Consider the following 53105-nt stretch of genomic DNA (forward strand, 5'->3'; position numbering starts at 1 on the left):
CTGAGATCTAACAGAACGAGGACAGACACAAGTCCCTGATCTGAGGCTATTAAAAGGTCATTAGTGACTTTTGCCAAGGCTGTCTCTGTACTGTGATTGGCTCTAAACCCCGACTGAAAGTCTTCATATATATTATTTTCCTGGAGAAACTCACACAGCTGATTGGTTACAACTTTTTCTAAGATTTAAGACATGAAGGGGAGATTAGATATTGGCCTGTAATGGAGAATGGCCACACCGCAGCAGTGAATGGCGCACATAACAGGTTCACTAGTTAGCATATTCCCCCACAGACAATTTGCCTACAGCGAATGACCACACCGCGGCGGTGAATGGCACACATAACAGTTTCACTAGGTAGCATATTCTCCTGCAGGCAATGCACCTAGGGAGAATGGCCACACCGCGGCGGTGAATGGCTCACATAACGGTTCACTAGTTAGCATATTCTCCTGCAGGCTAATGCCCCTACGGAGAATGGCCACACCGCGGCGGTGAATGGCGCACACATAGCAGATACCGATCCGGACGTCAGGCTCCGAATATGTGCAGTTTTGGGGGGTTACAAGTATTTGATTAAGTTGGAGCCTAGACGCCAAACACTAAATCTGATGTAATAAATATATTACATGATCAAGGTGAGTTGTCTGACAGAAATAAAATGTGTTGTAATTCCTACACCTTTCACCTGATTTGGATGTAAACCCTCAAATTAAAGCTGAAAGTCTGCACTTAACGTCCATCTGGATTGTTTCATTTCAAATCCATTGTGGTGGTGTACAGAGCCAAAATAATGAAAATTGTGTCAATGTCCAAATATTTATGGACCTATCTGTATGTAGAGAACTTATCGACAAAATAAAAGAGAACCTTTCTGACCTCTCTACAGGGTATTTTCTCTGTGGCTGTAATTACGTCATTATCGCAGGATGATCCCACAATAAATTCCACATGTTTATTCTACACTTAGTATTACTACTCTCAGGTAAAAAGCGTGTGGAATGGCCATATGAAGAAACAGACTAGCTTGCCTCAGTTTGTGCTGGGATGCTCTGTTTGGTATTGACATTTGCACGACAGGTCGGCTGTTCATTCTGTTCCCCTCGCTCCTCTCATCCCTCCGCCCCGAGTGCAATGCATGATGGTTTCCAACCATCGGTTGCACTCAACCTTTCACGATGCATTGTGGGAAACGATGGGCCCACTAGGTATAAAAATGTCATTCAACATTCGGATGGCAAAAAATGGCAACTCACTATATAGAAGACATTTTATAATAACTAGGGAATTTGGATATACTTCCACACCCTGAAAAGAGGAGAAGAAAAAATCTAATGTTTGGGTTTCACCAGTGTTCTTTTTAATAGAAACACCATATAAATATGTTGTATAATATGGAAATAACACTAAAGAAACCACAAATATTTGTTTCAAGGTGTAAATACTACAAAGAATTACTGCTGAGACCCATTTAGCTTATTCGATAGCTTATTGATAATAAAATACACAAAGTCATTGTTATTGTTTTTATTATTGGGACACTTGAACAATATTACTAATTACACAGTTACGCCTTTCCTACAGTGAGAGTCAAAATATCTGTTTTGAAAAAGCCTGATTTAGGTCACCATGAGCTCCATGCATGATCTTGAAAATTACACATTCACTTTAGATACTGGCAAATGTTTATATTTTATTTTGGTAGATACAGTCAGTAGAGTTAGTTCGTTTTTTTGAACTGCAGTTAAACCTTTCAGTATTTGCAGAAAGTTAGTTAGTTATACCTATAGTACGCAAACAAGTGTATCAGATGCAATAAAAGGATGTTTTCACCTGTCTTAGCTGCATCACAGACACACTTCCAAGAGTTCTAGTATGTTAAATATATAACATTTTTAAATATGTATAACATAGCACATTGTTGGTTATAACCGTAGCAATATGGTGCTAAATGTTTTGAGATTGAACATGGCTCTGTTCTTCCTGGAGCAAAATACCCTTCCACTTGGTTCGGTCAGGTGATCTCAGCTATGACATCATACCAGTGGCCTCCTCCTGTACATTGGATCTGAACTGAGGAACACGCATTTCATTATTGTTCAGACATGCCACACAGGAAGTTAAACTACTGACTCGTGTCTTTGTATTTACTTGAATCTACTCAAGTGTTTTAATGTTTCAGTGCAAACACATACAAACCTGTCATAATAACTACATTCACAATGCATCTGCTCCCGGGAAGGTCCAGAGTTGTGAATACGCTGTTATGATTTTGGTGTGTTTTTAAGTTGAAATCTATAAAATAATATGAATATGCTTAGAGGGCTTTTGTTTTGTTTATCATTGCAAACTACTATTAAGAGCTGACTGTTATATATGTCTATCGGTTTATGAGTGATGACAATAAAAGGTAGCTGGAATTGAGTTAGAGCCACATTATGTTAAGTTGAAGCACACGGCACAGAGTATAGGAAGAGCAGCAGAACAGGTGTTAAAGTTTAGGCTCCTGCATAAAGGTGAACCACCCTGCATCGATGCAGTGATTAAACATTCCCTTCGATAGTCCTGAGTCTACGTCGCAGCTTCCTCCTCACTCCTGTGACCTGCGATCCCTTTACACTTTAACATTAAACACCATCACTGGTCACAAGTTATTAGGACACACATAAACCCCTGCAACCCAACACGAGACGTAATGTGACCAAACAATCAGGACATCAGGGTTAAAGTGACCTGAATGATCCAGAGTCATGATCCCACATCATCGATAATTAACTAAAAAAATGTGGTCACTACTCCTGATATAAATATATAGTATATACATATAAAGGGTAAGGAATATAATTTGTACAAGGTAGATGATCACAAGTCAAAATATTATTTTATATTCAATAGATCCCTTTCACCTAAATCTTATACACTGAACCTTTAATAATAAATCCACATAAGATTGAAGTGTGAGTTAGTGGTGCAGTTGCTCTATTGGACAGATCACTGTATGTACCCACTGATATAAATGAGGTGAATGGAATTGAAACAGTGTTTAAACCATTCGGATATTCAGATATTATCATGTGTGAATGACAACAAACAAACATAACATCTGCAGCCAGTTCTCAGAATGAACAACTGTCGCTCTGATGTCAGCTCTGCTTTTGTCGACTCAAGTTTAAATCAAACTTAGTGCAAATTTACTTATTGATTATTTCAGAAATGTAAAGTGGGACAACGTTTATTTGTGAATGTCAAAAGAATAACAAGTGAACCTGCCTCAATTCTTAACACACTCATTTACCGTACAACACTGGATTCTTATCAGTGTTGCCCCCTGTTTTATGTTTTAGATTTATGTCACAGGTTTCATTGATACGACAATCAATTAAAAAAAAAACAGAAACAAACATTGCAGTGTTACATTTTTTATTTGTGTAGAAAAAAGTAGAGAGTAAACATAAAAATCAGTTCAAAACAAAACAAATGAGGCAGACACATTTGCATTAGCTTTCTCCTGTTTTCTGAGGCACATAACGATGATCCTGATGCTGTTATTGCTCACATCAACATCAATATTAAATGTATAAGCCAAGTTAAAAACAAATAGGCCACAGACTCTTTGTGTCATTACAGATTGATAATTCAGAGGTTAGAGCCTGGTAACTGAGATGTAAAATGTTTCTCAGATTGTAACACTTTTCTAAAAACCACAAATAACAAGGCAGATGATAATATTCATCAACTTTCTTTCTACAGATCACATGTCAGTTCTTCTTTAAAAAAAACTGCATGATTCTGTTTCTTATTTTCGTCAGTTTGAGACCGTATATGAGAGGATTGAGGATCGGAGGAACGACCAGGAATTCTATTGCCATAAAATTCTTGAGACTTTGCGGTATCGTACTCGTGCCATATCTCACGTACGACAAATCAAAAAGTATACTAATGAGAAAGGTATTCAAACAAAATAAATGCGGCAGACAGGTTTGCATGAACTTGCTTCTGTTCTCACCGGAGTGAAGGCAAGTTTTGATCAGACACAAATAAGTCCAAAAAACAAAGACTGCATAGATTAAACAAACAGCGTAATTAAAAGCTGGAACAATGGAAGTGGCTAATGGAGGAGTACAAGCAAGTCTATTCACCAAATGATTAATACAGTAGATTTTGGGAATATGTGAGCCGCATATTTTTGTTATAGCTGTTGTTATAGTGCTTACCAGAATCAGATAGTGGGGTACAAGCCAAGCAAAAAACACAAACATGCCTATTTTTCCCTTCGTCATCACCGAGTGGTAAATCAGAGGCTGACAGATAGCCACATATCTGTCATAGGCCATTAATACAAGAATAGAGAAATCTGCAGAGACTGAAGCGTGCAACACAAAACCCTGCAGGAGGCATCCACTGTAAGAGATGACATGAGAGGCAGACAGGAGGTCGCCGAGGAACTTTGGATAAAAGCCTGCAGTCCCATATAGTGCGTTGATGCACAGATTACAAAGGAAGATGTACATGGGCTCGTGAAGGTTTTTATCCACGATGATGGTCACGATGATGGTCACGTTTACCATCCAGATCACACAGTAACACAACAAAGTGAGGATGAAGAGGGTGACTCTGTAGTGGGCTGTGCCACTCAACCCCGACAGAGTGAACATAGAAACTACTGAAACATTATCCATCAGGATGAAGGTTCTCTCTCACATTATTAGAAAACAAAGACATCCACTATCTCACGTGTCCATAGCTGACTTACCTGAACTGTCTTTCTTTCATCGGTTTATATCTTTTACTGGCGGCAACAGAAAGTTTGTTTGTGAACATGGGAAATGAAACAGTCCAATCAGTGAGCTGGAATAAACTTGAGACGACAAGTTTACCACACACGAAAAGATTACGCAATACTTTTCACAGTAGACCTAATTTAGGTGCTGTATCATACTAGTTTAAATCACCTGAAGTTGAGTTAGAATAAACTCATGTTGAGTTTTGTACACAAGTTCATTCCTCAGAGGTCTTTTCTATACATACTCACAAAAAGAAAATTAAACTGCATGCTACCAGCAACCAACAGTTTTGGCTCAGCACTTTACCTTAATAATAATTAGGGCCCGAGCACCGAATGGTGAGAGGCCCTGTTGAAATTGTAAGGATATTCTTATTATTATTTCCCTTTGGGGGGCTTTTTCAGGGTGTAGACATGCTCAAAAAGTTATGAAACTCTGCAGGAAATTCAAGACCTATGGATATTTTACTATACTGGAGTTATTTGAAATGGGCGTGGCAAAACTGCTCAACAGCGACCCCTGGAACGCAGCCCCTCTATTTCCCTTTGACTGATCTTCACAAAAACCGTAGCCCATGTGTAGAATGACCAGAAAAACAAAAAAGTCTCAAGGGGCTTTCGGAAAAACGCAACAGGAAGACCGCCATTTTCTATTTAGTGGCCATTTTGGCCATATTCCACATTTTTACTTTGACGTACTTGTCCCAGGGCTTTCATCAGACCAACCAAGAGTTCCGGTCTGATGACATCTACACAGAAATTATGACTTGACATCACAGCGCCCCCTGGTGGCAACAGGAAATGTGTTGTTTTTTGCATGTCTTACACTTGGATGTATTCCTCCTCATCCACTTACCTCAACCATGTCAAACTGTATCAAATCGGTCTAAAGACATTGATAATGTAGGAATATGATAACTGTGACTTTTCGTTAAATGCCATATTAATGGCGTGGCATCAAAGTTCATCAACTCATCGTGAAACACGAAATTGCTGTAACTTCCGTGTTCATGGTTCTTTCTCACTAAAACTATATGTGTGTATTAACATCCCCCCCCCCCCCCCCCCCCCCGAAGATATTAATTTGGTTTTAAGGAATGGGCGTGGCAAAAAAACTGACTAGAGCCAGTTGGCTGATATGTACAAAAAAACTATTGGGACATGTGTCTTTTCATAACAAACAAATAAGTCTCTTGGATGGATATGCTAGACCAAACAGGAAGCCCGCCATTTTGGCTTTAGTGGCCAAAATGGCATTTTGGCCATATTCACCATTTTTACTTTGACGTACTTGTCCCAGGGCTTTCAACAGATCAACGTGTCCTCACAACAAGATGGAGATAAAAACTGATTTAGAGATTGATTTTTATTCACACCTTGTGACCTTGGTGTGGCGTCAAAGTTTGATTAAATGCCATCAAAACACTAGGTTATGTATCTCGGACATATTTGGTCCAATCGGGTCCAAACTAGACATGTAAGACAAGAGTCCCATCCTGATGACATCTACACAGATATTATGACTTGAAATTACAGCGCCACCTGGTGGCAACAGGAAATGTCTTGTTTTATACTATGATGAAATGCTCCTGGCTGCTTTACAATATACAGCTCAAACGAGCTCAGTCAAGTCATTGGATCAAGGTCAGAATTGTGACATTTCCTCAAATCGTGTAAACATTGAGGTGGGCGAAGGATAGTCCTTCGCCAAAGGACACAGTGTTGTTATAACTCCACTCTGCATTGTACTATCACCACCAAACTTCTGTCACATGATAAGAGTCCAAGCCTGAACAGCTCTATGTGTCAAAACTTCCTCAATGTCATAATGCCACTTCTGATTCGCCATGAACCAGGAAGTACTTTGTCAATCCACTCGTCACTATCCAACCGGCTCTGAACTACTGACCTATGATCACAATCCTATTTCCCTTTGACTGATCTTCACAAAAACCGTAGCCCACGTGTAGAATGACCAGAAAAACAAAAAAGTCTCAAGGGGCTTTCGGAAAAACGCAACAGGAAGACCGCCATTTTCTATTTAGTGGCCATTTTGGCCATATTCCACATTTTTACTTTGACGTACTTGTCCCAGGGCTTTCATCAGACCAACCAAGAGTTCCCGGCCTGATGACATCTACACAGAAATTATGACTTGACATCACAGCGCCCCCTGGTGGCAACAGGAAATGTGTTGTTTTTTGCATGTCTTACACTTGGATGTATTCCTCCTCATCCACGTACCTCAACCATGTCAAACTGTATCAAATCGGTCTAAAGACATTGATAATGTAGGAATATGATAACTTTGACTTTTCGTTAAATGCCATATTAATGGCGTGGCATCAAAGTTCATCAACTCATCGTGAAACACGAAATTGCTGTAACTTCCGTGTTCATGGTTCTTTCTCACTAAAACTATATGTGTGTATTAACATCCCCCCCCCCCCCCCGAAGATATTAATTTGGTTTTAAGGAATGGGCGTGGCAAAAAAACTGACTAGAGCCAGTTGGCCGATATGTACAAAAAAACTATTGGGACATGTGTCTTTTCATAACAAACAAATAAGTCTCTTGGATGGATATGCTAGACCAAACAGGAAGCCCGCCATTTTGGCTTTAGTGGCCAAAATGGCATTTTGGCCATATTCACCATTTTTACTTTGACGTACTTGTCCCAGGGCTTTCAACAGATCAACGTGTCCTCATAACAAGATGGAGATAAAAACTGATTTAGAGATTGATTTTTATTCACACCGTGTGACCTTGGTGTGGCGTCAAAGTTTGATTAAATGCCATCAAAACACTAGGTTATGTATCTCGGACATATTTGGTCCAATCGGGTCCAAACTAGACATGTCAGACAAGAGTCCCATCCTGATGACATCTACACAGAAATTATGACTTGAAATTACAGCGCCACCTGGTGGCAACAGGAAATGTCTTGTTTTATACTATGATGAAATGCTCCTGGCTGCTTTACAATATACAGCTCAAACGAGCTCAGTCAAGTCATTGGATCAAGGTCAGAATTGTGACATTTCCTCAAATCGTGTAAACATTGAGGTGGGCGAAGGATAGTCCTTCGCCAAAGGACACAGTGTTGTTATAACTCCACTCTGCATTGTACTATCACCACCAAACTTCTGTCACATGATAAGAGTCCAAGCCTGAACAGCTCTATGTGTCAAAACTTCCTCAATGTCATAATGCCACTTCTGATTCGCCATGAACCAGGAAGTACTTTGTCAATCCACTCGTCACTATCCAACCGGCTCTGAACTACTGACCTATGATCACAATCCTATTTCCCTTTGACTGATCTTCACAAAAACCGTAGCCCACGTGTAGAATGACCAGAAAAACAAAAAAGTCTCAAGGGGCTTTCGGAAAAACGCAACAGGAAGACCGCCATTTTCTATTTAGTGGCCATTTTGGCCATATTCCACATTTTTACTTTGACGTACTTGTCCCAGGGCTTTCATCAGACCAACCAAGAGTTCCCGGCCTGATGACATCTACACAGAAATTATGACTTGACATCACAGCGCCCCCTGGTGGCAACAGGAAATGTGTTGTTTTTTGCATGTCTTACACTTGGATGTATTCCTCCTCATCCACGTACCTCAACCATGTCAAACTGTATCAAATCGGTCTAAAGACATTGATAATGTAGGAATATGATAACTTTGACTTTTCGTTAAATGCCATATTAATGGCGTGGCATCAAAGTTCATCAACTCATCGTGAAACACGAAATTGCTGTAACTTCCGTGTTCATGGTTCTTTCTCACTAAAACTATATGTGTGTATTAACATCCCCCCCCCCCCCCCCCGAAGATATTAATTTGGTTTTAAGGAATGGGCGTGGCAAAAAAACTGACTAGAGCCAGTTGGCCGATATGTACAAAAAAACTATTGGGACATGTGTCTTTTCATAACAAACAAATAAGTCTCTTGGATGGATATGCTAGACCAAACAGGAAGCCCGCCATTTTGGCTTTAGTGGCCAAAATGGCATTTTGGCCATATTCACCATTTTTACTTTGACGTACTTGTCCCAGGGCTTTCAACAGATCAACGTGTCCTCATAACAAGATGGAGATAAAAACTGATTTAGAGATTGATTTTTATTCACACCGTGTGACCTTGGTGTGGCGTCAAAGTTTGATTAAATGCCATCAAAACACTAGGTTATGTATCTCGGACATATTTGGTCCAATCGGGTCCAAACTAGACATGTAAGACAAGAGTCCCATCCTGATGACATCTACACAGAAATTATGACTTGAAATTACAGCGCCACCTGGTGGCAACAGGAAATGTCTTGTTTTATACTATGATGAAATGCTCCTGGCTGCTTTACAATATACAGCTCAAACGAGCTCAGTCATGTCATTGGATCAAGGTCAGAATTGTGACATTTCCTCAAATCGTGTAAACATTGAGGTGGGCGAAGGATAGTCCTTCGCCAAAGGACACAGTGTTGTTATAACTCCACTCTGCATTGTACTATCACCACCAAACTTCTGTCACATGATAAGAGTCCCAGCCTGAACAGCTCTATGTGTCAAAACTTCCTCAATGTCATAATGCCACTTCTGATTCGCATTTTGTCGTATTGACTCCCAGAGAGAAACAGACCATTAATTGTATATAGATTAGTTCTGTGTGGTGCATTCAGTGTGCATGGTGAGGATGTCACAGTTAAAAGACAGAGGCACAAGTTTAAATCAACTTTTGTGCAAATTAAGCTATTGACTATTTCAGAAATGCATAGTGGGATAAAGTATATTTGTGAAGGTCAACAGAATTACATGTTATCCCGCCTCAATGCTCAACACACTCATTTACTGTACAACACTTGATTCTTATCAATGTTGCACTCTGGTTTATGTTTTAGATTTATGTCACAGGTTTGTAAGATGAGATAATTATTTATTGATACGGACATACATGCATTATACATCATGCTACACAATTTGTGACTTTAAAAAAAACTGACACAAACTTTGCAGTGTTACATTTTTTTTGTGTGGAAATAAGTAGGGAGCAAACATACAAAATAAGTTGAAAACAAAGTAAATGAAGCAGACACATTTGCATTAGCTTACTCCTGTTTTCTGTGGAAGTCAGACATGTTATGATTGTAATGAAAATACAGAATATAAGAGCAAATGTTATTAAAAGGGTCAAAACACGAAGGATTATTTAAAAAAAACTGGATTAGCTTTGTTTTCTATGGAGGCAGAATAAACTGGATCAGAAACAAAATATGTGAGGCACATGACCATTATCCTGATGCTGTCATTGTTCACATTAACATCAAAATTAAAGGTATAAGCCAAGTTAAAAACAAATAGGCCACAGTCTCTTTGTGTCATCACAGATTGATAATCCAGAGGTTAGAGCCTGGTAAGTATGCTGTAATATGTTTCTCAGATTGTAACACTTTTCTAAAAACCACAAATAACAAAGCAGCTGATGATATTTATCACCTGTTCCTTCTACAGATCACATGTCAGTTCTTCCTCAAAAAAATCTGCACGATTCTGATTCGTATTTGCGTCAGTTTGAGACCATATATGAGAGGATTGAGGATCGGAGGAACGACCAGGAACGACCAGGAATTCTATTGCCATAAAATTCTTGAGACTTTGTGGTATCGTACTCGTGCCAAATCTCACGTACATCAAATCAAAAAGAATACTAATGATAAAGGTATTCAAACAAAATAAATGCGGCAGAGAAGTTTGCATGAACTTGCTTCTGTTCTCACCGGAGTGAAGGACATTTTTGATCAGATACATATAAGACCAAAAAATAAATACTACATGGATTGTATAAAAAGTGTAATTAAAAGCTGGAACAATGACACTTGCTAATGGAGGAGTACAAGCAAGTCTATTCACCAAATAATTAATACAGTAGATTTTGGGAATATGTGAGCCGCATAATTTTGTTATTGCTGTTGTTATAGTGCCCACCAGCACCAGATAGTGGGGTACAAGCCAAGCAAAAAACACATACATGCCTATTTTTCCCTTCGTCATCACTGAGTGGTAAATCAGAGGATGACAGATAGCCACATATCTGTCATAGGCCATTAATAAAAGAATAGAGAAATCTGCAGAGACTGAAGCGTGCAACACAAAACCCTGCAGGAGGCACCCACTGTAAGAGATGACATGAGAGGTAGACAGGAGGTCGCTGAGGAACTTTGGATAAAAGCCTGCAGTCCCATACAGTGCGTTGATGCACAGATTACAGAGGAAGATGTACATGGGCTCGTGAAGTTGTCTATCCACGATGATGGTCACGATGATGGTCACGTTTAAAATCCAGATCACACAGTAACACAACAAAGTGAGGATGAAGAGGGTGACTCTGTAGTGCGCTGTGCCACTCAACCCTGACAGAGTGAACACAGAAACTACTGAAACATTATCCATCATGATGAAGGTTCTCTCTCATATTATTAGAAAACAAAGACATCCACTATCTCACGTTTCCATCGCTGACTTACCTGAACTGTCTTTCTGTCATCGGTTTATATCTTTTACTGGCGGCAACAGAAACTTTGTTTGTGAACATGGGAATTGAAACCGTCCAATTAGTGAGCTGGACTAAACTGGAGACGACAGGTTTACCTCACACGAAAAGATTACGCAATATTTTGCACAGTAAATATAACCTCTTTACAAAATAATAAAGAAAAAAAAACTGTTGAACTCTGTGAGAGGCTCTAGCCCCCCGCCATTCAATCCTGGAGATGGTGCATTTTGTTGAATGGGTTTATACTCCATTTTAAGGGCTGTATTATTACTAGTTTAAATCACCTGGAGTTGAGTTAGAATAAACTCATGTTGAGTTTTATACACAGGTTCATTCCTCCGAGGTCTTTTCTATGCATATACGCACAAAAATGTAATTATACTACCTGCTACCAGCGCGCAATAGTTTTGCCTCCGCAGTTTATCTTAATAATAATTATAGGAATACATTATATTGATAGAGCGCTTTCAAAGTGCTTAAAGACACTTTACAAAGTTTACAGGTGCAAAGCAAATTATTTGACATTATGTGGATAAACTGACTGAAAAGCCTTTTTAACTTATTAAAAAAAACATTGTACACTTTTTATTTCGTCGAACAACGGAGGCCTCTGTGCAGAATGAATGTCTACTGGAGATGGTGCAATGCATTTTGTCTTATTGACACCCAGAGAGAAACAGTCTATTAATTATATATAGATTAGTTCTGTGTGGTGCATTCAGTGTGCATGGTGAGGATGTCACAGTTAAAAGACAGAGGCACAAGTTTAAATCAACTTTTGTGCAAATTAAGCTATTGATTATTTCAGACATGCATAGTGGGATAACGTATATTTGTGAAGGTCAACAGAATTACATGTTATCCTGCCTCAATGCTCAACACACTCATTTACTGTACAACACTTGATTATTATCAATGTTGCACTCTGGTTCATGTTTTAGATTTATGTCACAGGTTTGTCAGATGAGATAATTATTTATTGATACGAACAAACATGCATATTCCATCATGCTGCACAATATGTGTCTTTAAAAAAAAACTGACACAAACATTTCAGTGTTACATCTTTTATTGTGTAGAAAAAAGTAGAGAGCAAACATACAAAATAAGTTCAAAACAAAATAAATGAGGCAGACACATTTGCATTAGCTTACTCCTGTTTTCTGTGGAAGTCAGATATGTTTTTAACATAATGAAAATACAGAATATAAGAGCAAATGTTAATAAAAGTGTCAAAAACATGAAGGATAATTTAGAAAAGCTGGAATAGGTTGATTTTCTGTGGAGGCAGAATAAACTGTAACAGAAACAGGATATCAGAGGCACATAACCATGATCCTGATGCTGTTATTTTTCACATTAACACAAAAATTAAAGGTATAAGCCAAGTTGAAAACAAATAGGCCACAGACTCTTTGTGTCATTACAGATTGATAATCCAGAAGTTAGAGCCTGGTAACTGCGCTGTAATATGTTTCTCAGATTGTAACACTTTGCAAAAAAAAAAAAATAACAAGGCGGATGATGATATTTATCAACTTTCTTGCTACAGATCACATGTCAGTTCTTCCTTAAAAAAAACTGCATGATTCTGTTTCTTATTTTCGTCAGTTTGAAACCGTATATGAGAGGATTGAGGATCGGAGGAACGACCAGGAATTCTATTGCCATAAAATTCCTGAGACTTTGCGGAATTGTACTCGTGCCAAATCTCACGTACATCAAATCAAAAAGCATACTATTGACAAAGGTATTCAAACATAGTAAATGCGGCAGACAGGTTTGCATGAACTTGCTTCTGTTCTCACTGGAGTGAAGGATTTTTGATCAGATACAAATAAGTCCAAAAAATAAAGGCTACATGGATTAAACAAAGAGCGTAATTAAAAGCTGGAACAATGGCACTTGCTAATGGAGGAGTACAAGAAAGTCTATTCACCAAATGATTAATACAGTCGATTTTGGGAATATGTGAGCCGCATATTTTTGTTATAGCTGTTGTTATAGTGCTCACCAGAATCAGATAGTGGGGTACAAGCCAAGCAAAAAACACAAACATCCCTATTTTCCCCTTCGTCATCACTGAGTGGTAAATCAGAGGCTGACAGATAGCCACATATCTCTCATAGGCCATTTATACGAGAATAGAGAAATCTGCTCCAGCTGAAGAGTGTAACACAAAACCCTGCAGGAGGCACCCACTGTAAGAGATGACATGAGAGGCAGACAGGAGGTCGCTGAGGAACTTTGGATAAAAGCCTGCAGTTCCATACAGTGCGTTGATGCACAGATTACAGAGGAAGATGTACATGGGCTCGTGAAGGTTTCTATCCACGATGATGGTCACGATGATGGTCACGTTTACCAACCACAGTAACACAACAAAGTGAGGATGAAGAGAGTGACTCTGTAGTGCGCTGTGCCACTCAACCCCTACAGAGTGAACATTGAAACTACTGAAACATTATCCATCATGATGAAGGTTCTCTGTCACATATAAATTTATATATATTTAGATATATATACATTATTTCCTATTTTGATATTCTATTTTATACTATTTCTCTTATGTTATTGTATAGTGTGTAATTACTTGAGCATTGTTAGAAGAGAGCCTAAGACTCAAGCATTTCACTGCCAGCGACTGCTTAATGTTATTGTTGTGCATTTGACAAATAAAAATCTTGAATCTTGAATCTTGAAGTAGGCCTCAATTGTTTGTGTGATATTGTATGATTATCATTTGTGACATATTCTGCATTACTTTGTCATCTTCCCTCTTCAGTTGTAGCCCCAGTTTATGTTGATTGTTATTGATCACTGTTACTTCTCTCAACATATCAGCTACATGTCTGTACCTTTAAGTCATGAACGTTATATATTGACATACATATGGTCCTGAGATGCAGTACAACTACCAACTGCATTTTAATTTTGTTTTCAATTCTAAAGTCGCGGTCGCGGTGTTGGATCCAGTGTGGCGGATTCTGAGTCATGTGGGCTGATCGTGGTGCTGGTGGCGGACCCTGTGTCGCGTTGGCATTGGGCACGGGCGGTGGACCAGGACCGCGGTGGTGGCTTGTGATGGGTCCTCCTGGTGGGCGGCGATGGACGGTGACTGAGGACTGGAGTGGCGTCTGGTCTGGATGGTGGATCGTGGTCTAGATGGTTGCTGAGCATGGACTGTGCTTGCAGCGGGGCTGCTTGGCATGTCATGTTGGGGATGTTCCTTCGGGATGTCTACCCTCATCAATGCTGCTAGAGACTTTGATTATTGATGATGTTTTCCTGCACGTGGCATCTATTGCACTTCTGTCCGTCCTGGGAGAGGGATCCCTCACATGTGGCTCTCTCTGAGGATTCTACATATTTTTACCCTGTTAAAAGTTTTTTTTGTAGTTTTTCCTTACTCTTGCTGAGGGTTAAGGACAGAGGATGTCACACCCTGTTAAAGCCCTATGAGATGAATTGTAATTTGTGAATATGGGCTATACAAATAAAATTTGATTGATTTATTTGATTGATAAAGCACTGAAAATCAACCGTTTTTGTAGTTTTTTTACACATTTTTTTACACATTTATTAAATTTGAAAACCCCTGATGTAGTGTGTTATAATTGTATTTTATTTTCCTTTAGTTACATTTTGAGGGTTAATTCAGACAACAGGAGATTTTATGGCATCAGCACGAGGTTCTTTACACTAATGAGTTCCCAATGTCCGTGTTGATGAAATCACATTCACTAAACAAGCTGTGGTGTGGTTCTAACTGATTTTCCCTTATTCCATGGTATCATCCGTACAATGTGTCGTCTGATCTCTGGTAACTTCAGCCCGTACAAAAGCGGATTCAGAACAAGAGGAATGACGACAAATTCCAGCGACAGGATCACAGCCACGAATGGGTTGAGCTCATCGGGATCATACCGGCTCAAGGCGATGTCACAAAATCCCACAATGGAGTAAATCACGAATGAAACTATGTGTGGCAGACAGCTCTGTAATACTTTCCTTTTGAATTCTGCAGATTTATTCCAGAAAACAACTACAATTCGTAAATAGGTGTAGAGCACAAACAAAAGAGGAAGGAAAACTATGCTTATTGTTAGAAGCAAACCTACAGTGTTGTTGACTGAGGTGGGGACACATGATAATTTCACAACATTCCAGTTGGCACAATGCACCCTTTGTATCTCATTACCACAAAGAGGGAGCACGGCAGACAGAGAGATGATCGCTGTGACGAACAAATTCGGAAAAACAAGCAATTACCATCAAGTTAAAAACTGTTCTAGATGTCATCTGTCTGTGATAATGCAAAGGCTAACACACAGCTACGTATCTATCATAAGCCATGATGCCCAGAATGGTCATCGCACAGCAACCGTACATGTAAATAACATAAATCTGAGTGAAACAGGCTGGACGTGAGATCAAGTGAGAATCAGACACAAGGTCCATGAGGAATCTGGGGAAGAAACCAGTGGAGCCGCACAGAGAGTTGACAGACAACAAGGCAATGAACATGTACATGGGCTCGTGCAGCGACCTCTCCCGTGAGATCAGCAGTATTATTCCCTCCAGCTGTAGAGCAGGAGGGAAAAAACAAAGGCAACATAGTAGTAGCTTCCGAAGTTCACAAACATGGTAAACTTGAAGTAAAAGGAATCCGTGCAGTTTTCCATTTTCATTAGGTGCACTCAAGCTAGTTTGAAGTATTGCAACTGGAGTTGATGCTGTTTATGATGCTATAGTGGCAACAAAATTTATGTCATTAATGGATTCATTCATTTTCTCCCTTGGAACAAAAAGACTATTACCCTTTTAATGACAGCATGCTAATGTAAATTCCAGCGAAAGACAATCACTCATCTACAAATTCATCAAAGTCGGGTATTGCTTTAAACAGCACATGTACATCATACAAACATTCTTACTGGGCAACACAAAACCAAAATTAACCTTAAGTTAACCATCCAAACTAAATTCCTAACCTTAACGGTTAACCTAACTTTAACCTAATTCTAACCAAAAACAAAGTCTTAACCCCCAAACAATCCAAAAAAGGGTGTTCACAAAGTGAGGACCGCCCGAAATGTCCTCACTCTGTAGGTTGTAGACTTAAACTGGTCCTCACAAAGATAGCTGTACAAGAGCACAGACGAGAAGTTCATCCGACAGATTATCAGTGTTTTACTTCATTGTTTCCAGGAACATAAATATGAATTCAGAAGGTTTTTAGTAAGAAGACTAGGGCTGTACGATATGACCAATCATTTCTGACATTATTAAATTTAAGTGTCGTGATAAATAGACTTCTTCAAGATGGCGCCGCTTAAGGCTGCTTCTGTGATTTGGTGCGCAATGTTTTGTCTTGTTTTGTTAGTTAATTCAGTTTTTGCCTAAAAAACGGCGAGCTCTTTCACCAGACAGATGCTCATGAACATCAGGGACATAACTCGTGATAATTTATTACCGACTTTTATTGCCTCATCTATCGATATTTCGGACATTCTGGTCAAAGGTGCGCACACCTTTGTTCACACGGTGAAGTGGCGGAGGAGAGGGAAACGATCCGGCACTCTTGTGCGTCTCCGCCAGCTGGGACTTCGCACAACGCTTCCGGGTATATTCCTCTCCAACGTGCGCTCACTCTGCAACAAGCTGGAAGAACTCCAGCTACTAGTTAGTAAAAACAGAGACTTCTCCTCATCTTCCGTGCTTTGCTTCACGGAGACGTGGCTGTGTGGATCTGTACCGGACTCTGCGCTGCAGCTGGCTGGGTTCCAACTTTTCCGTGCGGACCGCAACACGGAGCTCTCCGGCAAAACGAAAGGTGGAGGTATCTGCTTTTACACTAACTCTTGCTGGTGCAACGATGTGACAGTGATTCAACAGCATTGTTCTCCTAATCTTTTTCATTCACTGCAAACCCTTCTACTCCCCCTGTGAGTTCGCTTCATTCATTCTGGTCGGTGTTTACATCCAACCGCAGGCTAACGTGCAAGAGGCACAATGCATGCTCGCTGATCAGATACTGTGTGTGGAGCGGACTAACCCGGACACCTTAGTTATTGTCCTCGGGGACTTTAACAAAGGAAATCTCACCCGTGAACTCCCCAAATATAAACAATTTATTAAATGCCCGACCAGAGAGGAGAAAATTCTGGATCACTGTTACACCACAGTAAGCAGTGCTTATCACGCCGTCCCCCGGGCTGCACTGGGACTCTCACCATGTCATGGTCCATTTGATTCCTGCATACAGGCAGAAATTAAAACTCTGTAAACCTGTTGTGAGGACTTCAAAGTTGTGGACCAGTGAAGCTGTGGAGGATCTTCAGGCGTGTTTTGACTGTACAGATTTGGATGTGTTCAGGACTGCTACTAATAGTCTGGATGAGTACACAGAGGCTGTGACTTCTTATATCAGCTTCTGTGAGGACAGCTGTGTTCCATCATGCACCAGGGTGATTTACAATAATGACAAACCCTGGTTCACAGCTAAACTCAAAAAGTTAAGGTTGGAGAAGGAAGGGGCGTTCAGGAGCGGGGACAGAGTCAGGTTTATAGAGTTGAAATACTGGTTTAGCTAGGGGGTTAGAGAAGCTAAACGACTGTCCTCTGAGAAACTTCAACAACAGTTCTCAGCCAATGACTCTGCCTCTGTCTGGAGAGGGCTTAGGCAGATTACAAATTGCAAGCCCAGAGCCCCCCACTCCACTAACGACTCACGCCTGGCCAACGACTTGAACAAGTTTTACTGTCGCTTTGATAGACAATGGGAAAGTCCTGAAATCATCCCCCATGACACCACACTCCAGCCCATCAGCCGCAGCTCCCCCACCAAAGCAAGGGCCTGCACCTCTACACAACTTCCAACCACAGTGACGACTCTCTCCATCCTGGAGAGGGACGTCAACAGTCTCTTCAAGAGACAGAACCCACGCAAAGCAGCCGGGCCAGACTCTGTCTCTCCATCAATCCTGAAGCACTGTGCTGATGAGTTGTCTCCAGTGTTTACTGACATTTTTAACACCTCACTGGAGACATGTCACGTACCAGCCTGCTTCAAGACCTCCACCATCATCCCTGTCCCCAAAAAAAACAAGATCGCATGACTCAACAATTACAGACCCGTCGCCCTGACCTCTGTGGTGATGAAGGCATTTGAGCGCCTCGTGCTGTTCCACCTCAAAGCCATCACTGACCCTCTCCTGGACCCCCTGCAGTTTGCCTACAGAGCCAACAGGTCTGTAGACGATGCAGTCAACATGGCCCTTCACCTCATCCTCCAGCACCTGGACTCCTCAGGAACCTACGCCAGGATCCTGTTTGTGGACTTCAGCTCTGCCTTCAACACTATAATCCCGAATCTGCTGCAGGAGAAGCTCTCCCAGCTGAGTGTGCCTGACTCCACCTGCAGGTGGATCACAGACTTCCTGTCTGACAGGAGGCAACGCGTGAGGCTGGGTAAGTATGTCTCTGAATTCAGATCTATTAGCACCGGTTCCCCTCAAGGCTGTGTTCTTTCACCTCTTCTCTTCTCCCTGTATACCAACAGCTGCACCTCCAGTCACCAGTCCGTCAAACTCCTGAAGTTCGCGGATGACACCACCCTCATTGGGCTCATCTCTGATGGGGACGAGTCTGCCTACAGGTGGGAGATTGACCATCTGGTGACCTGGTGTGACCAGAACAACCTGGAGCTCAACGCGCTGAAAACAGTGGAGATGGTTGTGGACTTCAGAAGGAACCAGCCCCACACACCCCCATCACCCTGAGAGACGCCCAAGTTGTCACTGCGGAGTCCGGTGATAAGTTTGTCCAGTTTGGAACACTACGGCGTCTGTAGAGAGGACCCGCTCCAGATGTAAATCTATAGTATTTTAATGCAAAGGGCCAACTCAAGGGTAAAGAAAATAATTTGTACAATTTAGATAACCACAAGTGAAAACATCACTCGGATTATTTTATATAAAATTTTTGCCAATAAATCCCTCTCACCTATATCTTACGCATTAAACCTCTAATAATACATCCACATAATATTGAATTGTAACTTAGTGGTGCAGTTGCTCTTTTGGACAGATCCCTGTATGTATCTTTAATATAAATGAGGTGAATGGAATTGAAACAGTGTTTGAAAGAAGAATCATTCAGATATTATGATGTGTGAATGACAACAACAAAAAATAACATCTACGGCCAGTTCTCAAAATGAAAAACTGTCGTCATGATGTCAGCTCTGCTTCTGTCGACTCAAGTTAAATCAAACTTAGTGCAAATTTAGCTATCGATGATTTCAGAAATGCATAGTGGGAAAAAGTTTATTGATGAAGGCCAACGAAATTACATGTGAACCTGCCTCAATTCTTAACATACTAATTTACTGTCCAACACTGGATTCTTATCAGTGTTTCTCTCTGGTCTCGTTTTAGATTTATGTCACTGGTTTGTCAAATTGTATCATTATTTATTGATACGGTCTTAGAGACATTATACATCTTGCTACAACATTTGTATTAAAAAAACAGACTCAAACATTGCATAATAATTTTTATTTGTGTCAGTTTAAACCTTTATCGTTTTCATTGCAGGGAGATTGATATTTTACATGGCCATGAAATCATGTACATTTTGTAAAATGTAATGTAAATCAAACATAAATCAGTTAAACAAGACATTAATGAAGCAGATACATTTGCATAACTTTGGTACAATATATACATTATAAACAGATACTGTATATACAGGCTGTATTGACAGACAAGAAGCAGGTGATATGTGACATGTAGTGTGTCGTAATTGTATTCTATTTTCCTTTAGTTACATTTTGAGGGTTAATTCACGTGATTTTATGGCATCAGCCCGAGGTTCTGTACAATAATGAGTTTCCAATGTCTGTGTTGATGAAATCACATTCATGTAACAAGCTGTGGTGTGGTTCTAACTGATTTTCGCTTATTCCATGGAATCATCCGTACAATGTGTCGTCTGATTTCTGGTAACTTCAGCCCGTACACAAGCGGATTCAGAACTGGAGGAATGACGACAAATTCCAGCGACAGGATCACAGCCACGAATGGGTTGAGCTCATCGGGATCATACCGGCTCAAGGCGATGTCACAAAATCCCACAATGGAGTAAATCACGAATGAAACTATGTGTGGCAGACAGCTCTGTAAAACTTTCCTTTTGAATTCTGCAGATTTATTCCAGCAAACAACCACAATTCGTAAATAGGTGTAGAGCACAAACAAAAGAGGAAGGAAAACTATGCTTATTGTTAGAAGCAAACCTACAGTGTTGTTGACTGAGGTGGGGACACATGATAATTTCACAACATTCCAGTTAGCACAATGCACCCTTTGTATCTCATTACCACAAAGAGGGAGCACGGCAGACAGAGAGATGATCGCTGTGACGAACAAACTAGGAAAAAAACAAGCAATTACCATCAAGTTAAAAACTGTTCTAGAAGTCATCTGTCTGTGATAATGCAAAGGCTGACACACAGCGACGTATCTATCATAAGCCATGATGCCCAGAATGGTCATCTCACAGCAACCGTACATGTAAATAACATAGATCTGAGTGAAACAGGCTGGACGTGAGATCAAGTGAGAATCAGACACAAGGTCCATGAGGAATCTGGGGAAGAAACCAGTGGAGCCGCACAGAGAGTTGATAGACAACAAGGCAATGAACATGTACATGGGCTCGTGCAGCGACCTCTCCCGTGAGATCACCAGTATTATGACCAGATTGGCAGAGACGATGAAGCTGTAGAGCAGGAGGGAAAAGACAAAGGCAACATAGTAGTAGCTTCCGATGTTCACAAACATGGTAAACTTGAAGTAAAAGGAATCCGTGCAGTTTTCCATTTTCACCCACATAATATCAGCAACAAAGAATTCAGTAGATTTGTCTGCACTGTTTGACGAACTCTGGTTCTTGCTTCTAGAAAGAAATGTTAGGGTTTAAGCAGTTGTGATGATGAAGTGGTAAATACATAAAGAGACTTATTGAAACGTAATGTCACACAGCTGTGGTCATACATAACGTAGTTTCACTCCGTTACTGACCTCGATCAACTGGAGGTCTGCTCTACATTTTGCTCTGGGTTGGATGGACTGATAAGGAGGAGACAAGAACATTTTAAGGGACTCTGTGTCGTCACAGCTTTTTACTTGAGAGAATACTGATGGTGAGATTGTCATCCATCCCTCCCTCCCTCCATCCATCTATCCATTATCTATACTGCTAACCCTTTGAGGGTTGTGGGGGCTGGTGCCAATTCTAGCTGACACTAAGCGGGATGATTTTCATTGTAAAATATAAATGTATTACTAAACTTAATACATCTTAAATTTCAATGGGCCATGAATGCATCACTTGTCAAAACGATGCTATGATCTGTGCCGATTTTGGTTCACCTTCACTTTAAACCAGCATGTTAGGGTTTTCACGCCTGCCTTGTTTGGTGCAGACCATCACCCTTTCCAGTTAGGCCGAGACCACAATAGCAGAAGTGAAAGGAGCCTTGGAACACGATCCAGACCAACGGACCAAAACGTTGGATAGTTCGGACTTTTGGAGCAATAACAGAAACTGAGACAGCATTAAATAATAAAAGAAGAAGAAGAAGTGGGCGTGGCATGCAGGCTACTTGTCTTTGAGGATATAATGACAAGTGAAAACAACAAGAATGTTCATTCGGTGCACTCAAGCTAGTGTGAAGTACTACACCTGGAGTTGATGCTGGTTATGATACTATAGTGGCAACAAAATTAATGTCAAGAGCGGATTCCCTTCATTTTCTCCCTTGGAACACAACAATCTATTACCCTTTTAATGACAGCATGCTAACATCAGATATCACTCATCTACAAATCCATCAAAGTCAAGTTTTGTTTAAACCAGCTCAGAGCTCATGTATATGATAAAGACAAGTCATACGTGCGTCATACAAACATGTTTTCTGGAAATGTCCTCACTCCGTAGGTTGTAGACTTAAATTGGTCCTCACAAAGATAGCTGTACAAGAGCACAGACAGACACACACACATACACACACACTCCTGCAGAGAGAAGAGAAGTTCATCCGGCAGATTATCAGTGTTTTATCTTCATTGTTTCCAGGAACATAAATATGAATTCAGAAGGTTTTTTAGTAAGATCAGTTCTAACTGTGAGTGATTAGAAAACATCAGAGTCACACACACACACAAACTAGATCTGTACGATATGACCAATCATTTCTGACATTATTGAATGTAAAGTATCGTGATAAATATATTTTTGTTGTCATCAAAAAACTCAAACAGTGTTAAGTTTGGAACATGACGGTGTCTGTAGACAGGACCCGCTTCTGATGTATATACAATACCGTTCAAAAGTTTGGGGTCTCTTAGAAATGTCCTTATTTTTCAAAGAAAAGCACTATTTTTTTCAATGAAAATAACATTAAACTAATCAGAAATACACTCTATACATTGTTGGTGTGGTAAATTACTATTCTAGGTGGAAACGTCTGGTTTCTAATGAAATATCTACACAGGTGTATAGAGGCACATTTCCAGCTACTATCACTCCAGTGTTCTAATGGTACACTGTGTTTCCTAAACCCCTTAGAAACTAATTGATGATTAGAAAACCCTTGATAACCCTTGTGCAATTATGTTAGCACAGCTGAAAAATGTTTAGCTGGTGAGAGAAGCTATAAAACTGGCCTTCCTTTGAGCTAGTTGAGTATCTGGAGCATCACATTTGTGGGTTCCATTATACTCTCAAAATGGCCAGAAAATGAGACCTTTCATGTGAAACTCGCCAGTCTATTGTTGTTCTTAGAAATGAAGGCTATTCCATGAGAGAAATTTCGAAGAAACTGAAAATTACCTACAACGGTGTGTACTACTCCCTTCAGAGAACAGCACAAACAGGCTCTAACAAGAGTAGAAAGAGAAGTGGGAGGCCCCGGTCCACAACTCAGCAAGAAGACAAGTATATTAGAGACTCTAGTTTAAGAAATTGAAGCCTCACAGGTCCTCAACTGGCAGCTTCTTTAAATGGTACCCGCAAAACGCCACTCTCAATGTCTACAGTGAAGAGGCGACTCCGGGATGCTGGCCTTCTAAGAATAGTGGCAAAGAATAAGCCATATCTGAGACTGGCCAATAAAAAGAAAAGATTGATATGAGCAAAAGAACACAGATGTTGGACAGGAAGATTGGAAAAAAGTGTTTGAATCAAAGTTTGAGGTGTTTGGATCACATAGAAGAACATTTGTGAGACGCAGAACAGGTGAAAATATTTTGGAAGAGTTCCTGACGCCACCTGTCCAGCATGGTGGAGGTCATGTGATGGTCTGCGGCTGCTTTGGTGCTGGTAAAGTGGGAGATTTGTACAAGGTAAAAGGGATTTTAAATAAGGAAGGCTATCACTCCATTTTGCAACGCCATGCCATACCCTGTGGATAGCGCTTGATTGGAGCCAATCTCCTCCTACAACAGGACAATGACCCAAAGCACACCTCCACATGATGCAAGAACTATTTAGGGAAGGAGTAGGCAGCTGGTGTGCTGTCTGTAATGGAGTGGCCAGCGCAGTCACCAGATCTCAACCCCATTGAGCTGTTGTGGGAGCAGCTTGAATGTATGGTACGCAAGAAGTGCCCATCAAGCCAATCTCACTTGTGGGAGGGGCTTCAGGAAGCATGGAGTGAAACTTCTACAGATTACCTAAACAAATTAACAGCTAGAATGCCAAAGGTCTGCAATGCGGTAATTGCTGCAAATGAAGCATTCTTTAACGAAAGCAAATTTTGAAGAACAGAATTAATATTTCAAATGAAAATAATTATTTCTAACCTTGTCAAAGTCTTGACTATATTTTCTATTCATTTTGCAAACTCATCCGATAAATAAAAGTGTGAGTTTTCATGGAAAACACGAAATTGTCTGGGTGACCCCAAACTTTTGAACGGTAGTGTATATAGTACTTTAATACAAAAGGGACAATTCAAGGGTAAAGAAAATAATTTGTACAATTTAGATGATCACAAGTGAAAACATCACTCGGATTATTTTATATTAAATTTTTTCAATTAAATCCCTCTCACCTAAATCTTACGCATTAAACCTCTAATGATAAATCCACATAATATTGAATTGTAACTTAGTGGTGCAGTTGCTCTATTGGATAGTTAAGTGGTATTAGTACTTATTAAAGACCCCTTTCACCCCAGCCATAAACATTTTTGCCTGCTGCCTGCTGGCAGACGGTACCGCAGCATCCGGGCACGCACCACCAGGCTCAGAGACAGTTTCATCCCCCAGGCCATAAGACTTTTAAACTCCCTTCCGTGACATATTTGCATATTTGCACTATTGTTGTTTTATTTTCTCCTCAGCTGTTTATATATATATTTCGATATATATACTTTATTTTCTATTTTACATTTTTATATTCTATTTTATACTATTTCTATTTTATTTTATTGTATAGGTTGCAATTACTTGAGCATTGTTAGAAGAGAGCCAGAGACTCAAGCATTTCACTGACAGCGACTGCTTAATGTTATTGTTGTGCATTTGAGAATAAAAATCTTGAATCGTGAATTTTATATCTTGAATCAGGGTTGCTCTCTGGTCTCGTTTTAGATTTATGTCACTGGTTTGTCAGATGAGATAAATATTTATTGATACGGACGTAGACACATTATACATCTAGCTACACATTTGTGTTTAAAATACAGACTCAAACATTGCATTGTTATGTTTTTATTTGTGTCAGTTTTAAACCTTTATGGTTTTCATTGCAGGGAGATGGATTTTTTAAATGGCCATGAAATCATGTACGTTAGCATAACCTTGCTCCAGTCAGACATGTGCCGATCACACTTAAAATGCAGAATGTAAGAGCAAACCTTAATTAAAGGATTCAAACACAAAATATAATTAAAAAAAAACTGTAATAGCCAGACTTTCGATTGAGGCAGAATAAGCGGTGTCGGAAACAGTGTACACATTAACGTTCAAATTAAAGGTACAAGCCAAGTTAAAACAAATAGGCCACGGACTCTTTGTGTTGTCATTACAACGTCGTAATCTAGAGGTTAGAGCCTTGAAACTGTGTTGTAAAATATGTTTCCCTGATTGTAACAATAATCTAGTATTCAGGTTATCGTAGTTTAATCCAGTCCAAGCATGTCCACACCACATAATGTCCATTTGAGCATTTTAATTATTTCATTGAATATTTTGAGACCATTAAGCATGTGACCATTACTCTGTCACAGTCTGTAACTCTTTGCAATAAGGAAGGAAATCATACACACAACTGTAATGATTAGAAAAAAGACAAAGGGATGGAAACTGGTACAATAAATACATTATAAACACATACTCTATATACAGGCTGTATTGACAGACAAAAAGCAGGTGATATGTGACATGTAGTGTGTTGTAATGTGTTCTATTTCCCTTCAGTTAAATTTTGAGGGTTAATACACGTGATTTTATGGCAGCAGCTCGAGGTTCTTTACACTATTGAGCTCCCGTCGTCTGTGTTGATGAAATCACACTCATGAAACAAGCTGTGGTGTGGTTCTAACTGACTTTCGCTTATACCATGGAATCATTCGTATAATGTGTCGTCTGATATCTGGTAACTTCAGCCCGTACATGAGAGGATTCAGAACTGGAGGAATGACTACAAATTCCAACGACAGGATCACAGCCACGAATGAGTTGAGGTCATCAGGATCATACCGGCTCAAGGCGATGTCACAAAATCCCACAATGGAGTAAATCACGAATGAAACTATGTGTGGCAGACAGCTCTGTAAAACTTTCCCTTTGAATTCTGCAGATTTTTTCCAGCAAACAACCACAATTCTAAAATAGGTGTAGAGCACAAACAAAAGAGGAAAAAAAACTATGCTTATTGTTACAAACATACCTGCGGCGTTGTTGGCTGAGGTGGGGACACATGATAATTTCACAACATTCCAGTTGGCACAATATACTTTTTGTATCTCATTACCACAAAGAGGGAGCACGGCCGACAGAGGGATGACTGCTGTGATGAAAAAGGTTGGAAAAAACCAAGCACTTACTAATAAGTTAAAAACTGTTCTAGAAGTCATTTGTCTGTGATAATGCAAAGGCTGACACACAGCGACGTATCTATCATAAGCCATGATGCCCAGAATGGTAAACTCATAGCTAGCGTACGTGTAAATAACATAGATCTGAGTGAAACAGGCTAGACGTGAGATCAAGTGAGAGTCAGACACAAGGTCCATGAGGAATCTGGGGAAGAAACCAGTGGAGCCGTACAGAGAGTTGATAGACAACGCGGCAATGAACATGTACATGGGCTTGTGCAGTGACCTCTCCCGTGAGATCACCAGTATTATGACCAGATTGGCAGAGACGATGAAGCTGTAGAGCAGGAGGGAAAAGACAAAGGCAACATAGTAGTAGCTTCCGATGTTCACAAACATCGTAAACTTGAAGTAAAAGGAATCCGTGCCGTTTTCCATTTTAACCCACAGTAAATCAGCAACAAAGATTTCAGTAGATTTGTCTGCGCTGTTTGACGAACTCTGGTTCCTTCTTCTAGAAAGCAATGACAGCAACTGTTAGGGTTTAAGACGTTGTGAAGATGAAGTGGTAAATACATAAAGAGACTTATTGAAACATAATGTTGCACAGCTGTGGTCATACATACCGTAGTTTCAATCCGTTACTGATCTCGATCAACTGGAGGTCTGCTCTACATTTTGCTCTGGGTTGGATCTGTAGACACACACGAGTGTGTCTGATAAGGAGGAGACAAGAACATTTTCAGGGACTCTGTGTCGTCACAGCTTTTTACTTGAGAGAATACTGATGGTGAGATTGTCATCCATCCCTCCCTCCCTCCATCCATCTATCCATTATCTATACTGCTAACCCTTTGAGGGTTGTGGGGACTGGTGCCAATTCTAGCTGACACTAAGCGGGACGATTATCATTGTAATCATATAAATGTATTACGGGACTTAATGCATCTTAAAATTCCTATGGGCCATGAATGCATCACTTGTCAAAACGATGCTATGATCTGTGCCGAATCTGGTTCACCTTCCCTTTAAACCAGCCTCAAAGGGTTTTCACACCTGCCTTGTTTGGTGCAGACCATCAGACTTTCCAGTTAGGCCTAAACCACAATAGCAGAACTGAAAGGAGCCTTTGACCCCAAGCGAAAATGACAACAATGTACATTCGATGCACTCAAGCTAGTAAGTACTGTAACTGGAGCTGATGCTGGTTATGATACTATAGTGGCAACAAAGTTAATGTCATGAATGGATTCACTCATTTACTCCCTTGGAACAAAAAGACACCAAACCTTTTAATGACAGCATGCTAACGTCAGACGTCACTCATCTAAAAGTCAATCAAAGTCAAGTATTGCTTAAAACAGCACATTTAGATGATGAAGACAAGTCAGAAGTGCATCATACAAACATTTTTACGGGGTTACACGAAACCAAAATGAACTTTAAGTTAACCATCCAAACTAAGTAGGTTGCAGACTTAGGCTGGTCCGCACAAAGACAGCCGTACAAAAGCACAAACAGACACACACACATACACACACACTCCTGCAGACAGAAGAGAAGTTCATCCAGCAGATTATCAGTGTTTTACCTTCATGTTTCCAGGAACATAAATATGAGTTCAGAAGGTTTTTTAGTAAGATCAGTTCTAACTGTGAGTGATTAGACAACATCATCTCACACACACACACACACACACACACACACAAACTAGGGCTGTACGATATGACCAATAATTTCTGACATTATTTAATGTAAAGTATCGTGATAAATAGCCTTCGGTTGCCATAAAAACTCAACCGGTGTTAAATTTGTCCAGTGTGGAGCACGACAGGTTCTGTAGAGGGGACTCGCTCCAGATGTATATAAATAGCATTTACATACCACGGGCCAATTCAAGGATAAATCGATAATCGATTATCGATAATTTCAGAAATGTATAGTGGGACAACATTTATTCATGAAGGTCAACAAAATTACATGTGAACCTGCCTCAACTCTTAACACACTTATTTACTGTCCAGCACTGGATTATTATCAGTATTTCTCTCTGGTCTTGTTTCAGATTTATTTTTCACAGGATTGTGAGATGAGAATTTCTTATAGATACAGGTGTAGAGAAATTATACATCTTTTTAGAAAAATTTGTGTAAAAAAAAAAAGACTCAAACATTGCATTGTTATGTTTTTATTTGTGTCAGTTTTAAACCTTTATGGTTTCATTGCAGGGAGATGGATATTTTATATGTACGTTTTGTAAAATGTAATGTAAATCAAACATATAAATCAGTTAAACACGACATAAATGAAGCAGATATATTTGAATAACTTTGCTCCTGTCTTCTGTGGAAGTCAAACATGTTACGATCGTACTGAAAATGCAGAATATAAGAGCAAATCTTAATTAAAAGGTAAAAACACAAAATAAAATGAAAAAAAAAATGTAATAGCCAGATTTTCTATGGAGGCTGAATAAGCTGTATCAGAAACAGTATATGTGATCCTGATAATGTTGTTGTACACATTAACATTCAAATTAAAGGTATAAGCCAAGTTTAAACAAATAGGCCAGACTCTTTGTGTTGTCATTACAATGTCGTAATCTAGAGGTTAGAGCCTGGAAACTGTGCTGTAAAATGTGTTTCCCTGATGGTAACAAGAATCCAGCATTCAGGTTATCGTAGTTTAATCCAGTCCAAGCATGTCCACACCACATAATGTCCATTTGAGCATTTTAATTAATTTCATTGAATATTTTGAGACCATTAAGCATGTGACAATTACTCTGTCACAGTCTGTAACTCTTTGCAATAAGGGAGGAAATCATACACACAACTGTAATGATTAGAAAAAAGACAAAGGGATGGAAACTGGTACAATATATACATTATAGACAGATACTGTATATACAGGCTGTATTGACAGACAAAAAGCAGGTGATATGTGACATGTAGTGTGTTGTAATTGTATTGTATTTTCCTTTAGTTACATTTTGAGGGTTATTTAAGGGGATTTTATGGCAGCAGCTCGAGGTTCTGTACACTAATGAGTTCCCGTCGTCTGTGTTGATGAAATCACACTCATGAAACAAGCTGTGGTGTGGTTCTAAATGACTTTCCCTTATTCCATGGAATCATCCGTACAATGTGTCGTCTGATTTCTGGTAACTTCAGCCCGTACACGAGAGGATTCAAAACTGGAGGAATGACGACAAATTCCAGCGACAGGATCACAGCCACGAATGGGTTGATCTTATCAGGATCATACCGGCTCAAGGCGATGTCACAAAACCCTGCGATGGAGTAAATCACGAATGAAACTATGTGTGGCAGACAGCTCTGTAATACTTTCCCTTTGAATTCTTCAGATTTCTTCCAGCAAACAACCACAATTTTGAAATAGGTGTAGAGCACAAACAAAAGAGGAAGGAAAACTATGCTTATGGTTAAAGCCATGCCTACAGTGTTGTTGACTGAGGTGGGGACACATGATAATTTCACAACATTCCAGTTGGCACAATACACTCTTTGTATCTCATTACCACAAAGAGGGAGCTTGGCGGACATAGAGATGACCGCTGTGGTGACAAAGGTTGGAAAAAACAGAGCCATTAGTAATAAGTTAAAAATTGTTTTAGAAGTCATCTGTCTGTGATAATGCAAAGGCTGACACACAGCGACGTATCTATCATAAGCCATGATGCCCAGGATGGTCATCTCAGCACCAGCGTAGGTGTAAATAACATAGATCTGAGTGAAACAGGCTGGACGTGAGATCAAGTGAGAGTCAGACATGAGGTCAATGAAGAATCTGGGGAAGAAACCAGTGGCGCCGCACAGAGAGTTGACAGACAACAAGGAAATGAACATGTACATGGGCTCGTGCAGCGACCTCTCCCTTGAGATCACCAGTATTATGACCAGATTGGCAGAGACGATGAAGCTGTAGAGCAGGAGGGAAAAGACAAAGGCAACATAGTAGTAGCTTCCGATGTTCACAAACATGGTAAACTTGAAGTAAAATGAATCCGTGCCATTTTCCATTTTCAGCCACAGTATATCAGCAAACAATATTTCAGTAGATTTGTCTGCGCTGTTTGACGAACTCTGGCTCCTTCTTCTAGAAAGCAATGACAGCATCTGTTAGGGTTTAAGCCGTTGTGATGATCAAATGGTAAATTCATAAAGAGACTTATTGATACCTAATACAACATAGCTGTGGTCATACATACCGTAGTTTCACTGCGTTACTGACCTCGATCAACTGGAGTTCTGCTCTACATTTTGATCCGGGTTGGATCTGTAGACACACACAAGTGTGAATGATAAGGAGGAGACAAGAACATTTTAAGGGACTCTGTCATCACAGCTGTTTACTCGAGAGAATACTGATGGTGAGATTGTCATCCATCCCTCCCTCCCTCCATCCATCCATCCAAACATTATCTAAACTGCTAATCCTTTGAGAGTTAAGCGGGCTGGTTCCAATTCTAGCTGACACTAAGCGGGAGGATTATCATTGTAATATATAAATGTATTACTAGCCTTAATGCATCCTAAAATTTCTAATAGCCATGAATGCACCACTTGTCAAAACGATGCTTTGCTCTGTGCTGAATCTGGTTCACCTTCACTTTAAACCAGCATGTTAGGGTTTTCACACCTGCCTTCTTTGGTGCAGACCATCAGACTTTCCAGTTAGGCCGAGACCACAATAGCAGAACTGAAAGAAGCCTTGGAACACGATCCATACCGATGGACCAAAATGTCTGATAGTTTGAACTTTTGGAGCAATAACAGAAATTGAGACAGAATAAAACAATAGAAGAAGAAAAATAAGTGGGCATGGCATGCAGGCTACTTGTCTTTGATGATATAATGACAAGCGAAAACAACAAGAATGTTCATTCGGTGCACTCAAACTAGTGTGAAGTATTGCAACTGGAGTTGATGCTGGTTATGATGCTATAGTGGCAACAAAATTAATGTCATGAATGGATTCCTTAATTTTCTCTCTTGAATCAAAAAGACTATTACCCTTTTAATGACAGCAGGCTAATGTCAGACAATCACTCATCTACAAATCCATCAAAGTTAAGTATTGTTTAAACCATCACATAGATGATAAAGACAAGTCATACGTGTATCATAAAAACATTTTTACTGGGTAACACGAAACCAAAATTAACCTGATAACCAGAACCTTGGACACAGAGTTTCAGGTGAAAACGCCTTCATTTCTTGACAGTTTATAAACTTCCCTACAATCCATTAAGATTTGTGATAACACAGTATGGATATAATGTATTCAGACTAGGGCGTAATAAGCCATGATGCCTAGGATGGTCAACTCACAGCTAGTGTATGTGTAAATAACATAGATCTGAGTGAAACAGGCTGGACGTGAGATCAAGTGAGAATCAGACACAAGGTCCATGAGGAATCTGGGGAAGAAACTAGTGGAGCCGCACAGAGAGTTGACAGACAACAAGGCAATGAACATGTACATGGGCTCGTGCAGCGACCTCTCCTGTGAGATCACAAGTATTATGACCAGATTGGCAGAGACGATGAAGCTGTAGAGCAGGATGTAGAGCAATTGTCTATTCTTGAGATGACCAGATCGATCATTTCTATGCAGTGTCCAGAGTAACATACTAAAAGTCCTAAGAAATCCTTGTTGAGGAAATATGTTTAATTCTCATCTTTGAAAATGAATTTGAATATGCAAATGAACTATACACTAAACGAATATGCCCAAAATACACTCAAATAGGCAAAAATGTTTCCTTTACTCCTACCACAATAAAACGTAGTAAACGTATACATGAAAAGTAACTTTTTTTTTATTACAAATGTCTTTTGAAAGTAATTTGAATATCTCAATCTGCCCTTCCACTACAAGCACACAAGCAGACAGACAGCGAGAGAAAGAGAGGGTGAGGGGCTCTGAAGACCATAATAATTTTTGGACTTTTAGATCAATAACAGAAAGTTGTTCTGGGTTTTGTGTTTTGCCTTCAGTAACCAACCAAATCATTAAAAACCGATACCAAGAATAAAGATAGGACAGTTGAATTTACTGAACATTATCAAAATACAATAAACATTGAAATGGTTTCATTGTTTTTAATTCCAGTTTTGGTCAGTAAGAAAGATACTGACTTCAGGTTCTGTAGGTATCGACTATTAATAGCTTCATGTACTCTATTTGAGTCCTTGAAAACCAACAACCACAGGGTTTCCTTTGAGTGAAGACATTTGACAGGTTTTTGGCATTAACCAGTAAATTCAGTGTAAAATGAAAATAACGACTCTGTTCAAAATAAATTGCAAAATATTGTGTTAAGCATGTTGTCCCATGTGGTGAGTGTACAATGACCATTGCATCCTCATTAGTTAGCTGTAGCCAGCCCTGCTCCCTGAGGCCTTGTTGTTTTTCACTGACAGACACCAGGGTCGTCACAGTAATGAAACCCACAACATGAGCCTCTTCCGCATTGGGCCTCTGAAGGTATAGAAAATATGCACGTCAATATGAAGAATTGTAATTATGATATATTTTTTATTATTGTGATTACAGAAATACACAAAAACCAAGGACACATGTTCGCTTAGGTCATTTTGGAAATTTGGAAATTACAAAGACATACTTAACAATTTTAGACTTATCCTTTTCACAACAAAAATAAAATAACCTAATTAAATTGTCTGTATTAGGGACATTTAGAGTTGCATGGGAGATTGCTATTGCTGAGAATATGAGAGAAGACAGTGAACTATGTAACACTGAGTTGTGGAGTTTGACCGTTGAACTGTTGAAAATTATAAAAAACTAGTCCACATTAGCGTCGGCTTATTGTAAGTTGCCACATTTAGCCAGCCGGCGATGTCTTCATCCTGCAAACACATCTTCCCTGGAATAAGAAAGATACGAAAGATAAGCTGAAGACAGATGTGATACTATAATGCCGTTTACTTAAACATAACAAAATAACATATGCTGTATGTGTGTAACAGGTTTTGCTGGGTTCATCGTCATATTATTTTTTAACTCTCAGACATTAATATTCAGTCAACAGATCCTCAAGCATGTCCTCAAAGAATTAAACAGGTTCCACCACTGATCTGTCTTTAGGCAACACAAGAGCACAGGCTTGTTTCAATATGTAATGTTGGGCCTCCTTCAATAATGTTAGTTTATCAATACATTGTCATAATGTCTGTTAGCTCTTATTAATGTACTATTATTGAACCCATTTAGTTTCACATACAGAAGCCTGCATCAATCACCAAAAGCAGTTATATTAAAGGAACATCTTTTATCTCTGTAGGTGTGTATATACATTTTTAATTACTGTACTACTTTGTCATGTAAGCACATTACAAATTGAGAAATATTTGCTGACATGCAGGATAGGAGCAGACTTTAAACACCTCATCCTCCACCTCTCTCATCTTATTTGTATGTTAAAGCTATGACACATACAAACACGAATAAAAAAAACAATGACTATGATGATAAATTCAAATGTATTATTATTTGTTGATGAGTTGTAACCACCTCAATCACAAATCAACCATAGTCAAATACCTACTGCATATCAAACCTTCAGTCTCAGTTTAAGTCTTTGACCTGCCGTCATGCACACAGATATGACTCTCTTTCTAACTTTAGTCAGGATCAGCCCATAGATAATAGGGTTTAGTAGAGGGGGGAACATGAGAAACTGTAGGGCCATAAAGTTCTTTAGACTCTGCTGCAAAGACGAGGATCCATACCTCGAGTACATGACGTCAAAAAGTAAAGCAGCAGTTACATTAAACAAACACATCAAATGTGGCAAACATGTCTGTGTGAACTTCCTCATGCTCTCTTTGGATTTAAAAGTAGACCTCACAACCTGCACATATGAATTTACGATGAAGACGATGTGCCCGCAATAGACAGCAATCACAATCAGTCCGACAATATCGTTCGAGGATGTTGAACCACAAGCAAGTTTGACAATGGCCCAATTCTCACAGTAGAGTTTGCTTATGTGAGAGCCACACAGTCTCATTGTGGATGCCATAGCTACAATCATTATGTCACAGGAGATAGGAATGAGCCAGGCCACACACACTAACAAAGCAGTCCTCCGCACCGACATGTAGTAGTGATACTTCAGTGGCAGACATATGGCCACATATCGGTCATAGGCCATCAGAGCTAAAATAGATAAATCAATTTTTACAAAGGAGTATACCGCAAAGATCTGCAGAAGGCATCCCGCATAAGATATCACCTGAATATCAGCCAGAAGATCATAGGCGAACTTTGGATAAAAGCATGTCGTCCCATAGATTCCATTGAGGCATAAAGTACACAAACAAATATACATGGGTTCGTGTAGATTTTGATCCAGTGCTATGATTACAATGAGAGACACATTTACCAGCAGAATAGCAAAATAAGACAATAAAGTGAGAGAGAAAAGTGTTGCTCTGTAGTTGACTGTTGCATTGAAGCCAGACAGTGAAAATACAACGATACCAGCAGGATTGATCATGTTGTCCGTCAGAATTCTGTATGTGCAGTCGCCTTGGTGTTGCACACAAATTTATATTTCATAGGGGACAGCCCCTAATCACATATAGGCGTATGGTAGAGAGTTGGAGTCCTGACGTCACATCGAGCTGAGGAAACCTAGTGTCTTAATGAGCATTTCTCACTTTATACTGTCTAATAAAAAAGCCTTTTTGTCAAGCTTATTTCCCATTTTTCACACAAATTGACAGCTGCAGTTTTACAGTTTGTGATTTTAAGAGAGTATATCAAAATACAACAAACATGAGTGGTTATTAAAACACACCATTGTGGTAGCGCTGGGACGGATGTTCTCATAATTTTTTTTCTTCCATGTCCATTATATTCACTACCCCTCTCTTCCAAGTTATATTTTTTTAGCCTTTTAATTGGCACCTAAAAATGAAGAAAAAAATCTGAGCACATGAAGACAAGCTACCCCTGAGGCTGATGAGTATGTCATTCAGTTCAAAGATTGAACTGACCCATCACAGCAGGAAGGTCATCAGTTCAAATCTCAGCTTGGTCAGGTCTGCAAGGGTTTCCCCCGGGTCCGCCGGCTTCCTCAGTCCAAACAGATGCAGAGTTGGTTGCCATTACAGGTTGATTGGAGACTCAAAATTGTATGTTGGTGTGAATGAGAGTTTAAGTGGTTGTTTGTCCCTGTGTGGATAAGGAAATCACATTCACAGTTGTTGCATAGATCATTGTTAAACTATATAAACTGTCGGCATGTACCAGGGACCGCTGAGTCTAGTTGATCAATTGCTCTCGCTGGATATAAAGGCAGCAGGAGAGGACACACCACTGGAGCACGGTTATATACTGGCCAATTTATGTTTGTTTAATTAAATTTATATTTGCTCCTGTGTTCATGCAAATGTTCAGACTCACAGCAGCTCCAGTCAGTGGCTGCTCTGGCCCAAATTGTTGAGGAATCGTGCAAAGGGAGAAAGCGCCGGAGAGGAGACGGCAGTTGGAGGCCCTCCAGGCACAGCGGACTCAGCTGCTGGAACATCCCATTGCTAGGTCAGGGTCTGTGTCTCATCTGCCTCCTCCATCCTCCTTCATCGCCATCCCCCTCCACGATACGACGCTGGCAGGAGAATCTCAGGCGTTGCTTCGGGGGACTGAGGTGACGTCGACAGAGTGGGCTTCCAGGCACGATGCCAGCCCCTGGTTCTTGTCCTTTGTCAATGGCTGCACCAAACTGGCCAGCTTCCTCTCCCAGCCTCATGTGGAGGGGGGCGGGTAGGTCAGGCTGCATCGCTGCCTGTTTTAAGTTCAATGATGGGGGGAAATGTGGGTGTGGAGGTGGCTCAGAGAGCATCTCCAGCTGTACCAAGGAGGGTAAATTGGGAGACATGAGTCTAGGAGGCCAATTACTCTTCCTGGATATAGACAGCAGGAGACCCTGACTGCACTAGACTCAGCATTTTACCATTAATTTTGTCTCAGTGAGATTATAGGTTTAATGTATACTGTAGTATTCAGGTAAATGGCATCATAGTCAGACACTTTTAAGGCCCTTGGTGAAATTGAAATAATATTGAAGCTAGTCAGACCTTGAATTTCAGATATCGACACAATATTGCTGTTGTGTTTCTGCATAGCAGCTTTAAATACCTAAACCTGGGTGCAGGTACAACTGGACCTTTTAAGAGAAGCTTGACATGGTAGAAATAGCATTTCCTCCATAAAATGTGCCAAATAAATAGAGTTTACTATCTGACAAAGTGCAGATAGTGGCCAAAAAAAGTGACAATCCACTGTTGTATGCTGAGCTGGTGCAAGAAGGGGACACTGACCACTTTTGCTCTTAGTTCACTAGACAGTAAACTAATTGAGTTAAGTCATGGTACCATGAACTGACAGAATATGTAATAAAGATAAAATAGGAATTGGTGAAATTCCTCTATAATGGACTATTTTCTACAATAAGATTGACACTGTCACAAGAGTTTAGCTGGCAATTTAAAAATAGTAGCTTTGTCTTAAGTACAGAGAGCATTTTGAAGAACTTTGGGGGCCCCAGGCAAAAGGATCCTTGGGGGCCCGATATCAAACCAAACTTCTAAAAGCCTTTGGCATAATGTGAGTGGACTGGGGCCTCAACTGTTTCTGGGGTGCCTGAAGCAAATGCCTGCTCTGTCTACCCTGTTGCAATGTGCAGGTTACTGATACTAATCGGTACTATTTACTGCATAAAGAAGGGCAAATATTTCGTTTTTGGCCTTTGTATTTAATTTCTAAATGCAAGATATCAAACAAGGAAAACCAAGGTACATTGTTTGTCTGGGACTTTGTTTCCAGTCTCTAACACCAGTGACCATCTCTCCGTGTAAATGGTGTTTGTGTACAGTTGCATCTGCATGGAGACCTCATGTCTCAGGCCATAAATTAATATCAAGGGGATAAAAAGGTCCAGTGGACTAATGACCCCAAGGCCTAATCATCATGCTTACTTTGTACTTGCATCAGTATTGATGAGAGTTACATCAGCTGCTATTTCATCAATAACACAGTAGTCTCAGGTGTGTGGACGGAGCACATCAGGCCCTCTCAGGGGAAATGTGTTTGTTGATGCCCCTTGGTGTCTCCGGCCATTGTTTACCCAAAAGACAAAACTTTTAATGAGTTTGTGTGCCACTTAGACACTGGACGGGTCAAAGACTGATGTCACACAGTGATACCTGAATGCATCATGCTATTGTTTACACTTTAATCTTGGGGAAGTTTATATCATGTCTCAAATTCCTTCATGAATAAATCCAAACAAACAGCCATTATGATTAGTCACAATGATTTTTATGTTTTGACATCTTTGAACAGCACAGGATGATAAAATAACAATGACTTAAAGGGATCTTTCACCCAATAATTATAATTCACTCATTATCTACTCATCACTATGCAGATTGGAGGGGGGGGATGGGGGTACACAAAACACTTTGGGAGTTTCAGGGGTAAACAGTATTGAAGCAAAATCCAATAAAATTGAATTAAACGGCGACCACTTAAAAGACGTGTCGGCCAGTGAAGGTTTGACAGAACACGGTAGCACAATGTGTAAATATGTAACACCTCACGAGGTGCTGTTATGTGATTGGTCCTCTGGTGTTACAGTAATTTATTGGGGCAATTGTTTAACAGTTAGTATGGTCTTGACCCAGTCATTTCTCCAATTCATCCTCATGGGTGTTACATATGGATGGGTTCCATATGTAACACATATGCTAAGCTCAGTAAAGGCCTCTAAAACCTCTAAAACTCTTTAGTATTCAGATTATCTCTTTTTCTTTGTTGCGTTTCTTTTTGTCTTTCTTTGCTCCTTTCCTGCACTTTCACCACCTCATCCTCTTCCTTTCAACCCTCTTTCTTCTTAAGATTTTATTAATCAGCTCCACTTAATTTGGCTCCACTTTAAAGGAGGATTGCAATAACAGTTTTTATATCCAGTGTTTTCTCTGACATTACAGTACAAATAATACCACAGGATACAGCGGTCAAAGAAGCATGTACATTTGGTTTTTGCAAACAATTTTAGACGATAGCGATTTTAACCCTGATCGAGAATGCAGCTCTCCTGGGACATCCTGTAGGCCGGATAGTCTAGGACACACACACAGTCCTCATCACATTAACCAAAAATATGTACATCCCTCTGCATCTTTGACCTTTTACAACCTCCTCACAACATCCTCTAACTCTCATCATATTGTCATTATGATTTAACTTCCATTGAGAAGCCTCCAGGTCCCATCTTATTCTAGTTTACCGATCCAAATATAAATATGTTGTGTTAAATGTTTCTTTTGCTTCCTTCTTCGTGAGATAGGACAAAACAGGAGTTAGGTAGGTACTCTAGATAGGTAGACACAGACAGTTTTATATATACCTGACCAGCTCTTTCCAGTTATGCAATAACATTCAGTGAAATCTGTGATGAGCATTTCAGAAAAGAGGAATTCTGCCTTGTTCAGTAGGTTCAATGAAGCAGCTGCCGCCCTTTCTCTGCTCTGACAACCTCAACAATTTGTCAATCTATTACTACTTAGGGGAGAGCGGGGTAATGTAGGACATTGTTTACATTTGCTCCCCTCTAGGCGAGCTAAAATGATATATCAGTCAAATTTACACATTTCCCTATAATTCAGGATGTGTTCTAGCAATGGAAATGATCAGAATGTCTTCAGGACAAAGGGAGTGAAAATAGGATTGTTTTAAAAAAATGGTCTTGTGTCCCACTGTACTCCGGCTACGGGGTAAAGTGGTCCACTTACTGTTTCCACTTTAAAACTACCATAACAACACAGTTAAAATCCTGTCAGCTAGATTGACAACCACTAATATCAGACTAGTAACAGAATCATGGGGATTGGTCAATTAAGCACATTTATGATTATTATGATTCATGTGATCTCTTGCATACCCTAGCTTACCTGCACATTGTTTCTCTGTCCAACTGGTAGGGACAGGGATATTGTTTTTCTCTGCGTATTCAAATGCCAGTTCACAGCACTTAACTGGAGCAAGGCCATGGAACTGGTCAGCTAGTTGTTTCCAGTGTTTGGCAAGCTCCTCCTCCATCTCATCTGTGAATATTCTCTTTACCTCAGCTACTGCACCCCAGGCTACTGATTTTACTTTCCCTTTGTCTTTACTTTATGAATCTTATGAGGGTTGTCTTGTCAATATTTGTATCCGTTCCAGTTTTTCTTAAGGACTTCTTTCCTTGAATGACCTCAGCGGCTGCACTCTCCATCTCTGCAAGGGGTATTCGGCCCGAGGTTGTCTTCCTGGTGTATAGTTTCTTGGCATAATGGCTTTTCTATAATGCTTATGGCATTAAAAATAAAACATAGATAATGTAATATTACACTTAAATACGTTTAAGACTAAACTTAACTTGTGCTTAATGTACATTTGTCCAACTTTACCCCACAGCCACCGTTTTAGTCCAACATATCTTAGCAATTCAGGCTAATCTTCAGCTAGCATCAATGACATGGTTTTATATGTTGGAAGTTCACCAACATGTATGCTATACGTTTTATTACCTGATTCAATTTGTTTTGATACAACAGTTGATTAAGTTCAAAGCAAGAAAATTTACTTTTACATGCAAAAAGTATATTTTTGTGAAAAAACATACTTTCCGCAGCACCAGCACCAACTTCTCCTTCATGGCAAGGGGGGAATGGGAGGGGCTTGAAAACATAGTGTTCAAATGACCACAAATTTGTTCCGTTGCCTAGATACAGGGGGTGTCTCACATTACCCGATGTCACACATTACCCCGCCCCTCCCCTACCACTACTACAACTAATAATAATAATAATTTGTATTTCTTTCTTGCCAGTGCATTTGGACACCCTTAATTTGCAAGCACATACTTATTCTGTTGTTAATACACATACAAAACATGTGGACAAATTGAGGACAAACTCAAATAAAAAATTAACTTCCACTTACAGAATTGTTACTTATCTATAAACTAACCTGATGACTAGCAAATGTAATATGTGAACGTCAACTCAATCTTCACCTATCATTCATGTTTACTAAATCAAATATATTTTTACATTTCACAATCAAAGGAACTGTAGAAAATTGAATTAAACTAATTTCTATTCTATGTGTTGTTTATCTGCTTTTCTTCCTCTAAATAAATGTATCATCCAGTTTCTACTGACAAATCTCATCTGGGCACATGGAGAGCTTGACTTATTTCATTGATTATAGATGTAAAACACATTTCTTTATACTATATTCAGTTTCTATGTGTGTGGCCAACACACAGTGGACCAGAGGCTGCAGTGTTTCTTTAATATTCATCTGTGGATGAAATGATTTTCAGCACATCACTGTATGCTTATGTTCTTTTTAGGTCCAATGAAGTGACTTCTATTATGTCTTCTGTTGAGTGGCCTAAAACAGAAATGTCAAAAATACAGACGGGAGACCTTTGGTTAAAATCAATGTATGATAAGGTTTATTATCTAATAGTCATACATGACCATAGTCATAGGTCAGAACAGGGCAGTTAAAAGCAAATTACCATTTCATTGTATGCATTTCTAGTTGTGGCCACCGGAGGTCAGGTTTTTTCCATGTGTTCAAAAACTGCAAATGCAGTGCTGCAGTGATCCAAACTTTATCTTTAACTGAAATTTGACATCCTCTTTTTACCCAGTTAGAAAACACAGTCCACAGATTTCTTGCATACAATTTATTCTATTGTGTCAGTACGAAATTTATATTTTTTGCAGTTGTTGGTGATAGTTGTCAACTTTTGATTTGATGTACTACATAAAAATACTTGCTTTTACTGTCTTGGGTAAGGCATTTTATTTGGGGCCTATGTCACTTTCTTGATACATAATTACGATGTGTATTTTTTCTCTCCACAGTCGCCATAGTGCTTGCTCATCGTGGGACCTGTTGGGTCGCGCTAGGAATATAAGGTCTTGACCTTATTATGTTATAATTTGGCACTTAAAATTGAACTGAACTAAATACATTTTATTAAATTAATTACCATGGATTTGTTTAAGGCAATTTGTCACCTTGATTAGATAAATGCTATACAAATAAAGTTATTAGTGTTAATTAATTATATATATAACACAATTTGGGGCAAACACTGAGTTGTCTATTCTCAAAACTTGATCTGCTGTTTTTAAGCAGTATATTTAATGATGGAGAAAAGTGTAAAGTTGATGTCAAAGTGTAATGTTAACTTTGTGTCATAAAGCTGCAGTCCCGCAGACAACTGCATGTAGTAGCACATTGGGGTTAAGATAAGGATAATTTACATATTAAAGAAACATCACATTTCTCCAAATGCAGAGAAGAAAAGATGGGATTCTTCTTCTTGCAAGCACCTACTTATCTCCACCAGAAGATGGCGCTATGGGATGTTTTATTTCATACCAATCTGGATCAGACAGGAAGGTTAGATATTCACAACGTCTACAGGGCAGCATTATTAATTAACACAGGCAATTAGCATGAAGGCTAATTAGTATTAAGGATCTTCAGGTTTTCACTGGTATTATGTGTAATGTCTAGCTTGTTATGACCCTTAGCAGTTTTAAACAGGTGCTTCTGCATCAATGTAGATGACTGCATCAGTGTTTTCTCTGCTTTTGTACATTTAATTTGCAGGAAAGATGTGTTTTCAGGCCTCTTCACCATTAAAGGTTCAGTGTGTAAGATTTAGGTGAAAGGGATCTATTAAATGTATTATATCCTACTGATGTTGTCACAAGTGTGTTTCAACTCAATTGTATGAATTGTTGTTTTCTTTACCCCAGAATGAGCTCTTGGTATTACATACTTTATAATAACATCGGAAGCATGGCCTCTCTACAGAGGCCGCCTTGTATTCACAGTAGCCCAGACTGGACAAACTAAACACCTTTTGAGTTTTTATGAAAACTGAAGACCACCACATGTTCTCTCTCATGTCTGAAAGGCGAGGGGGTGTGAGAGGTATTCAGCTGCAACATGCAACTTCACCACTAGATGTCACTAAATCCTAGACGCTGAACCTTTGAAAGAGATTTCTCCTCTTCCGTTTGTGTGCTTTAGTGTGTCTGTCTGTAGAGGGCGCTGTAAGATCACAAACGAATCCAGTATGTTCAGACACATCCGGATTTATTTTCTTAATAAACTTGGGGGGCTGTTGGCAGAAGATTAAGATTAAGATGCATTTATTAGTCCCAATAACATGCACAGACATGCAAAGGCACACTCATGCAGGTAGGGAAATTTAACCTCTGCTTTTGACCCATCTGGTGCAGGAAACACAGAGCAGTAAGCAACCATGTACGGTGCTCGGGGAGCAGATGTTGGGGGAGTAAGGTGCCTTGCTCAGGGGCACTAGACAGGGTAGGGAGACTCTTGGATTTTTGAACAGATCAATCCAGGTTGGTCTTTTGTTGTCTCTCTGTGGAGTCGAACCAGAGACCTTCTCTGCCCATAGTCCAAGTTTCTGCCACTAGACCGCAAGTTGTGTTGAGGCAATTTTGGCCAACACCACAGCAAAGAACTGCTCTCAACTACTTAAATTAAGTTTTTCATGTTGTCCTATATTTCCTTGTTGCTGTGTGCTAAAAGCAGTAATGCTATGCATGTTGTTGTGTAAGGGAAACAACACAAATCCTGGTGGAATTTTGATACTGATTACATTTCTAGGAAGAATTGTGTGGTTCACACAGCGACCACATTCCCTGCTTCACTGCCTCACAAGCTTTCCTGTGTCGTTGCTAATGTGTTCAGATCATGTGTTCTGACTATGCATGAAAATAATTTCTGCTTACATGCCTTAACGTTTAGGATGTTAGAGCAAGAAATAAAAGGCCAGCTCAGCTAAGGCGTTCAGAAAAACCTTACAGGGCAATGTTATGTGAGATATGAAGGTGAATCCCTGCTTGTGTGCTGCCACATCCATTTAAAAACCAATACCAGGCATGTGCTGACACAAATTACAAACCTTATCGCTTTTATTCAAACTGTACACGTACAACAGGCTTATCGATAAAAAACAGGTAAAAAAGACAAAAAAACATGAGTATCCCCATAAATACAATATGCCTTTACAAAAACCGTCTGCGTTTACTTGGTAGGTTGCATATGTTCTGATAAAAATACACACAAACACACTCATATTCCTTCTGAAAACTAGCACATCACAAACAGGTCAGTCTGGTATCGTTGACAATGGAAGATCTCAGCGCACACAATGTGTTTGCCTTCTTAGGTAGAAGCATGATGGAGGACAGACAGATCCTACATGCTAATTTTAACCAGGGTTTGAGGTATGTAAGTACATTCACATGGGAAATGTGACATTCCTTGTATACAGACTGCTTAAACACTATGATGATTGGTACATAGTGTGTTTCTTGTGTTAGTATGTGTGGATATGAGACACAGCTTTAGAGATTAAAAACGAGTAGAGTACCAAGTCTATAAAGGTCAAACTGTTGCAGGATACTTCGACCATTTACATCAGTGTGATGCATGTAGAGAAAATGTGACGTGCGAGAATCAAAAGCTTCTGGAAATCATATCCTGTTTCACAGCCGACAGCCTTTACTTAAAAACACATTTTTTCTGCTCGGGTTTCAAAACACAACTTCCTTCTGATTTTATGATTCCATTCAAATGTGCTGCGTTCAACAATGGAGTACATTTTCTACTGGAGTTTCCATTGAAATTCCAAACGCTACTCGGGTTACAGAAAATGAATGAACGATGTTCAATCCTGACCTACATCTCTGGGTTGTGCTATTTCAATGGTAAAAGGCATTTAGTGGAGAGAATTCCTGCTCTTCTATAAAAAGCTTTACAGCAACTTTAGAAATAGTTTTGGCATTAGCTTGTTAACTAATTGAGGTGACATGAACGTTCAGTTTTTACCAATAAAAGAAAGCAGGTGAGTTGTAAAAATCAACCTCCGCTGCGTCGTCTGTCACCACTGTGCTTTCTCCAAACACAAAATACCCCCACACAGGACTGGGTTTTTAAACGGAGAGAAAATACATGTGTGCGGACACTAAAATAATGATTCATTAAAAAATCTCTGTTTGTGAAAACCATTCAACACTTCGGAGTGAAATAACATTAAAATAAGGTGGATTCAGTAACAATGGGCCGAAATGCAGCGGTGACTGTGTACAGTCATCTTCATCCGGGATAAAGTAACATGGAAAATGCGCAGCAAACCGTTTTAACTCCGAAGGATTATAGTTGGATCCTTGAAACGGTGCTTCGGATGCCTTAAGAGCTTAAAAAGCCTTTTTGATGGGAGACCACACACAGAGACCAACAATGAGCTGTTGTGTCTCTATTACAGAGAGTGGAAGCCTCTGCTTGTGTGTTTGGGTGTGTGTGTGCACATGTGTGGTCTCTTTATATTCGGGTCATCCTGCGGTGGATCAGTCAGTTTTAACACTTGTAACCTTAAGCTGTGCAAACCAATACATAACTTCATTTAGCTACAGATTGAACAATCAATACACAAGCAAATATTCAGTCTGAAAATTTACAAATAAAAAAAAAAGTAGAAAATGGAGGGGGAAAAAAGAGTTTGGATCTCTGGGCAACCATTTGGCACAAGATGGGTCAATGCATTATTCCTCATATTAAAAACCGGTCAGATTGTACACTGCAATATTTAACAGTATTAAAGCATTTCAGTCCTTAGCTAACAGCAGAGTAGGCTACTTTATAATCTACATGGTATGGTCCCAGCTCCCCTGATGATGGAAGTCACAGTCAGAGTGTGTGGCTGCTGTAGGGATCAAACCCACCGTGTGACCTTTCTGCTATAGCATGTACAGACTGCCACACTGCATGGCCCATCAGTCTTTTCCTTTACGCTCACCAGAGTAGACAGGAAGTACATTCAAATTGTAATATCAAGGATATAATCAATAATAAGTAAGGGAAATTCATATTAAAAGTAACTTTGCCAGTCTGACGTCACAGTTCAGGGACCAGTGCGGCCATTGAAACCAGTTCTATAATCCAAAAAGATGCAAAAGCCAGGAGTGAGAGCTGTCTGATGACGACAATAAAAAAAAAGAGAACAAAAAAGAAATATATTGAAAATTCATCCAACTTCTACCGAATATCAGAGTTTTTTTGAGTCCAACAACATGAACTGGTGCCAGGACCTGATAACACAGAAATCCGGTCCAAAGAAAACATGTCCAAAATAGCAATTTAAAAAAAGAAAGCTATTTTTTTTTTATCATCGTGGTTGTTAGATCCATAACTTCCAGGCCCTGTGCCTCTCCATCCTTCCTACACCGTTGTCTCCCCGTGGCTCCCGTTGCTCAGGCGCTTGTAGAACCTCCGCCAGGACTGGAGGGTCTTCCCGGACCAGACCCAGAACCCCGAGGTGATCCCGACTATCATGGTCATCAGGTATTTGATCATGAACACGGTGAAGTCCGGGGTCATGGGGGCGAAGTTGTGGACCGGACAGGGCACGGCGAAGCGCTTGCAGGTCTGCATGTGCCAGGTCCGCTCCCAGTGCTCCCTGAAGGCCTGCTCGTAGAAGTAACAGGCGATCACGATGGTGGCCGGTACCGTGTAGAGCACACTGAACACCCCGATCCGCACCATCAGCTTCTCCAGCTTCTCCGTCTTGGTGCCGTCGTGCTTCATGATCGTGCGGATGCGGAACAGGGACACGAAGCCGGCCAGGAGGAAGGACGTGCCGATGAAAAGGTAGACGAACAGCGGGGCCAGGACGAAGCCGCGGAGGGCGTCCACGTTGAAGATCCCGACGAAGCACACCCCGGTCAGGACATCGCCGTCCACCTGACCCATGGCCAGGATGGTGATGGTCTTGATGGCCGGGACAGCCCATGCGGCCAGGTGAAAGTACTGGGAATTGGCTTCTATCGCCTCATGTCCCCACTTCATCCCGGCGGAGAGGAACCACGTCAGGGACAAAATCACCCACCAGATGGAGCTGGCCATTCCAAAAAAGTACAGCACCATGAAGAGGATGGTGCAGCCCTCCTTCTTGGTCCCCTGGGCCACGGTCCTGTAGCCCTCATCCTTGAATTTATCCACACAGACTACTTTATCCTCCAGGAAGAACCCAGCAGCGTAGGCCACCGCCACCATGAAGTAGCAGCCGGACAGGAAGATGATGGGCCGCTCGGGATATCGGAACCGCCGCATGTCCACTAAATAAGTGAGCACGGTGAAGAGGGTACTCACGCAGCACAGGATGGACCAGATACCGACCCACAGGCGGCCGAACTTCACCTCGTCGTCTCGGAAGTACATGATCCCGGTGGGTTTATTGGGCTCACACGGGGCCCCGCAGTCTTTGACCCCCATGAAGCGGTAACCCAGATAGGACGGCACCTCCAGCTGCAGTGGGCAGGAAAACTGGTGGTACTGGTTGTACGTGGGCGGGCGTGGGTTCGGTCGATTTGGGGGGAGGGTCATTGGATCGAGCGCGTTGGGAGAAGACGACGAGGGTGGGCTGCTGGGTTCGGATGTGTTCTGGCCCACGCAGATCTCTCCGGCACCGTGGACGGGGAACGCCTCGCAGCGGAGCCGCTCCGGCCACTGGAAGCCGAATTTGTTCATCAGGGCTTCACATCCCTGCCGTGCACGCTCGCACAGGGACCGACAAGGGGGGATGGCCTGCTCCAGCACGGTGCAGACGGGCGCGTACATGGAACAGAGAAAGAACTTGAGATCCGCGGAACACTGGACCTTCACCAGCGGGTAGAACTGGTGCACCTCCAGACCGGCGTCCTCCTGGTTCGTGTGGCCCAAGAGGTTCGGCATGATTGTCTGGTTGTAGGCGATGTCGGTGCACAGCGGGATGGAGATGGGCTGACAGAACCCATGCTCCGGGATGGATATGCCACTCTCGCTGTTGTAGTGTTGGGTTGCGGTGGGTGAGAAGCACAGCCCGCACAGCAGCCACATGATCCGCAGGGAAACGGAGCCAGTGGTGGACCTGGCCGCCGCCATAGTTGAGGAGGAGGGGGGAGGGAGAGGGAAAAAAAACTTTGATCCAAGTAGGGCGACTTGAAAACGGCTGAAAAGCGACGAAAACCTGCAGCAAACGTCCCGACCCTGCGCCCGTAGTCCAAACCCACCGAGTTGCGGGGTCCCCGCTCGACTTTAGCTCGTATTTCACGCAGATAAATCCAAGTGGAACGTTCGTCGTGTCATGACTTCTTGATGGTCTTTGTAAGTGACTCCAAGCAGTCCACTCTCTCCGCCAGCCCGGGGAAAACCGCACTTTAACTCCCGCTTTCTCGACGCGACGCGAACACGAGTTAGTCCAACGCGTCCGGGACTTCGCGCCTGTGACTTTGACCAAAACTAACGACGGATTAAAACACGAAAAGACGCATATTTCCACGGTTTTCTCGAGTTGACTTCATGCGGCGCGTCGGTTCACATGCTGAGCGGTTGAAGTCCGGAGACTCGCTCCCTCCGCACTCCGCTCGGATTCCACCGGTTTCGAGGCGCCCCCCCGCCTCCATTGGCCAGACCCCCGACAGCACGCAGGGGCGCCTTGAAACCGGGGACGCGTCTCATCCAATCGCAGCGTTTGTTTTCCTGCAGGACTCGTTCTTGATTGGCCCTCGCCGCTCATCGCTGGAAAATATGTTACTGTAATTACATTAGAGCAGAAGTTTGACAAACATTATCACTTTTCTGTTTGGTGTTTCAACTCAATTTGCCTGCAGCGTCACTTATGAAGAGCATTTAAAAATCACATGGAACAAAAACAAGTCTAGTTACTTCCCCTTCTTTCATTAATGCAAATCAAAAGGATATAAACCATTAACAGCAGTTGGATAACACCACATTCACACATTTGTCACACATTATTGCTTTACTTTTGCTTTATTAACAATGATATAAAGTTACGTTTTATACTGAAAGAACAGTTGAAGAATTTCCAAATAGTTTACTTATCTAAGCAATTTAAATTTGATAGATTACACAAAGAAGTGTGTTAACTTTATTTTCTAACATTTATTAAAAGGGAAATAAATAAATATCACCTTTACACATTTGTAACTTGGTCAATTATTTCCTAGTTTTCTTTCATAACCTGTTGCTGTGCTGATATAAACGCAGTCACCTTTTTAAAAACACAACTGATGTAACACATATTTGATGCAACAAGTCTGCTTGTATTAAATGTAAAAAACAAAAGAAAAGTCATCCCCTGCATACAGTAGATATTTATTGGAAACACTGGACACCACATAGGTTAAGTTTTTATTTCAAACACATTTAGTTTAAAATTGAAAAAACCTTCAATAGCAAATAAGAAAAAGGCAAAGTAAACAAGTGAACTTTAAGAAATGATTTTTAAATTCTATAAATCATGTCTGAAAAGGATGATGTTAAAAGTTATAGAGTCCTACCCCATAAATACAGTCACCTAGTTCCAGACCTCTGTCTAGATTTCATAGATTTTCGGCAATTCAAATTCTTAAAGATGTTTTAATTACTAAATTTTTCAAAACTTTACTTTGACAGTCTCCATTACAAGCATGAACGGTATCTTGGCCAAACAATGCATCTCACCTCCAATCCTCTCTCACATCTAGGAAAATACTTAATACATGTCTCGAGAGCTCGTTGGACCATAGCACTGACTTCAAAAACACCAACAGGCAGCATTACGTAAATTACTAACATTTTTGCTTTAGTGAGTTTAGTTTTTATGATTTTTCACATAAAACGCCATCAAATCAAATACTTCGCTTTCTAATGCCAGTCTGAATAATTTTTTTTATAATGGAACAGCAGAAAAAAGCCAATTTTCTATGACTTATTTATTCTTTTCTATTCTTTCATCTGTCATCTTCTACATATGTGACCACACACAGCACTATGTCGTGTCCTCAGTTCACAAAAAAAAGTTGTGTTTAAGTCTGTTTCAGCTTTTTTCCATCTCCACTTTTTTAATGTGCAGCTTGGGAGCTGAGTTCCCTCCATGTCCTCACAGAATATCTGCACACACAGTCACTCAGTGTTTGCAGGTAAACATATATTGCAGCAAACCATGACAAGAATGCCATGGAACCCAAAGGAATTCCAGCATCTCTACCACTCGATCACAGTTCAAGTACATGTTTAGTTTTTCTTCTTATAGTGTATCATTGCAAACAATCATATGGGGCTCTCGCTTGGATCTGTATAATCGTGGGAATAAAGAGCAGCAGCAGCCAACACTGCCTAAATTTGCACAGGGCCTCAGAGCGTGGGGGGTGTGGGCGGTTCCTGGTGGTCTCGCTGCATTTGGTGCGTTTCTACCCGAGTGGAATAAAGAGGTTGGGGGTAGGTTAGTGTGGGGGAAGGGACAGGAAGAAGAGAGAAGGTCAAAGAGGGGGGGGGGGGGGGGGGAGGAGGAGAAGACGAAGTGAGAGCAGGAAGAGAAGCTGAAACTAAAGGAAAAGTTGGTAGAGTTCCCCGCTGTAATCTGGCCTATATAGGCGTGTTGGACTCAAATAGGCCAGTGGGCCGGTATAGATTTCTGAACAACCACAGAAAGATAGTCATCTAGAAACTTGCAGGTCAAATGCCATTCCCTGTCCTCTAGGATCTATTTGTGCCGCCTGAGACACAGCTGACCATAGTACTAGTAAAAAAACTGGAAAAGTGGGTTGGACCTTCTCAGACCATCCTCCAGGACAGGGACTACTTTGTCTCCTTTCGTAACCGAGCATATCAACTCGGCACACTCATTTCCCTTTACATGCTTGCATTGGGACATATCATGCACGAAACACGAAACAAAACGCCGTACACATTCTCAGTTCTTTGTTCTAATATATGTTTCTCACCAGGTTTAAAATGTCACTGCTCATCGAGGATATAAGGAGCAGTGTACATCTCTGGCCCTCTGTTACCATTTGAACTCACTCGGGTCATCAATCTACTTTACATTCCCAGACTAAACTAAACATGAAGACGTAGCATTTAATCATGTGTTCCACATTACTGGAACAAACCTCTAAAGTATGTAAACCTGGCTCCAACTTCAGAACGAGGTTAAAAAGTCCTTTGATGGCCATTGGCTTTGGTCGACTCATAAATTCAAATAACTATATTTATCTATTAGATACAAATTTTTAGTAAAAAGCATAAATGTATATTTTACATCTAAATTGCTAAATATCCATGGAGTGACAAAAGTGCCACGCACAGCCTGTCTTATAGCTGTAAACGTAATAAATAATCAATAAATATTGATACATTTTCCTTTTTAAGCTTCTGATTTACAATTCATTTACTTTTTGTTTCAATGTCTTATCCTACATGACTTCTAAATGCCATGTTAAACACTTGACACTGGAAATACTAAGACCAGTTAAGAATGAATGTGTGACTGTAAGTATGACAAATTTATGATCAGGGTGTAGCCCATCTCTCTGGGACTGGATCCATCCTCTGCAACAACAGGAGTGGGCGGATTGCAAACTGCTAACAAGGGAAATGAGAAGATGATCTACGGCTGCCCTAGGTGTCCACACTGTTGATAGACTCCATCTGTCAGCCGTATTACATCCAGCTGAGGTCAAGGATGTGAAGTTATCCCCCAGCACCAAAACTGAAATCTAGTAAAACATGCATAACAATTTTAAGGGGCCAGTTTCAAAAGAATGCAAACAGATAACAGGGATTTCTTTTCTTGAGTGATTTCGGAGATAAAATCTTTGCTGGCAAGTTGCAACAGGATAGCCTAATTTGTTATCCGTGCTTTTTCCATCTATCTACCCAAGTGGGTTTCTAATAGAATCAATCCACGCTGACCTAACTTTCATCACACCCGGCGCTGAAAAGTAGATTGTATTGATGAGCAAAAGAGGAGGAGGTTCGTCCCACATAATCAATGTGATTTCTGGGCGTGGGCACGTTGTTGTCTCTTTAGAAAAAGCTGTCCAGTCGACCTCATCAGGGTCTTCAGCTAGCAGCTGTGGACGTTAAATCTATGGCTTAAAATAGACATTAAGAATCAATCATAGAAGCCAGAATATAGAAACAATTATAAGGCTAATAATGCAAGCTTTAGACAACTCAATAATTAGTCTGAGTAATAATTACATTTGGTTTGACTAGTTGGTTTGAGCCTCTGATGGACAGCTGTGTAGCCTAATAATTAAAGACTCCAGCTATTAAAGTTATTGATTGATATTGATAGATGTTGTTAGTATACTGGGATTTCCCAGGAGACTATTTTTCAAACGCCATCTAATCAGCGTCACCGCTCAAAGACTCCACAATGTTAAACACTAGAATGAATGAACGGATGGAGGCGCTTATATTTCCACATTTCCTCAACATTTTTGCACCACTGGGGCAATAAATCTGTCTAAGTGTTTATCGACTGTTTATACAGATTTGCTGTTGACCCAATTAGGGATATTGAGCATCCAAATTTGGGCCTCAAATAAAGTTCACTGCCTCAAACATTAGTTCACATATGATGAAGAGTGTTTTCCATGGAGTGTTGCATATATTTGCCAAAGCTTGATTTGTGTAGATTTTGTAACATTGGTTCTATTCATTTATCATACTGCAGTCCTCCTCAAAAGGATCAGTATATACATTCTCTTCTAATCACCAAACCCTGTTTACCAGACGCAAGCCACTGTTTGAGCTTCTTCTCTGAGGTCTTTGAACAGAAAATAGATGTAAAACTTTACGATTTACGTGATTCATCTAGAAGTTCAACTGTAGAAGAAAATGGGTTCATGTATAAGAGCATAACTTTGACTGGAGACTCAGACGCTAATCGGGGACAGTTGACTTGAAGGGCGTGGAATATGTCAAAATAGTTGACGCTGCTAACAAATAGCTTTAACAAGCTAGTCGTGACCGATGCTACGCTACCAGAAATCACTTCTTATTATTCCTTTCGAAATAACAGGACTTGCCAGTGGCAGTGCAACGTGACTGCTTGGAGCGGAGAGGAAGTAAAATCAGGGAAAAGCCGTTACAGTTTTATCTGGGTTCAACTTTTATAGGCTACTTAAAATACGCGGTATCTGATTGGTGCATAGTTTTATATACTCGCCAGTGCCCGACCTAGTGTTTACAGCATCATCGGAGGCCTTTCGGGTGTTGGAGTTTCATGGTAAAACCTCTGAAGCCATATTGACTATTGCTGTCTGTTGTGTGAATGCTGTTATACACTCACCAGCATGTAAAAGCATACTCTTTGAACAAATTTACAAGTGGGTGCAGCAATCTGTCTCTCTCCCCCTGTGCCTACCACACACACTGACACATACGCGCGCACACATACGCGTGCGCACACACACACACACACACACACACACACACACACACACACACACACACACACACACACACCCTGTTCGTTCCTGTCTGTGGTGTAAACGCAGCAGTTGGTAGGCACACCAGGTCAAATGGACGCACTCCATCGCAGCTAACTGAAGCTGTTTGTTTGTGTGTGTGAGAGTATGTTTGTGGACACTGTCTGCAGTGGTCAAGCACATGCGGGGCAGTCCAGCAGGTTTTCCAGACAGTCAGTCACTGTTTGGA

General features: G+C 40.5%; 7 protein-coding genes and 2 pseudogenes across 7 annotated transcripts; all 9 read right to left on the reverse strand.

The window, feature by feature from the left end:
• Window positions 1-2014: 2014 nt before the first annotated feature.
• LOC133967064 (olfactory receptor 4B13-like) lies at window positions 2015-4679 on the reverse strand. Its single transcript, XM_062402274.1, has 3 exons — window positions 3784-4679; window positions 2200-2228; window positions 2015-2073 (listed from the first exon to the last, which is right to left on the reverse strand). Exons 1-3 carry the CDS (start codon window positions 4677-4679, stop codon window positions 2015-2017), a joined length of 984 nt encoding a protein of 327 aa, XP_062258258.1.
• Window positions 4680-10304: 5625 nt separating this feature from the next.
• On the reverse strand, window positions 10305-11238 carry LOC133967065 (olfactory receptor 52E4-like). The gene is given in 2 exon segments (XM_062402275.1): window positions 10305-10403; window positions 10405-11238. Coding segments are annotated over 2 exon segments (933 nt in total).
• Window positions 11239-12898: 1660 nt separating this feature from the next.
• On the reverse strand, window positions 12899-13813 carry LOC133967066 (olfactory receptor 6E1-like; annotated as a pseudogene).
• A 1268-nt stretch (window positions 13814-15081) lies between these two features.
• LOC133967067 (olfactory receptor 52E8-like) lies at window positions 15082-16023 on the reverse strand (annotated as a pseudogene).
• A 4239-nt stretch (window positions 16024-20262) lies between these two features.
• LOC133967068 (olfactory receptor 4B13-like) lies at window positions 20263-21225 on the reverse strand. Its single transcript, XM_062402277.1, has one exon. The coding sequence runs from the start codon at window positions 21223-21225 to the stop codon at window positions 20263-20265; it is 963 nt and encodes a 320-aa protein (XP_062258261.1).
• Window positions 21226-25925: 4700 nt separating this feature from the next.
• Window positions 25926-26888, reverse strand: LOC133967069 (olfactory receptor 6N2-like). Its single transcript, XM_062402278.1, has one exon. The coding sequence runs from the start codon at window positions 26886-26888 to the stop codon at window positions 25926-25928; it is 963 nt and encodes a 320-aa protein (XP_062258262.1).
• Window positions 26889-29530: 2642 nt separating this feature from the next.
• Window positions 29531-30493, reverse strand: LOC133967071 (olfactory receptor 4B13-like). Its single transcript, XM_062402282.1, has one exon. It carries the CDS (start codon window positions 30491-30493, stop codon window positions 29531-29533), a length of 963 nt encoding a protein of 320 aa, XP_062258266.1.
• A 3560-nt stretch (window positions 30494-34053) lies between these two features.
• Window positions 34054-35001, reverse strand: LOC133967072 (olfactory receptor 2A7-like). The gene has a single exon (XM_062402284.1). It carries the CDS (start codon window positions 34999-35001, stop codon window positions 34054-34056), a length of 948 nt encoding a protein of 315 aa, XP_062258268.1.
• An 8509-nt stretch (window positions 35002-43510) lies between these two features.
• On the reverse strand, window positions 43511-47998 carry LOC133967318 (frizzled-7-A-like). Its single transcript, XM_062402699.1, has one exon. The coding sequence runs from the start codon at window positions 47535-47537 to the stop codon at window positions 45837-45839; it is 1701 nt and encodes a 566-aa protein (XP_062258683.1). The 5' UTR covers window positions 47538-47998; the 3' UTR covers window positions 43511-45836.
• Window positions 47999-53105: the final 5107 nt, after the last annotated feature.

Source organism: Platichthys flesus, chromosome 13, assembly GCF_949316205.1.
Source record: "Platichthys flesus chromosome 13, fPlaFle2.1, whole genome shotgun sequence".
NCBI classification, from domain to species: Eukaryota; Metazoa; Chordata; class Actinopteri; order Pleuronectiformes; family Pleuronectidae; genus Platichthys; species Platichthys flesus.

What these genes read in the sequence shown, in the direction of transcription:
- LOC133967069 (XM_062402278.1), bottom strand. Translation starts at nt 26,888, where the DNA reads ATGGAAAACGGCACGGATTCCTTTTACTTCAAGTTTACGATGTTTGTG.
- LOC133967068 (XM_062402277.1), bottom strand. Translation starts at nt 21,225, where the DNA reads ATGGAAAACTGCACGGATTCCTTTTACTTCAAGTTTACCATGTTTGTG.
- LOC133967072 (XM_062402284.1), bottom strand. Translation starts at nt 35,001, where the DNA reads ATGATCAATCCTGCTGGTATCGTTGTATTTTCACTGTCTGGCTTCAAT.
- LOC133967064 (XM_062402274.1), bottom strand. Translation starts at nt 4,679, where the DNA reads ATGGATAATGTTTCAGTAGTTTCTATGTTCACTCTGTCGGGGTTGAGT. An exon ending in AAAATAAGAAACAGAATCAT is followed by an intron (nt 2,229 to 3,783) that starts GCAGTTTTTTTT and finishes TCCCGGGAGCAG; the next exon opens with ATGCATTGTGAATGTAGTTA. An exon ending in GAATGTAGTTATTATGACAG is followed by an intron (nt 2,074 to 2,199) that starts GTTTGTATGTGT and finishes CGTGTTCCTCAG; the next exon opens with TTCAGATCCAATGTACAGGA.
- LOC133967318 (XM_062402699.1), bottom strand. Translation starts at nt 47,537, where the DNA reads ATGGCGGCGGCCAGGTCCACCACTGGCTCCGTTTCCCTGCGGATCATG.
- LOC133967071 (XM_062402282.1), bottom strand. Translation starts at nt 30,493, where the DNA reads ATGGAAAATGGCACGGATTCATTTTACTTCAAGTTTACCATGTTTGTG.